Source organism: Hyperoodon ampullatus (genome assembly GCF_949752795.1).
Source record: "Hyperoodon ampullatus genome assembly, chromosome: 10".
Taxonomy (NCBI): Eukaryota; Metazoa; Chordata; class Mammalia; order Artiodactyla; family Ziphiidae; genus Hyperoodon; species Hyperoodon ampullatus.
Window position 1 is genome coordinate 68,827,296 of NC_136923.1, and position 58,718 is coordinate 68,886,013.

Below are 58,718 nucleotides of genomic sequence, written 5' to 3' on the forward strand. Positions count from 1 at the left end.
CTTCTTCTTCTTCATCTATGTGCCTGAAGAATTCTTTTTTTCTTGTTCTTTATCAGTTTTTCCTGGAAAAAGGTGTGTTTTTTGTTTTGTTTTTTTTTTTGGCCACACTGTGTGTGGCTTGGAGGATCTTCGTTCCCCGACCAGGGACTGAACCCGGGCCCCTGCAGTGAAAGCGCCGAGTCTTAACCACTGGACTGCCAGGGAATTCCCAAGGTGTGCTCTTTTGAGTTGCAATTCCATTCTTCATTCTGGGGAAGGTGGTTTGTATTTTCTTTAAAATGACTACTTTTTCTTTTCCAGTTGTTAGGTTCTCTGTTTCAGAGTCTATATTTATTCCTTTGCTTCATTGTCTTGATCTTTTATGACTAGTGTCTTCTCTTTTTTAATACTTACCTTTTTTCTCAAAAGGAAGAAAAAAAAAGCCATCTTATGAAGTTCTCTCAGTGGTCTGTGGTTCCAAAGAATAGAGCCATTTTCTCTCTGTGTTCATCGTGGGCGGAGGGAAGTGTAGGGGCTCAGCTCTGCCCGAGAAGCGCATGATTTACCCACAGCCTGTGGGCTGGCTGGAGGCTGGCCTGACCTTGGGGCCCCACTCTTGGCAAAGATAGTGAAGAGCTGCATTCCCTGACTGACTTTCACGCCTTCTAGGTTAAATCTCTTTAGAAAAATCTCAGAGTTACCCAAACAGAATAAAAATGTCCTTTCTTATTTTGGGGAAAGATTTGCACTGACATCTAAAATAACCCCATTTAAGCTTTTGAAATGGTGTATAGTAGAACTTCGGTGTCTCTCCAGAGATCAGTACCTGCGCTGTCATCACAGGGTAAAAAAAATATTCAGTATGTAAATAAAACGGGGAAAAAAAAAAAAAGATGAACTGCTTTCTCAGTTGCCTGCAAAGCAGAGGCAGAGTTCTTTAGCAGGCCTGCTTGCACAAATGCAAATGTTGAGATGACTTTCCGTAATGTATAAAAGCAAACTTGGGGCTTCCCTGGTGGCGCAGTGGTTGAGAGTCCGCCTGCCGGTGCAGGGGAAACGGGTTCGTGCCCCGGTCTGGGAGGATCCCACATGCCGCGGAGCGGCTGGGCCCGTGAGCCATGGCCGCTGGGCCTGTGCGTCCGGAGCCTGTGCTCCGCAACGGGAGAGGCCACAACAGTGAGAGGCCCACATACCGCAAAAAAAAAAAAAAAAAAAAAAAAAGCAAACTTGGCCAGGCATTGATCATGAAATGAACTCACAAATGACTGTACACAGCTGGTATAAATCAGTGCCACCCGGCAAAACAGAGGAGCCCAATCAGGGCTTGGTTGTTGCTTTTCTTGAATTCTTTCTTAATATATGTTTTTTTTTTTTTAATGATTCTGACTGTCAACTGGGATTATTACACTGCATAATGATATTTTTTATGTCCAAACATATGAATAAAATTACTTTCTCACCATGTATATTATGGTTATACATGCTTTCTGAAAGTGAATTAACATAGAAATAAATCTGTGATGTCAAGAATGTACATTAATCTGTTCGGGCCTTATAAATATGTAAAAATAGCATCTAGCTTTTTGCCTCTCTGTGGAGGTATACTATCTTATGCTGAATCTAGAACTGGACATTTTGTGTATTAGCATATACAATTATATTTACTTGATACAGTTTAACAATAATTTTTTTTTTTTTTTTTGCGGTACGCGGGCCTCTCACTGTTGTGGCTTCTCCCGTTGTGGACCACAGGCTCCGGACACGCAGGCTCAGCGGCCATGGCTCATGGGCCTAGCCGCTCCACGGCATGTGGGATCTTCCCGGACCGGGGCACGAACCCGCTTCCCCTGCATCGGCAGGCAGACTCTCAACCACTGCGCCACCAGGGAAGCCCTTTGCTTACTTCTTGAATTCATGTTGTTGTTAAATTTTTTTTAATTTTATTTTATTATTTTTGATTGCGTTGGGTCTTCATTGCTGTGCACGGGCTTTCTCTAGTTGTGGTGAGCAGTGGCTACTCTTCATTGTGGTGCGAGGGCTTCTCGTTGCGGTGGCTTCTCTTGTGGAGCACAGGCTGTAGGCGCATGGGCTTCAGTAGTTGCAGCACGTGGGCCCTAGAGTGCGAGGGCTTCAGTAGTTGCGGCTTGTGGGCTCAGTAGTTGTGGCTCGCGGGCTCTAGAGTGCAGGCTCAGTAGTTGTGGCGCACGGGCTTAGTTGCTCCTTGGCATGTGGGATCTTCCCAGCCCAGGGATTGAACCCGTGTCTCCTGCATTGGCAGGCGGATTCTCAACCACTGCGCCACCAGGGAAGTCCCGTTAAATTTTTCTGTAGTTCAAAATGCTGTAGGAAAATTTTTTTCTGTTCCTTGGGTTACATTTTTTTCTAGACTTGGTTTTCATCGATCACATACATACCCCTTTCTTTCATATATTTCTGTAGCTACCCTGCCATTTCTTTTCAATGTCTCATGCTTAACATGGCAGCTCTGGCCAAACCTTTTGTTTGTTTCTGTATAATTTGGGTACATTCTCAACTCTAACAGCGTCTGTACCCACCACTAAGATTTTACAAATGCTAACGTTTTACCATATTAACGAAGTATTGACTTATGCAACCCATTTAGCACTTGCCACAAAAGCCCCATCTTTGCACTTTCTTACCTGAGGATCCTCCTCACCAGGTAGACAGCTGAGACTCTCTCTCTCTGTCTTCCTGACCTCGAGTCGACTTTCTCTGTCTTCACTCTGTCCTGATCAGGAACTCGTATTTTCTCAGCTTCCTACCATATTCCATCTTCTCGTTTTAAAAAAAAAAAATCCTTATTTTCCATCCCCACCAAGTGAAAGTACTGAAAACTAAGTTAATGAAAACCTTGTAAATGTAAGAAACTACAGCATTAGTCTAAAAGCCAACTCAGTAGTCCCTTCCTTTTCAGCCACCCAGGCACATACCCACACACAGGGCCTCCTTGCCCCTCAGGAGCCTCCCCTTGAGGTGGAAGGGCCAGGGACTCAGGAGCCAAAGGCCTCAGTAGGAATCCCACTTGTGGCTTGCTGGGACGCTGACCTTGAGGAGTTCCACTGACCTCTCTGGTTTTGGTTTCCTAATCCCTAAATCAATGCAGCTAATCCTGTCTTCCGAGCATCAGTATAAAGCTACCTGAGACCAGGTATGTGAAGGGCCCAGCTCTGTCCCTGCACAGATCAGGGACTCGGTGTGTTCTCCCACTTTCCTCTCATCCTCAGCCTGTGTCCTCTCTCACAGTTAGCTTCTGCCCTCCACTGTGGACAGTCCTCCAGCCTCAAGAGCCATCCTTGAAATCACAGGCAGAGCTAGACCAGACCCCAAAGGTTCTCTAATCACCCCCTCCCTTTTTATGAATAGGTAAAGCTGAGGCCTGTAGTTGGTGGCTGAATCAAGAGTGGAAGAACCCACCCAGTGCTCCCGACCACCAATCCTCTTAGGTTGATGGAAATACTGTCTTTCTGTTCCCCGCTACCCTGCATAGTCCTCTCCTTGGCTCCCCTTAGCCCAGTTCCATCCTGAACCCTCGGTAAAAATCATCTGAAGATATCACCTCACAGCCTCCCACCAAGCTCAGCCTTCATCCTCTTTGCTGGCTCCCACCCTGTCTGGCCCGGGTTTGTGGAACAAGGACAAAGCTCGTTCTTTTCAGCTGAATTCATCACCAGCTCCTTCTAGAGGCTGGGTCCTTCAGTGTTCTGTCAGAGGCCCCGTGCTTCTCTCCTGCCCTCTGGTTCCCTAAGGTGGTTCATGTGGACAGAGGCAGCCACATTCTCCTTCCACCCACACAGATCCCTTCCTGGCTGAGGACAAAACTCTACACAGATGTGCAGCCAACAGCATACTCCGGAGGCTTCGGAGAGAACTGTCTTGGCCCAGAAGATACTTCTTGGCCCTCAGGCTCCCCAACTCCTGCCCAACCCCCAGTGCCTGGCAGGTCTGTCCTCTGCCAGTCTCCAGGCATCTTGAGTCAAGCTGTGCAGAGCACCAAGGGCCGGCTGACCGTGTTACGTTTTAGTCTAGATATCCCTGGGGTTACAGAAGAGAACATGGTCCCAGCCCCTTGATACAATCTTGTTGTGGAGACGTGGGGATCAAGTGTAAAGTGCACTTTAAGAACTAAATACTGGGAAGTAAGATGCTCTCTGAGAATTAAACCGTATCAATACAAGATGAATTAGATGCAAAGCCACCTGAAGGAATGGTTTCCAGACTTGACTGAAATCAGAATGGAGATATAACACAGAGAAACATTAATGGAAAGACTGTGCCCATCAGAAGATGGAGAGAGTGGCCACCGGTGGAAACCCAGAAAAGGGAGAGCCTTGGAGGCAGAGGCTGGTGGTGCCCATCTGACTGGGGAGACAGTGCCCCCCAGGTGGTTGGCATAACTGGCCTCACCCACACCTCCCTGGATTCCAAAGCTTCATCCATGCTAAGCTGCCAGGGGAGTGAAGAAAGCTGGGAGCAGGGTGGGGGGGGAGGGGTGGACTGGAGTCGCTGGTGAAAGCCAGGCTGTGAGCTCCATGAGGACACTGCTCTTCACGAGCAATTCCTGAATGAATGCTGCATGATGAAAACTACCCCAGAGAACGTGAGGCCTGAGCTGGACCCTCAAAGGTGTTAAAGGACTTAGGTATGTGGACAAGGGGCAGGAAAATAGATATTCCAGAATGGGTGCTTTGCATGGAAAATGAAGGCACAGAGGTAGGAAGAGCACGATGTATGCAGAGGACCAGAAGGAGGCTGGCAAACAGCGAGTCCTAGGGTAGGGCCAGGTTGTGAGATCAGATGCAATGCAGTGGGAGCCACTGAGTTCCTCAGAAGGAATGACACAGGATGAAAGTGGTGTTTGAGAATCATCAGCCTGGCTGGGCGGCTGACAGGTGCCAGGAGAGGAATGGGAATGTGGGGGGCAGAGACCGGGGGCCAGGCAGTTAGCTAGGAGGCTGTGGAATAACCCAGATCAGGGTCATGGGACTGTTTGCCACAGCAGGCACTAGAAATAAAGTTGGGAAAGACCGGCAGGGATATGTACAAAAAGCATTGCTACAGCATCATCTGTATTATTGAAAACAAAACAAAACAAAAAGGAAACAACCCAAATGTCCATCAGTAGGAAAACAGATAGGTAGATGGCTGTGTATTCATACAATAGAACACTGTACAGCAGGGAAAATGATCAGGTAGCTCTACATGCCTTGATGTCAAGAAATCTTAGGAAGGAAGGAGGGAGGAGGGAAAGAAGGGAAAAACAGGTTTTAGAAGGATCTAACCCATGCTGTCCAATGCAGTAGCCACAAGCTACACGTGGCTGTTTAAGCTTAAATTAATTAAAAATGCAATTCCTTAGCCCCACTAGCCAAATTTCAAGTGCTTGATAACCACATGCAATTAGTGGCTACCATACTGGATGGTGCAGATAAAGAACATTTCCACCATCACAGAGAGTTCCTTTGGACAGCGCTGACCTTTTAAAACATACAAAACAATATTACATATTGTGCCTGGATAAGGAATGTATAGTAAAAGTACAATGGAGATCATGCAAATGTCAAATTCAGACAGCGGTATGCCTGGGAAGGCGAGTGTTCAGGATCAGAGAAGGGACACTAGGGGCTTCCACGTTTTATCTCTGAAGCCAGGTGGTGGTTAGATGACTGCTCATTATATTATCCTCTATACTTTTCTATGCCTTAAGCATTTCATAATAAAAACATTTTTAAAGAAGATGGACTGGGACTTCCCTGGTGGTGCAGTGGTTAAGAATCCGCCTGCCAACGCAGGGAACACGGGTTTGATCCCTGGTCCGGGAAGATCCCACATGCCATGGAGCAACTAAGCCCGTGTGCCACAACTACTGAGCCTGTGCTCTAGAGCCCGCGTGCTGCAACTACTGAAGCTCGTGTGCCTAAGAGCCCATGCTCCGAAATAAGAGAAGCCACCGCAATGAGAAGCCCACACACAACGAAGAGTAGCCCCTGCTCGCCACAGCTAGAGAAAGCCCGAGTGCAGCAACGAAGACCCAATGCAGCCAAAAAGAAAGAAAAAAGAGAAGATTGGACTGGACCTGAAGGACAATGTGATGGAGACTGCGTACAGGCCAGGCAGGAGACCAAAATGGCTTGAATTTTTTGCCTGGGAAATGGCAGGAGGAAGGGGGTGGTGCTGCCTGCAGGAATATCTGACCTTCCTCATCCTGGTATCCACACTGTCCCACGTGTACCATTCAGCCACTCCCTTGTTGCCATCACCATCCTCCATCCTCATAGACACTCTTCTCCGGTCCTCGTTGCCCTGGTTACCTGGCCTCCAGACAGCTGTGACGGGGGCAGGCACAAACACCTGTAGAGGCTGGCCCCCTGCTGGTCACACACACACCTCCAGGTGGCCCTCCTGCTGGCCCAGACTTAGCCCCCACAATTCTGACCACAGGCTCCTTCACCCCAGCTCCAAAACCAAGCCGGCCCACACCTACAGAGGGCCATTCATGTCCCATTAGTGTCCCAGCAAGGCCTGGGACAGCTGTGCTCTGTCAGGAATTTGCACCAGGAAGCCAGTGGCCCAGGGGAGGTCTGGGCCAGGCGCCCAGCCCTGCTGAGGCCAAGAGTCTCCTGGATGCAGGCTTTGGGCCTTAGCTGAGCTTGGTATTTCAGGGGAGAGAGGGAGACTCCGACCCCAGTGGGCTGGGCGCCGGGACCTGGTCATGATTCGGGGCTGGCTGGGTCAGCTAGGCTCTCCTCTTTGGAGCCATTTGTTGTGGCCCCCACTGTGGTGGGGATGCCCTCTCCTCAGAGCCCCTAGTCCCTATTCCCAAAGCCAAGAAACCCTAGACCAGGAAATTAGTTAGCAGATCCCATTCTGCCCCTGTTGAGGCACCTGGGGACCTCCTGCCTCTTTCCACTGATTCAAAACAGCTACCATTTATCAAGTGCTACGTATTTGACATTAATTTTATTGAATCTTCCCCGCAAGTCTCTGAGGAAGGTGGTATTATCCCATTTTACATATGAACAAAGTGAGGTTTGGGGGGTAAATGATTTGCCCAGCTAATGTATGACAGTCATGCTTAGAGTGTGGATGTGTCTGACCTGCTTTCACCTCTGAACTCTCTTGACCCCCTTTTCCTCTCCCTTCCTCTGGCACTCACCTTGCCTCCCTGCCCTTCAGTCTGTCTCTTCCTCCCCAGCCTTTCTCTGAACCTCTGTGTGACTCCCTCCTCTGCTCCTTTCTCTTTGCCCCATTTCCCATCTCCCCTACTTGCTCTCCTTCCCTGACCCAGAAACACAAAGATAATTCACTATACAGTGAATTGTGTACCATCAAGTGGCTGGGACTGCAAAACCAGGCTTCCAGGGTTTGGATTCAGTGCCGGTAACCTTTTGTTTTCATGAGAACACGGAATGTGGCATCCAGCAATCTGACCTGAGCCTGACGTGTAAATTCTAATAAAAGAGCAAGCTGAGCTACAATGGTGAGAATAGGAACTAAGAAAATAATATCCACAATATAAGAAAAAGCCTTGCGCCCAAAGGCAAATGATTCACCTGAAGTCTAACTTTGAGAACGGGATAAGTTACACCATAGCTACTCTGTGGAATATTTTGCAAACATTGCAAAGTGGTAGTTAGATATGAGCAAGTTGGAGAAATTATTTATAACTACCTAGAAAAAAAAAGTCACAACCCAACATTGTACATATGCTATTCCTTCATTAAGGAAAGAAAAAGGAAACATACTAGTCTGTGCTTCTCAAATTGTCAGTGGTAAAGGATGAGTTTGTGTTTGTAAAATTTCCAGTCCATTACAACCAACAGTTTTGTAAAATACCATAAAAATAAACGACAAACATGTATGCATCAAAGGACGAGCATCTAGGGCTTCCCTGGTGGCGCAGTGGTTGGGAGTCCGCCTGCCGATGCAGGGGACACGGGTTCGTTCCCTGGGCCGGGAAGATCCCACATGCCACGGAGCGGCTGGGCCCGTGAGCCATGGCCGCTGAGCCTGTGCGTCCGGAGCCTGTGCTCCGCAACGGGAGAGGCCACAACAGTGAGAGGCCCGCGTACCGCAAAAAAAAAAAAAAAAAAAAAAAAAAAAGGACGAGCATCTAAAATTATACTTTTTTTTGTTTTGTTTTGTTTTTGCAGTACACGGCCCTCTCACTGTTGTGGCCTCTCCCGTTGCGGACTACAGGCTCCGGACGTGCAGGCTCAGCGGCCGTGGCTCACAGGCCCAGCCGCTCTGCGGCATGTGGGATCCTCCCGGACCGGGGCACGAACCCGTGTCCCCTGCATCAGCAGGCGGACTCTCAACCACTGCGCCACCAAGGAAGCCCTAAAATGATACTTTTTTAAAAACTTGCAAAACTAAACAGTAAAAAAACACACAAAACAATCCAATTCGAAGTGAACAAAAGACATGAACAGACACTTCACCAAAGAGGATGGCAAATAAGCACATGAAAAGATGTTCACTATCATTATCCACTAGGATATGCAGAGTAAAACCACAATGAGATCTCACTGCACACCGATTAGAATGACCACATCAGTTTCCTAGGGCTGCATAACAAATTACCACAAACTGGGCAGCTTAAAACAACAACATAAAACATTAAAAAAAATTATTATTATTAGAAAAACAAAATGAAAACTAGATATACAAGATGCAAGCCTCAATTTTTGAATAAGATGTTCAACAGACATGAAACAACTGTGTCAAATTGCCGTAAGAGTTCCTCAATGCCCACTCTTGTTTTCTGCACCTGTTGTGCTGAGAAGCAGTAGCAAACATCTGGCAGAATGGCACCGGGCCGTTGACCACACTTTGAGTAGCACCTGCTCAAAGACGAGAAGCAAATACTAGAGGTGGAATTTTTTTTCCCCTCTTTGGCTTAATTTTTTGTTGTGGAATTATATTGCCAATCAAAATGAAACAATTTAAGGATTTCCCTGGCAGTCCAGTGTTTAGTATTCTGCACTTTCGCTGTGGGGGCCCAGGTTCAATCCCTGGTTGCGGAACTAAGATCCTGCAAGCCCCACGGTGCAGCCAAAAAAAAAAACAATTTAAGACATGTATAGATAGTAACACAGAAAATAAATTTCCCCCAAGTTCTGGTTAAAGAGAAAAACACAGTTGATGTAAACCACAGCCAACCCTGCATGTGCTTAAATCTGTCACCACCCCTCCCTCTCCTCCTCCCCTAACTTCACCTCCTGTCCTCCATTCCTCTCTCTCCCCAGTCTGCTTGCCCTCAACCTCCCTCTCTCCCCAGTGGCAGGTCCCAGGCTCTGGTGCACCCCTCCCCAGCCCCCAACATTGAGGAAATCACTTCACCTCTCTGAGCATCAGTTTCCTCGTGTGTGGTGATTATGAGACCCACCTCAGAGCTGTCATATGAGGAGTAAATGAGGTCACCCACACAGCAAGGACTCTGAGCACTGTGTGGGAATGTGCATGTAGGGTCCTCTGGCTGCGTGCAGCTGTCCGCAAACACCCGGGCCAGCTCTGGTCGGCCTCCCAGTCTTGTTCCATCTCACCCTCCCCTCTCAGGCAAACCAGGCTCCTTCTCCACCTCCTCGGTCTGCATCCTCTGCCCTCCAAGGGTGCTTGTCCTCCCCGTCCAGCTGTGAGATCCCCCAGGCCAAGGGGGTTCTTCCCCAGAGGAAAAGCCAGGCCAGGCTGCTGTATTTTTTTCTCTACTACAACTTGAGGCCCTGTAATTTCTCCCACCTGTAATAATAATAATAATAATGAATACATTCATACTGGCTAACTCAATGAGCACTTAGTATGTGCCAGGCACTATCCCAAGCCCTATCAGTGTACTAACTCATTTAATGCTCATGACCATTCTATGAGGTAGGTTCTGTTCTAAGCCCAATTTACAGAAACTGAGGCCAGCAAGTAGGGAAATAGCTTGCCCAAGGCCACCCAGATGATAAGCCCCATGCACTTATCCACATGTTTCTATATGGATGCTATACATGTTTCCTAGCAGTTTTCGTGCTTCATGATGGTGGGGACCAGATCTGTCTTATTCACCCAGCTCAGTGCCTGGCACAATGGAGAAGCTCTTGTAAATCTTTGTTGAATGAACAAATGAATGAATGGGTGAATAAATGCTGCTCATTGTGCTATCTTAACCAGTTTTATGTGTATAGTTCACTGAAAGTGCAGGCTTCAAGGATCCCAGCTAACCTCCAGAGTACTGGTTCCCACTTCCTACCTCATGCAAGGGCAGGGACCAAGGCCAAGACCTTGGTCCCTGCCCTTGCATGGTCATTACAATGCAAGTGCTTGGCCACTGGGCCGATTTCCCTTCCAATACACCCACCTCAGAGCTCCTGCTGTATCAACTCACTCACCACTCTGCTTTTCTGCTCTCTCTTGATGTCAAAAACAGACACATTCTATTTTCTACATATTCAGAGCAGGAAGGGTCCCAGCATCCCACTTCCAAATGAGCACCTCAAGCACATGCATTCACAGAGGGCACATGGAAGCCACAATTGTATCCATAGTGAAAAGCCTATTCCAAGGCTGGGTGGTTGTTGTCTACTGTTACTGAGAGCCTATTATGTGCCAGTTACTGTACTGGATGCTTTTTATATATTTGATCTCATTTAATCCTCCTTCCAGTTCCATTAGGTAGCTACTATTACTATCACTGGTTCAGTTGAGAAAACTGCCAAAAACACAGCTAGAAAAGGAACAGAACCAGGATTCAGACTTAGGTTGGCCCAACCTTTGCCAAATACATCTTGTCTTCCTCCATCCTGCCACACGCCGCCTGTTGCTTCCTCACCTTGCCCAGTCCTCTGGGGGTAGGATCCATGTGACTCCCTTCTTGTTACCTGTCCTCAGCACCCAGTGGGTGAGACCTGGGGTGCAAGCAGTCGTTGCAGAGGTTACTGTGATTTTGCCCCTGGATGACCTGTCCACAACTCAGGAGGGACTGCAGAACTCACACAGCTCTTGGCCTGAGCCCCTGTTACCAAGCGAAAGGAGGCTTTAGTCAAGGACTCTGAGGGGAGATAAATGCTGGGAGTGGACTCAACTCTGGTCGGGACCCAAGCACCCAGCCCTCCCCGAGACATTGTTTGAACTGGGCCAGGCCACCAGACACAGCCCCTCCCGCCCGCCCCAGCCAGGGTGGTGCTTGTGTGGGAAGGACTTTAACTCCAGCTGCCAGACCCCTGAACGGGAGAGGCAGAGAGGACTGGCCAACATGCACAACTTCCGCAGCCTCCTGGCCCTTCTGCTGCTGCCGCTGCTACTGCTGGGGGCTGCCATGGGCCCTGCCGGAGCCCTCAGTGACGATGAAAAACACGTGATGGTGGAGCTGCACAATCTCTACCGAGCCCAGGTGTCCCCGCCGGCCGCCAACATGCTGCAAATGGTAAGTGTGGCCAGGGCCCCCACCAAACCCTTTCACGGCGTGAGTGGAAGCTATCTCAGGGATTCATCTCTCTGGCAGGAACAGAGTCCCTGACATTGTAGAATTCACAGGCCCCCATAAGCAGCCTCATTATACAGATGAGGAAACTGAGGCTCCCCCAGGGGGCTTGCATGTCCCATAGCTGGTAGAGCCAGGCCTGGAAGCCCTGCTCCCTGATCCAGTGACCCCTTCCCAGCACTTCCTAAAATGCATGTGCCCCTGAGAGGGGGAACACAGGAAGTTCCTAACACCTTGGTGAAATGATCTTTCAGATACCTCCCAAGAAGATGAGAAGAAAAAATAGAGCAGCAGGATGAGTCCCAGCACCCAGGGTAGGAGGGATGTACTAAGGAGGTGGGGTGAGAACAGGAACCAGAAGTAGACAGGGCTCTGAATCACACAGATCAAAATCTGTCTCGACCACTCACAAGGCCTGTGATTTGGGGTGAGTCCCTTAACCTAGTAAGGACCCTCAGTTTCCCATCTGTAAAATGATGTCATAATTAGAGCTACATAAATATCAACATGGACAGAATCTCACAGATATAATATTGAGTGGGGGAAAATGAAATCTAAAAAAAATATGCATACATGTATTTTTGGTCTAGTAGGGTATATTTACATGAAAGAGATAAAGTGAGAAATTCACCCCCTTCCTGCCCTCCCTGAGGGCTACACTGGCCCTTCTTCTCCAGTCACCCTTAGGTGAGGGGCAGTGTCCAGGGACCCCCTAGCTGGTGCCTGAGAGCAAGGTTGCACCAGGGGTCCAAGACCAGAGTTCTAACAGCTCTGTCCAATCGGCTGAAGTGACTCTGGGTGGACCCTTTACCTTCAAAGGCGTCTGTTTCCTGATCACATGGTGCGGGCAGTCCCTGCCTTGAGGGTCAGACAGGATGACCTATGAAAAAGATCTAGGAAGGGCTCCAGAGATGCACACAGCACCGCCCTTCACAGCCCTGTCGGGCCTTGGCAACCAGAAATTGCAGACAACAAACTAGGAGCTCCCGATTCTGTTACCAGCTCTGCCAACAGTTCCCTAGTTGAGGCCTGGAACACATTGTTGGGCCTCAGTTTCCCCATCTGTAGGTCCCTGATGCCCTAGAGTCTTGCTGGCTGAGGCTGGGGGCTACACAGGCTGCAAGCTGCTTTGTAGACAGAGGTGGACCTCAGGAGTGGGGCAACATTCTAGGAAGCAGTTTAGATATTGATGGGATATGCTGCTGCCTGGTAAGAAGTGATCTGAGGAGGGGGAGATAAGGCTGGACTGGGACACTAGGATAAATTTGGGACAAGGCTTAGGCTCAGCTTCAGCAGTGGTAAATACAGAGACTCTGAAGTCAGATGGCCTGGGTTCAAATCTTGACTTTGCCATTCATTAGCTATGTGACCTCAGCCAAGTTACTTAACCTCTCTGTGCCCCAACTGTAAATCGGGGATGATAACACTATAATAACTCTCTTGTAGAGTGGTTGAAAGGATGAAATGAGTGACTATGTGTAAAGCATTTAGAACACGGCCTGGCACACAGTAAGTGCGCAATAAGTGTTTGATAACAAAAGAGGGAATGGATCCAGGGTGAGGCAGGTGGGGGTTATCACAGATTCTTCTCTCTCCCTCAGCCTCCAAGTCTAAGCATCACCACTTTTACCTCCCAGAAGGTTCAATTTTTCTTGAATCCCATCTCCCCCCACCCCTCCACCATCTCTTTGACACAACCCTGGTTCAGTCTTTCATTTCTTTTCCCACAGAATTCTAGAACAGCCTCTACCTGCTTTCTCAGCCTCTGGCTTCTACTACCAGAATGAATGATCCAACACTCTGGCCTGACTCTTTTCAAAACCCGTCCATGGCTCCCATTGGCTCCCTGCTGCCTCCAGATAAAGGTCCAGCTCCTCAGAAGCCCCACTCTGTGTGTCTGGCCTTGTCTACCTCTCCAGCCTCCTCTCCTTCACACTTTCTCCTTGAGTAACCCGAGCAGCTCATCTTTCCACCACCAAAACGTTTCCCATCTCCATGCCTTTATTGATGTTTGCCCTCTTCTCAGGATGCCTTTCCCCTCTCCACCTGGCCAATGCCTCATCTTTTAACACTTAGCTTAATGTCTCCTTCTCCATCCTCAGGTTGCACTAAATGGCCCTCTTTTGGTGCCCCTATACTACCCATCGCATATCTGTCAGTTACCACATGGTGGCCCAGTTAATGGTTTATGACACTGGGAACTTGGGCTTCTTAGTCCTTGCTGTTACCCCAGGGCTGGCATAGTGCTCAGGACTGTTGAATGAATGAGTGAGTGGATGAATGAATGGACTTGCTTTCATATGGTGACCAAGTGGCCAGTGAGGGTGGGTACCTTGACTCTTGAACCTCCACAGGGGTCTCTGGACAACTGATAAGCCTTAAGACTCACAGGAATGACTCTCTAATGGTGGGACTCCAGGCATCCAGTCAGGATGGAAATTACAGCCGAGCTCTGTAGGAGAGACTGCTTTAAGCAGGGTTGTGTCTCAGTTATCAACAGCTGAGAAATGTCTGTTGAGCACTTGCTCTGGGCCAGCACTGTGTCAGACACGCTGAAGGAGCTTACAGTCTAGTCTGGAGCCCTGAAGGTCATCCCAGACACCCTGAGCCTGGTCCCCAGCACCCTGCCCCTTTCCCGCTCCCTATCCTCCACTACTACCAGTTTGAGAGAGCCTCAGGGACCAGTGACTTGGGACAAAAATGCCCACAGAGGGAAAGGGATTCACCTGAATTTACAGCATTTTACTATCCCAGCCCAGTGCTCCCATCCGCACCCCAGGCAGCTGCTCCTGAGAACCCTGTGGCCACACAGCCCCCTCCCCTCAGGGTCACCCAAGCTCTTGGCACTTTATGGGCTGTCTGGCTCCCACAGCTGGCAGGCCCCCAGAGGGTGGAGCAAGAGTTGCTGCCAGGCCATCCATTTCTAGGAGAGGCCAAGGACAGTTTAATGGGATCCAGGCCTCCCTCCTCAATCCCTTGGTCAGATGCCTTGTTAATCTGTCTTCCCACCCACACTGGGCCCGTCCTTCCAGCCTGGGACACAGAACCTCAGAGGCCCTCTAATCTGAAATGCCCCCCCATCTCACCTGAGGTCCTCCGTGGAGAACACTGCCTTTGGGACCTGACAGCTCTTTGGGCCACCAAGGCTCTGAAAATAGGCCTCTCAGCGAGGGTCTCACACACACACTTAATTTTCTTGGGGAAAGGGGTGGTCCAGTTGACAAGAGAGCAATTGGGAGGGAAGCCCAGAGCTGGTAAAGCCGTAGAGGCTGGGCTATCCCAAGGGGAGAGTGAGAGGTTAAAGGGGGTGCTGGCCCCTCAAGTCAGATTTCTGGTGGGTGGGTAGAGGGAGTGGAATGGCTGAATAAACAACCCAGCCCCGGAACATCTCACTGGACATCGTGTGGGCTTCAGAACAGTTCAGGCAGCCCTGGCAGGGGCATCACCACTCACCTTGCAAATAGAATGATATTAGTATTAATTAATAATCCCATTATCAAAAACATCATCTCATTTTTTCTTCCCAAAGTCCTATGAGAGTTCAGAAAGTTAGGCAATCTGTCTAAAACCACACAGCTGGTGAATGGTCCCAAGTTTGCCTAACTCCATGGCCTGGGATGACACCCTCCCACCTCCCCACAGAAGCTCCCCATCAGCACAGCTGTGTTCCAGATCATGGCCACGAGTCACCCCGCAAGGAGGGGAGGGTCTTTGGCCTCCAGAGGGCCCCCCAGAATACCCTCCACCTTCTTTTCTGATCCTCACCCAATTTGGACATCCTTACCTCCCTCTCCCACCCTCCTTTCCCGCCTCCACTGAGCCCGAGGGGTCCTCACCTCCCCCTCACAACCTGACCCGCAGAGGTGGGACGAGGAGCTGGCCGCCTTCGCCAAGGCCTATGCGCAGCAGTGCGTGTGGGGCCACAACAAGGAGCGCGGGCGTCGCGGCGAGAACCTGTTCGCCATCACGGACGAGGGCCTGGACGTGCCGCTGGCCATGGAGGAGTGGCACCACGAGCGCGAGCACTACAACCTCAGCGCCGCCACCTGCGCCACAGGCCAGATGTGCGGCCACTACACGCAGGTGAGAAGCTGGACGGGCGGGCGGGGCCACAGGAAATAGGCGAGGCCGGGCGGGGCGGGGCCGGGCGGGGCCACCTCTCCCTTCAGAGCCCGTAAGTCCCGATTGCATCCTTCATAAAAGTCATCTCTCCACAGCAATTCATGTGTTGTCCAGGCCCCCAACGAAGTCTGCTTCTCAGACTGTCTAAACCATTTTCAGTTGTCTCTTTAAAAGCCACAATCTTCTGAAAACCTAGGCGGCCCCTCTCGGCCTCCTGGTCCTGAACAGACCTGAATTAGGTGTCCCAGAGCCTTTTTCCTGGAGGGTAGTTACTGTGCCAGGCGATCCTGATGGAGCTCTAAGCAGTCTCGTCCTCTGGCCGAGGTTACACAACGGCTGTTTGCCCCAGCAGTGAAGCGCTTCCCCCCGCCTTCGGTCTTGTCTCTCTCACTGTCCCTCTTGTCATTTCTCAGCGTGTCTAAGTTGCTGCTTCTAATCTGCCAGGGACTGATAAAGCAAATACACAATCTTTCTTCTGCCTTGGAACACTACATGCAAAATAAGAGAGCAAGCTGTCACCAAGTGAACGTTTCGGAGAGCCTTCTGAGAGCATTTCCTGCCTCGTGCAGTCACTCTTTGCTATGTCAGGGTTTTACTGCATTTTGAAAGTTTGAGTTTGCAGACAAGGGGCATAGGGGTGTGTGTAGGAGAATTAACATTAGTGTTATTGAATTCTTTTTTTTGTCCTCCCAATGCTTATTTGTTGTTCAAACAATAACATGACAAATTTTTTAAAAAGAAAAAGGAAATGAACCAACCATCTTCCCACCCATATCCACCAATTCCATTTTCCAGTGTTTCTTTTGGGTGGTATTTTTAGTGCTGATCTTTAGAGAAGGAAATCCCAACATCACCCACCCAGATCAGGAAGTTGTGAGGCCCCAGCCCTCCCTGCCCCCTTCTCTCTGTTCCCTGCCACTTCTCACACTCCCCATACAAACATCCTGTAGGAATTGCTGTCAGTGTCCAGCAGGAGTCGGGCTGCCCCATCTCCACCCCTGTGTTCTCTAAGGCTGAGTGCATGTGCATTCTGGGGTCATTCCTGCCTGGGAGATGCTCGACAGTGGTCCCTCGGGAACTCTCAGCTGATTCAAGCAGCAAGACCCCAATCCTGGGGAGTTGTGCAGAATTAACAGCGAGAGCCAGATCTCACAACAAAAAACGGGCCTCAGTTTGAGTGACTCCTGGGCAGACTAAGCCTAGAAATAGCAAAGGGAGGCTATATTGGCTTGTCTCAGCCGATGGCAGGGCACAAAGGTTGTTTTGACTTTTTAAAATTTATACTTAAGACAGAATGCCTTCTTCCAGTTAGGAGACCCACACTTAGAAATGGCAGGGCAGGTCCCTGCTTACTTGTGATTTGGGGGGAAGTTTTACTTCCAAAATGGCTCCTCCTGTTCCCTTCCTTGGCCTTTGCTTGTTGTTGATGTTTAAGATTCTCCCATTTGAGATTCATTCCTTTGTTATATCCCTCTTTTAAAATGCAAGGGCCTCTAGGAGGAGCCCACAGGAAGAATTCATGAGGGTCTATCAAAGGGGAAGGTTTTCAGAGGGAGAGAGTCCTAGTGAAATAGTGTGTGTGGTTGGTAGAGGAGAGTAGGCTGCTTGGGACAAATTTCCCCCCAAGCCCCCTGTTCAGAGTTTTGTCCTGAAGCTGTGTGTCCTCAGGGACTTGGATCTTACATATAGGGTTCCTCCTCTCCTCACTCATAGAAGGCTGATGTAGAGAGACACCAGCTAGGAGCCATCTTGCCCAGGCTAAACTGTTGGGTTTGCCCTCCTTCAGGTGGTCTGGGCCAAGACAGAGAGGATTGGCTGTGGTGCCCACTTCTGTGAGAAGCTCCAGGGTGTTGAGGAGACCAATATCCACTTGCTGGTTTGCAACTATGAGCCCCCGTGAGTGGGGAGGGAGCCCTGGGGGAAGGGGGTGGGCAGAGCCAAGGGGAGGGCTGAGCTGGACACAGTCTGAGGAGGAGGAAGGGGGCCAACCTGGGGTCCATACCCTCTACCCTTGGAGGAGCTGCAAGGGCACCCATGGGAGTCTGCTCTTACTGGCCCAGCAAGTTAGGGTAGGACAAGTAAGACCCAGGGAGCGCTTCCAGACTAGGTGTGTGTATGAGGGGTAGGGACAGGGGTTGGCAGGGACCCCCCTTCCCCCAGCATCCTCCTCGCCTCCTGCAGGGGGAACGTGAAGGGGCAAAGGCCCTACCAGGAGGGAACTCCGTGCTCCCAATGTCCCTTGGGCTACCACTGCGAACACTCCCTGTGTGGTGAGTCCGGGGTGGGGTGGCGTGGGGGGAGGCAGGTGAGGCAGGGGATGCCTACTGGATGGTCTGGTGTCTTCCAAGGCTCCAGAGTGGTGCGTGGGCCAGGGGAGGAACCCTCAGCGGCCCCACCCCATCCAGGTTCCCAAGCCCGCTTTACCTGCTTTGCCCTCCTTGTGCACCACTTTGGCGCCCTGGCATTCCAAGTGAACAGCTTTCTACCCTCCAAGCAGAGGGTAGAGGAGAGTTGGGGGCTCCTGAGCACAGGGGGTGGGGGGGTGGAGGTGGGGGGCGTGGCCAGATGGGTGGTCAGAGGGACTCCAAAGGCCAGGCCTGCAATGCGATGGGTGTTTCAGGAACAGGAATCCAGCGGGAGAAATCCCCTGAAAAAGTGGAAGTGCGTGTGTAGAGAGGGGAAGACTTGGACAAGGAGGTGGATGGAGGGGCAACTGTCAGTCACAAGAAATAACATGTATTATCAATGAGGGACATATTTGCTGGACAGGGTGTGTGCATGTGTGTTTGTGTGTCTTCATAGGACATTTGATCACCTCACCTTGATTGTGGTGGGGTGAGGGATGCGGAGTCCTGCTTGCAGCACTAATGCCAGGCCTTGTCTCTCTTATCAGAACCCATCAGAGGCCCGGAAGAGGCTCAGAATTTGCCTTACCTAGTAACTGAGGCCCCATCTTCCCTGGCAACAGAAGCCTCAGGCTCTAGGAAAGAGGGTATCACTTCTTCCTTAGCAACGGAAACTCCATCCTTGGTAACAGAGGTCTCAGGCTCCCTGGCAACAAACGCTCTACCTGCTGTAGAAACCAAGGCCCCATCTTCCTTAGTAACGGAAGACTCCCCTTCCATGGCAACAGAGGCTCCACCTTCCTTAGCAACTGAGGTCCCTTCCTTATTGGCAACTCACAGGCTACTCTACTTGGATGAGAGACCGGCTACCCTCCCCAAATCAACCCATGATCCTACCCCCAAATCAGCAGACAAAGAGGCCAGCAGTACAAGAATGCCCTCCAGGAGCCCAGAGAGTTCTCTGCAGCCCAAGATGTCCTTGACGGGGACATGGGAGCCGCTACCCCACTCCCAGGAGGAGGGCGAGGCTGAGGCCGAGTCGCCTCATTCCAGTGAGATCTTGGCCTCAGTTTTTCCAGCGCAGGACAAGCCAGGTGAGCCGCAGGCCACACTGGAGCACAAGGGACACACCTCCTCCAAGTCCCTGTCCAACTCCCCCAGTGCCTCTGCCACCGCTAATGCCATGGGTGGGCGTATCCTGGCCCTGCAGTCCTTCTTGCCAGGTAAGGCCTGTAGCGCCCATCCTACCTTCCCTCCTGGCTCCAGAATGTCAGCACCCTGCCTCTAGTATAGATGATATAGGCACGGCGGGGCATGCACCCTCCGAGTAGGAGCTTCCTCCCTGGCTGCTGGGCCCCACGTGCATGCCTTGGTAGGGTGGGTGGGAGGTCAGGCAGAGCTGTCTCCAGGCTAAGGCAAAGCCTCTCCCTTCCTGCAGGTGCAGAGGGCCCTGAAAAGCATGTCATCAAGTCAGGGTTGAACTCGAGCCCTGGGCACGGCTGGGGCCTCCTCCTGGGACTGCTGCTACTGCCTCCCCTGGTGCTGGCTGGAATCTTCTGAAGGGGTCACCACTTAAAGGCAAGGCCTCATGGGGGGGACCCTAGCCTCATGCCCACTCTGGATTGTCTTTCTCCAATAAGAGACCACAGCTTCCTGGAAGGTCCTCTCTGTGGCCCAGCAGCCCCCCTTCACCCTAGCCAGACTCCAGGCCAGAGGCCTTGTGCCCTCAGGAGGCCTCGACAGGGACAACCCTTGGCACTGCCCCAGGATGCCTCTGCCTTTGGGGAGGTCCACCCCTCAGCCAGCTGCAGATTGTTCTGAGCAGTGTTCCTGTGGCCTATGCCCACTCTCCAGCTGTCCTGTGGCCACAGTCCTGCTCTCCCAGGGACAGAAGATCTCAGGGCTTCCCAGGAACCCCTCAGCCCCTTCCAGTCCCCTGGCCTCTTCCTTGAGCCACTGGAGTCTAGGGCTGTTCCCAGGAGTGCTTCCTGCCTTCCCAGGGTGAAGAAGTCAGCTGTCCTCCTGCCAACTCCCCCACCCTGTCCCCAGCCCGCCAAACAAGACGTTTCTTGGCTGAAGTCCCTCTGGAAGGGAAAGGCTGCAGGGCATGTGCCTCATCCACAGACATCTTTGGGGGCATGGGGCCTGACTACTGCGAGCTCAGGTTGCTGCCCACTGACTGCATGTGTCTGGACCCCTTCTGTTCCTCCCATCTCAGTCTAGGGGGTGGAGGTGGTGGTGAGTGAGGACTCTGGGGAGGCCCCTGCCTGCCTGGCCTTGGGTTGTCTGCCTAGGCAAGGTAAGGGTTCTCCCTGAGTATCTGGTCCCCTAACTTTCCTGTTTAGCAGGCAGCGGGTGTCATGAGGGGCAGATGAAGGACAAGCCCCATCTGAGAGGGGCTCTATGGGTCGGGCAGGCAGGGACCAGGGAAGGGAGGCAGCCCCTGACTCCTGAATAAAAGCCCGTGTAAGAGGACCAGTTGCCGTGCTTGCAAGCAACAGAGGGGGTAAGGGAGGGCTCTTGGGCAGGAGGCCCTGAGAGGCTCACCTCTTCCCCTACTGACTCATGGCAACTGTTCCTTTTCCTTCACACGCCCTCTCCCCCAAACACTCCATTTAGTTCTTTGAGGCACTTTTCCTTTCCTTCCTAACCCCCGCCCCCAAATCTTCAGGTAGCCGGCGGAAAGGGGCTAGGACCAAGGGTTGGCGAAGGGTGCTGGGCTGACTCTCCCAGCCCTGGGAGTCACTAGTGGAGCCTAGCTGGGTTCGTGACCCAGGATCAAGGAGTGGCATACGACCTCTTCACAGGGGTCCTGCTGCCCACGCCCACCCAGGACACAAGGTCTGAAATGTACCTCAGCATGGTTTTGCCAACCCTTGGTGCTTAGAGGAGTCCTGAGAAAGGGCTCTGGAGTCCCAGACACCCTCCAGGGAAGCACAGAATTGTCCCGAAGTGCTGTGGGGCAGGAAAGCACAAGTGTGTGAGTAGGGCTAGCAATGGTAGGTGATGAGGGCAGCCTGGGACCCAGCTTGGGTTGGTGGGGAGGGGCAGCTAAACAGGAAGCATCCAAATAGTCCAGGGCTGAATGCTGTGTGTGTGTGTATGAGATGATAGACTGTATCTCCATTAAGGTATAACTCATATAACATAAAATTCACTCATTTAAAGTGTACCACTCAATGGTTTTTAGTGTATTCACAGGGTTGTGCAACCATCACCACAATTTGGGAACATTTTTATCACCCCAAACAGAAACCCCGCACCCCTCAGCAGTCACTTCCCATTTTCCCTCCACGGCCCCCAGCCCCTGCCCTAAGCAATCACTAATCTATTGTCTCTATGGGTTTGTCTATTCTGACATTTTATATAAATAGAATCATACAATATGTGGCCTTTTGTGTCCGGCTTCTTTCACTTAGCATATTTTCAGGTTCATCCATGTTGTAACATGAGATAGTACTTTATTCCTTTTTATTACCAAGTAATATTCCTTTGTATGGAATATATTTATCCATTCATCAATTGTTGGGCACTTGGCTTGTTTCCACATTTTGGCTATTATAAATAATACTGCTACAAACATTCATGTAAAAGTTTTTGTGTGGCAATGTCTTCATTTCTCTTGGGTACATACTAGGAGTGGTATCATATGGCTACTCTGATCATATAGTAACTCTATGTTTAACTTTTTCAGGAACTGCCAGACTACTTTCCAAAGTGGCTGCACTGTTTTACATTCCCACCAGCAATGTACAAGGGTTTCAATTTCTCCACACTACGAACACTTGTTACTGTCTTTTTTGATTATAGTCATTCTAGCGAGTGTGAAGTAGTATCTTGCTGTGGTTTTGACTTTCATTTCCCTGATGGCTAATGATGTTGAACATCTCTCCATGTGCTTAGTGGCCATCCGTATATCTTCTTTGGAGAAATATCTACTCAAGTCTTTTGCCCATTTTTTAATTGGGGTATTTGTCTTTTTATTATTGAGTTGTAGGAATTCTTTACATATTCTAGATACAAGTCCCTTATCAGATATATGATTTGCAAACATTTTCTCTCATTCTGTGGGCTGTCTTTTCAATTTTTCTTGATATCCTTCAAACACAAAAGCTGTTAATTTTGAGGACTTCTGACTTTTTTCTTTTGTTGCTTGTGCTTTTGGTGTTACATCTAAGAAACCACTGCCTAATCCAAGGTCATGAAGATTTGTGCCTGTGTTTTAAAATTTTTACGTTAATTGTGTGAATTAAAATGTGAATGTTTCTTTCTGGACTCCCAATCATATTCCATTGATTTATGTATCTATCTTTACGCTAATGCCACACCATCTTGATTACTGTAGCATTGTAGTTAAGTTTTGAAATTGGGAAGTGCAAGTCCTCCAACTTTGTTTTTTTTCAAGACTGTGTAGGCTATCATCCCTTGAATTTCCATATAAATTTTAGGATCAGCTTGTCAAATTTCTGCAAAGAAGTCAACTGAGATTTTGATAGGGATTATGTAATCCACTATTTTAGCAATGTTAAGGCTTCCGATCCACGAACATGGGATGTCTTTCCACTTATTTAGGTCTTCTTTACTTTCTTTCAACAATGTGTTATAATTTTCAAAATATAAGTTTTGTAATTCTTTTGTTAAATTTGTATTTTATTAATTTTTATGCTATTGTACATGAAATTGTTTCACTAATTTCATTTTCACTTTGCAAGTGTATAGAAATACAATTGATTTTTGTACATCAATTTTATATCCTGCAACCTTGTTGAATTCATTTATTAGTTATAACAGTATTTTTAGTGGATTCTTTAGGATTTTCAATACAATATCATGTCATCTGCAGAGACAGTTTTGCTTCTGCCTTTCTAACACAGATAATATTTCATTTTCTTTCCCAGTTGCCCGGGCTAGACCCTCCAGTACAATGTTGACTAATGGCAAGAGCAGAGCCTTGTCTTGTTCCTGATCTCAGGGGAAAAACATTAGGTGTTTCACCATTTGGTATAATATTAATTACGGGTTTTTCATAGATGCCATTTACTAGGTTGAGGAAGCTCCCTTCTCTTTTTAGGTTTTTGAATGCGTTCATTATGAAGGGATGTTGAATTTTGTTAAACACTTCTCCTGTGTCTATTGAGATGACTGTATGGTTTTGTTCCTCCTATGGACAGAATGTATTACATTAATTGATTTTCAGATGCTGACCCTGCTTGCCTTCCTGAGGGGGGAAGGGCGTCCCTCCCTTTGTGGGCCTGTCTTCGCAAGCTAGTCCCAAGTTCTATGAGGTGGTCAGGTGAGGTAGCCTCTGGGCAGAGCCAGACTGTGGAGGCCCAAACCCATCTTTCTCAGTTTTGGGGTGGGATGTACCAGCCTCCTGCAAAGCAAGAACACCTGTTTCCAGCACTCAGGTTCCAGCCCAACCTGTCATATGAGAAAACCTACTAAGACCAGCAGCAGGAATCTCTTTGGAAATTTTTTGGGGTAAATAACAGAAGCCAAGACATGGTATCCCATAGTAGTCAGGGAGGGGAGGAGAATGGGAGGACAGGTTCAAAAGGAGGGCAGGGGGCTGGCACTCTGAGGCCTCGAGGACCAGAGTAGGGCAGGTCTGCTCCTGCACTCTGCTGCGTGACTCCCAGGCATCTGGGCACTGGCGCAGCAACAAGGGCTACAGTAGGGCCCTGCAAAGACCACCACTGCCACCTCGGGCTTCGTCACAGGGGGTCCCAAAAGGTCTGTCAGAGGACATTCCAGCTTTGTCCATTGGAATTAGGTTTTCCAGGAGGGGAGGGAGGTAACTGGGTCCCCACAGGGACATTCCCACTCCTGTCACCCCTCCTTTTGCTGACAGCTCAGCTCCCCCCATCTACCCCCCAAATCCTCCACACCCCTCCCCCGCCAATTCAACCCGATCTCCTTTCTCAGATAAGGACTCTGTCACTCTAGTTTCCAGGACTGAGAGGAAACATGCCAGGTGCTGGGGGGGTTGGGGGAGGGGAGCAGGTGAGGCTTCAGCCCTCAAAGAATGAAAGGTTCAGGAGACAAAGGGAGCATTTACCATACACAACACACACACCTTAATACTGAACTGAATATGGTTAGGAATAAAAACCTGTACTTTGCTCAACTAAAAACCGAGACAGAGCATCAAAGGTGATTTTCTTGCTGTTTCTGGGTGGAAGATAACCTGGGAAATGTAGTCAAGACCCTGAAATTCAGAAATCCCAGGGTATTACCTGGGAATGGCACTGCTTCTCCTCAAAGTGACTTGACAGGCCCACCCAGGCTGGCTCTTTACCTTGGTGGCTTCTCCAGACACCTAGGAGGAGATGGCTGTCAGAGGGAGGGGCTCTTCAGGACCAGCTCAGCTCAGACTCCTGAATCTGGGGGACCACAGGAAGGAATTTCTGCAAAAACAGGACTTGAGGGTGGAGCAATGGGAAGAAAAGTTACCCCAGGGCAGTGGTCAGTGCCATGGGAAACCACACTGGGCTAGAGAAAGGTCATGTGCTGTGTGGCAGACACACCTCTAAAGGGCCTTCCTCCTCTACAGAATTGGTGCCAGCGAGGCCTGGCCTGCTCACCTTGCCATGTGCTTTCCCTCCCTGCCACTTCAGCTGTCTGAAGTGAGTGTGAGATCTTAGTAACCCCCACCAATGTACATTTACAGGATACCTGCACAGGCATGCTCCTGTGTTCCTGGGGAACAAGGATACATAAGGTAAACTGGGGCAACTGTTACTAGGCCAATGGGGAAAACCAGTTCTGCAAAAGCATCCCAGGGCCTTCCCTGGGCATGACCCAGCCCATACCTGTGAGGAAGTATGACCAAAGTCCCAAATCCCAGCTCCCCGAAGCCATCTCCCCTAGAGCAAGGGCAGAGAAACATTTGGGGAACCAAGCTGGCCCTCAACTGGTATTAAAACCCCATCAGCTGGAAGCCCACGGTCTCTAGGGGCCAGCATATTCCATTTGTCAGTTCTGCCTGTTTATAGGCAAAAGCAAATGTTGGGCAGAAGCAAATGAAGGGAGCTTTGCCTTTTCCAGAGAAGGCCAAGCTCAGTGCTTCAGCTGGGCCTGTGTCCACTCCTGCTGTAACCATGGGACTGCTACACCAACCGACTTGGTAAAACCCAACAATATCATCTGCAAACAGTCTGAGAGGACAGCTGGGGGTTTGGGTGGAACATTTTCTGAAGCTGGGAGGACCTTTAGAGCTCCTGTCTCCCTGGGAAGAGGTCTAGGCACTAGCTGTTGCTCTGTGAACTGGAGTCTCGGCTTGTCTAATTCAGAAAACCACCCAATGACCCGAGCCTTCGCCCTGCCCCGCCAACACCCCCCCAGCCTGCTGCCCGGCTGATCTACACCAAGCCCGGGCACTTCTCATGCCCAGGCCAGGCTGCCCCCAGTCCTGTCACTTTACACACAACCCTTCTCACACAACCACAAAGGACTGAGAAAGACCCTGCAGACAGTTAAGCTCATAAAAATAAGAGACTCCCCACAAAGCTCCAAATCACCACCAATGAATTTATTTGAGGGAGAAAGGGTCAAATCTTATTAGAAACTTTAAACTGAATAGGACTAGACACTGATCTGCCTAACATCTGGGTGTTCACAAGTGCACGGGTAACCATATCCTGCACGTAAGGCATCACCATTAAACCAATGAACATTTGACGAGAAGGACACGTTCTGAGCAGTCACATGATTTCCCTTTCAGAAGGTGCTGCCTCATCAGAAAAGTAGTGTTGAGAAAACCGAAGACAGTCTCCTAGCAAAGGCCTGGACATGACGGCGGCCTCGTGAAAGGGGATCACACCTTATTTACAAAGCAAGAGAGTGAAACTCCCAGCTGAGCTGCAGGATGAGAGCTGGGGCTGACTCGAGGGGTGTGAATGGGGGTTGGGACCTGACTTCATGAGCCTTTGCCCATCCAACGTGGGCCTCCACAAGCCATTCTTTGGCCCCCTGCACAAGGCAGACTCAGGAAATCTGCAAAGTAAGGGGATTCTGCCCCAATTCCCCAGCCCCACCCCACCTTCCCCAGTTCTAACAGTGACCAATCCACTGGACGCAGCCTCACCCCCACCCAACCCCTACTTCTGGACAGACACAAGGCATATATGGAAACCGAAGCCCAGCTGTGCTGGAGCACATCTAGGTGCTGCTGGGTTGGTTGTCTTACAGGTGCCCCGAGATGATCAGGCCTCACCCACGGTGGCCAGGCTGAGACAGCGTGGTTTTTTTTAGGTGATTCAGGTTACTCCAGGGCAAAGCACGATCCTGATGACACCCGGCGGAAAAGCAGGCTAGAGCCTCGAAAGAGCTGGCCCTGGATTGGAAGGAGCAGTAGGGTCAGTGAAAGGGAGGCCATGCTTCTCATCCCACCCCAGAGCCAGGCCAGCGAAAGACAAAGAGTCCAGTAGCTCAGAGACCCCCGAGTCAGAAATAGAGGGCCTAGGTTTGCATTCCTGAGGGCAAGGTCAGAATCTACTCTGTGCTGAAGCACAAGGGAGCAGTTTACTTCATGCCACAGGGTGTCCAGTATTTTATTTATTTATTTATTTATTTATTTTTGGCTATGTTGTGTCTTCGTTGCTGAGCACGGCCTTTTCTCTGGTTGTGGCGAGTGGGGGCTACTCTTCGTTGCGGTGCGCGGGCTTGTCACTGCGGTGGCTCCTCTTGTTGCGAACCACAGGCTCTAGGCGCACGGGCTCAGTAGTTGTGGCACACAGGCTTAGTTGCTCCGCAGCATGTGGGATCTTCCTGGACCAGGGCTCGAACCCGTGTCCCCTGCATTGGCAGGCGGATTCTCAACGACTGCGCCACCAGGGAAGTCCCGGGTGTCCAGTATTCACCGGGCTACTGAGTAGGAAACCCCCAGAGGAGACTCACTGCCCTCTGGCTTCAGAGCCCAAGTGGACTGGGGCTCCTCCAATACTAGAGGACGTGATGCATGTAGGATCAACTGTATTCGCTGGAAGGCCTGCGTCTGTCTCTGGCCTCCCTGCTTTCCTCCTATCCGTCCTTTTCTCAACCTTGAGGCCAGTCAGTGTGCTAGCTCCTCCTGCCCAGGCCACTGCCCCATTTTACTCTGAAGCCAACCATGGTCAGGAAAAGTCAGGGATCTGTCCTGGGCCAGCCACCTGGATCCTTGACCCAGAGCTCCAGCCAGCAGGACCGTGCTTGGGCACAGAACACAAAGACTTCAAGACTGGCACCCTTGCCAAGCTCACCACATGGCCCAGCTCCACCCTCAGGCTCTCCTGGGCACCTGGGGCATCCTGCACGGGTGGAGGGAGGGGCCGGCCTCCAACATGCCAGATGTGTTTTCATCCCAGGTTACTTGAGGTATAAGAAGTTCTTGGGCTTCACCACCTACCCTGTGGGCTCCCTCATACTTGTTCTAAGAGTCTTTGGGAGTTGAAGAAAAGAAGACCTTGTCTGATGTGTAATTCTTAAGTAAATTCAGATCTGACCACCTCAAACCCCTTCTACAGGTTATGGAAAAAAACCGAATGAACTTTTTGGCCAGTCCAATAAAATAAATTGAAAATTTAATTTAAATGCCTCAAACCAAAAGTCTACATCCTCTTTATCCTCCTTACAACATCAGATTCCACGACAACCCCTTAACTTTCCATGTAATGAAGAGTCCACAAAACCTTTCCATCTGACTGATGTGGTGGAAAAGTGAGAAAAACCTCCCTGGAGAGCAGGCTTACCTGCACACTCAGGTACTTCCAGCAGTGGATCCAGGATTTGAACACTGGGGAATAAGGGGGTAGCCCGGCCTGCAGCCTGCAGGGAAGGAGAACATGTTAGATCCAGAGAACAGCGGGAGATGGATCAGCTAAGGAAAAGGAGCCCTCATGAAGGAATGGCTTGGGGCTGCCACCACCCCCATACCGAACCACAGATTCCTCCCAAAGGGGTGCGATGAATCCCAGAGGAAGCCAGGGGCCTGGTGGGCCGAGCCCACACATAGAGCAGGTGGGAGGGGGCAGGGCACTGGACGGGCTCAGCCAGGTCCCCCCAGCAGCCTTGGCAGGGTGCGTGAGGAGGGGCACACACCTACCCGCAGTTATTCACGGCCATGAGATCACCGACCAGCAGGAAGGGGTAGGTCAGCATGCTCACTGCGATCTGCAGGGAGACCTGAGGGTCAGTGAGCCCACCTACCACCAGCCCCCGACCCGGGCTCCAGGAGCAGGCACACCCTAGACTGAGGCCTGCCTCCAGCCATCTCCAGAGCTGGCCTCCGAAGCCCCGCCCAGGCCCCCAGCTCAGTGGGAAGAGCAGCTGGCCAGACTTACCCCCATCACAAATTTAGTGTAGCTCCGGATGGCCAGAGCCTGGCTGAACTGAAAAGACAAAAAGGGAGACTGGTTTGCCCCAGGTACCTCGGGATGCAGACTTCAAACATGCAGGCCCCGGCCCCGTCTGCGCTGCCTGGTCTGCAGCCCCTTCACCTCACCCTCCGCACTGGCCTCACACCCCCTCTGCACTCAGCTCCTCACACGCCCGTGGCACATGCTGCGCTCCCTTTCAGGGCCTGCCAGCAGCTTCTGTGGCCTGGCAGTCAGAGCCAAGAGAAGATCTGGGAGGCAGAAGTGGGATATCCAGACTGGAGGGCCTTCTGTGACCCAGCCAGGGATGGTGAGTGGAAGAGACGAGGTAGGTGGGATCACGGGCTGTGGCCTACGTAACCTCCTCCGAGCTGTAAGCTGCCAGGGCTGGGCCTTTGTTTGCCTTGATCAGTGCCTGCCCGGGGCTCAGCGCAAAGTGCTTACTGAATGGAAAGTCAGGCACCCATCTGAACTGCACACAGAATCCTGGGTCCTGTAGCAAAGGGTGAAGGGCAGCCCTGGGCTTACCGCCACCCTACCTCACCAAACTCTCATCCCCTTCAGGACCCAACTCCTGAAGTCAACTTTGCCCATGAAACAGCCCCAAACTACAAAGGGTGACTACCTATCCCTCAGCTTCCTGTGACATGGCCATCCCACCCGATGGATGCCCTGCAACCCTGGGCGGAGATTTGCTCAGCCCTCTGCCTGAGCAGCCTCATCTTAGCCTTTAAGCCAGAAAAGCACGTGAAAAATACTTTCAGTGAAGTGTCGACTGCTGTTCTCAGTGAGGTAAGTGCAGCAGCCCCTGGTCAAACACCTGCCCACCTGGACTGGAGGAACCAATCAGCTGTGGGACACCCCTCCCCCTCAAGGCACCCCAGCTGTCCCAGGCTTGTTCTGTATGTGAAGGCAGCAGCTGACCCACCCATAACGCCCCTGAGAAAGGGGCATTGTTGTGCTACTGTAATTGCAGGTGGGAGCTGCTCTCTATGGAGCAACTGGAATCTGCTCACATTAAAAGGCCAGTAAGACTCACCTACCCAATTCATATGGCCAGTTTCCCTCTGCCCCAGCTGTGAGCTCTCAGAGGCACCCCTCACCACAGACTCTTTCCCAGACCACCCCCACCCCGGAACTGCCATTCTGGGGCCCAGACACAGACACACGGAGACTATGAACCCCGCCCACCCCAACAAGGTGATTCTGGCAGACAGGTCCCCAATCCCTCACCCAGCCTCCAAGGGTGGGTGATTCCCGCTGTTAGAATGTCTGGCTCCCAGGAACCCCTGCCTATCACTGCTCCCCAACTCTTATCTTGGGTCAGGCCGAACCAGCTGACCTATCAGATCCCTAGAATCCTTTCTTCAACAAGTGCCTTTTAGAAGGACCAAGGCCTCCCCATGCCTGACCCAATCTGCCGAGAGGTCTGTGCATACCAGGCTGTGTAGACCACTGCTAACAAGAGTGGGGTGCACCTGCATGGTACACTTCCTAGCTGACTGAAGCACCCTCAGCCTGGCCCAGGGAAAGACCTAGTCCCAGCCCTGTCAATTCGCAGGCAAGGGCCCCAGGAGAGCCCTTCAATCTCTGGGTCTCATCTGTCTGTAAAACAGGATGTTATACCTGCTCTGTTCCTTTCACAACTGAGGTGCTGTCAGGATCAAATGTCACAATGTTCACTAAAGGGCTTGAAAAAGCCTAAAACAGTGAGCATAAGTTCAAGGGTTATTATTAGCTGGTCTACGTCCTGATTTACCAGGGATCCCTAGTTTGGTATGGGTCACTGCCTCAAACTAGCCGTGGATAAGCTAGGGTCTGTTTGACCTAAAGCTGCCCAGGGACGGGCATTCCATAAACCCCTCTACGTCTTGTTAGCAATCTCCTCCCTCGAGGCCGTTCTCCTCGGAGACAAAGCTGACCCAGGGACAACCAGTCTTCTCCTCAGACCCCTCCCCAGAGGCCCTCTCCAGCCCTAGGGGCCCAGTACTCAGAATCCCAGAGTCCTCAAGTCTGCCCCAGACCCTGGGCATCAGCAGTACATGGAAAGATGGACAAGTCCTTGTTCCAACCAACCTGGGAACCTGGATTCTGGTCGTTCCCCAGCCCCCCTGGGGTGTCACTCACGCTGTCATCCACCAGGTAGGCATTGATGAAGTGGGCCAGCAGGTTACAGCCCCACAAGAAAACCACATCTCCCAGGAGGTGAGGGATTAAGCCGCTAAAAAACAAGGTGAGCAAAGATGAGCAGGGGAGGGAAGAGAACAATTCCTGGGGGCTCCACACCCAGGAAGCAGACAAGGATGTTCCAAGCTCAAAACTTCAGCATATCCACCAGCACCACCTCGGGAAGGAAGCCCGCAGGGGCCACATGGGCCAGCAGCTATCCACAGCAGGAAAGCAGTGTTCCTTTCTCCACGGGGAGTGGGGGGTGGTATGTGTGTTATATGCTACATCTGACAGCACAAGTTAAGCTTATGGTCTCACAAGCGGTGTTCAAACCACAGAAGCTGGGCCTTAAGATGTAAATGGTGCAAAATCCGGGATTTTCCAATGTAGGTTATGAAAGAGTACCTACACGTTAGCAGTCTTCTCCTGGCCTTTTTACCCAATCCACTCTCACAAAACACTTTGCTCAGTGCACCTGTATTCACCCCTGGAATGTTCCACTAAAAACATTCCATACAAGCTTTTACAAGGAGGGCTGACTTTTAAAGTGAGGGAAGGGATGTGGGAACAGATGTATATGTATGACTGATTCACTTTGTTATAAAGCAGAAACTAATAAAAAAAATAAATAAAAATAAAGTGATGGCCTTTAGAATGCACATCTCTACACACTAATGTGAAGTTTCCCTAAGATACAGTGCTGAGGGCAAAAAGCCAGATCGAGACCAGTGGGTCCTGTGTGATACTTGTGGGTTTTGGGTTTTTTTTCTTTTTATTTATTTTTGGCTGCATTGGGTCTTCATTGCTTTGTGCGAGTTTTTCTCTAGTTGCGGCGAGCGGGGGCTACTCTTCGTTGCAGTGCATGGGCTTCTCGTTGCAGTGGCTTCTCTTGTTGCAGAGCACGGACTCTAGGCGCGCAGGCTTCAGTAGTTGTGGTGCACGGGCTTAGTTGCTCTGCGGCATGTGGGATCTTCCCGGAGCAGGGCTCGAACCTGTGTCCCCTGCATTGGCAGGTGGATTCTTAACCACTGCGCCACCAGGGAAGCCCTTGTGGGTTTTTTTTTTTTGAATGTGTTTATTCGCTTGTTTAGATATAGAAGGACATGGAAAGATCTCCAGGAGAACAGCTATCTCTTGGAGAGAGGACACAGAATTATGATTTTTGAATTTTCAAAAATCTTATTTCAAAATATTTGAAAGTTCAAAATACCTGTAACACATCTATGATATGAGAGATATAAAGTGAACCTTCATGAATGCAATTTCCAATCCTGTTGCTTCCACCTGTGCTCAGACTGACTTTTCACAGGTACACTCAGTGCTTTCTGAGTACATACATCACCTGTTCTACAAACACGTGAAGAAAAAAAAAAGAACCCAATGGGTAAGGTATCTGTTGTGTAGGAATCCTACTCACACACCAGAAAAGAATGTATACAATGAGTGTGAAAAACACCAGAGGTGGTGATATGTAGTGTTTTAGGGTCTGAAGCACCAGTCACACAAGCAACTATTTATTTACACACATATATATGCACACCCATACATATGTGTACATATACATAGATATGAATATACATATGAATATGTGCATATATAAATCAAGGTTTATCAACCTTGACACTATTGACCTTTAGGTCTGGATGATTCTGTCATGGGGGCTGACCTCTGCACTGCAGGATGTTTAGCAGCATCCCTGGTCTCCACCCACTAGATCCCAGCTGTGACCATCAAAAGATGTCTCCAGACATTACGGATGTCCCCTGGGGCAAAATCACCTCCTAGTGAGAACCACATACACATACATACACACACACCCCTACACACAGAACACCTGGCCGATGATGAAACCACAAGATGAGTTAAAAGAGAGCCCCACATCTAGTGTACTGTGTATTTAACAGTATGTATGTCTCTGCCTAGACCTTAAAAAAGCAAAACAAAAAATATTTGTCAGGCCTGGATTTGGGGTTCTGTTTGTAGTTTACAGTCTTTTCGGTGTGAGCTTTCTTTACAGGTGGAGTAAGACGGGTGTGAGACACCAAGGAGGGCAGGGGGTCCGGGGCCCTCAGGAGATTGTATGCCCTGAAGACCTCTGCTCTGCAGAAACACAGGCCCAGCACGGCCAGGTCTTGACTTTTTAAGAGAAGGCAGAAATAGGGATTGTTTTGTGAAACATCCTAAATGTTGAATATGAAGAACTAATTTCTCAGAAGTGCTATGTCAAACAGGATCCATCAGCTGGAGTCAGCCTGTGAGCTGCCAGAGCTTGACCTTCAGCCCAAGTCACAGATTTTCAGTGACTTTTCAGCAGTGAAACCAAGGACGATGGAAGCCCTGAAGACCAGCCTCGTGCCCACCTCCAGCCCTGCAGCACATGGACGGGGACAGTGGGGTCGGGGGTGCGGTTTTGGCCATCCCCACCCCAAGCGTGCTGGACAAACAGTACCATTTCTGTGTAAGCCGCGATGTGGACAGGGCTGGGTAGTTTTGTTCCCGATGATCCGTAGCTCGCATAGGCCATGGAGCTCTACGGGCCAAGGTGCAGCTGCTCAGGCAGGGACAGAGCCCTGTGGTTAGTCTGAGGCCAACAGCTGTGGCCTGAGGGCTGAGAATGCGCTTGTTAGTAGAGCCATGCTCCGTGGCCAGTTATGGGGTGTATAAACTCACGTACACAAAGAATCCCAGCAGCCCCTCTTCTTTGAAAATCTTCCCAATGGAGCTCAGCACGCCGCTGTGGAGAACATAGGGATACAACGTCACCCGGGCACCTTGGAGAAGCCCATGCCCTGGCCGGGATGGGGAGGGGGCATTCTCTGTCACCAGGCAGAACCCAAGTGTAGATGATTACAGCTCTTGATGGGGAGTGACAGGGCGTCTACGCAGTTTATGGAGACTGGGGAAACCCAACCACCCACAGGGGCAGAACCCTAGTTCTCTACTGCTTTTTTCTATGGATCTGGAATGTAGGAATGAATCTTCTAGCCTGGGCTGCTGCAGAGGCGACGGGACCTTCTCCTGCCTGGCTCTAGTGCTTACTTCTGGCTGAACAACCTTTTGGCAAAGAAGCCTGCATGTATCACAGAGAGAGGAGGAGAGGTGGCGAGTGGAGAGAAGCACCTTCCCAGAGGGCAGAGAAGGAATACAGGGCCCTGAAGCAGGAGGCCCTGCAATCAGACTGCACAGATGCAGCTTGGGAAAAGGCATCTGGCCCTCCCCAGTAGGGAACTTGGGGATGCACACCCTGCCCGCTGCAACCTGTTAGAGATCACAGGACAGGCTGGGATGTCTTAGGTGTGAAATGCAAAGGAGGCTCAAGTGCAACCTCTGTGACCTGTGACAATGCCAGGTGACCTGTTCTGCACAGAGGTTCTGCGAAGCCGAGAGGGCCAGGGTAGCCTAGGAGAAAGACGGTGGGAGCCAGAGCCCTGCCAGGCCCCACTACCCTTCCTCTCAGGACAGTGGCTCAGCCCACTGGGTTCTAAGCCCACGGGGGGAATGGGCCAATTTCCCATTAGTGAACTCAAAATGAGGCACCATGGCAGCCAAGCTTCCTGGGGCAGTGGCCCCAAGGACAGCAGCAGAAAACAACTGAACCCAGGAAATAAGAATCTGAGCGAGGAAGGATAACAGATGCATGTACTCCTGCCACGAGCCTCCAGGACCCACTTCCTGTCCTGCACTGAGCCTCAGAGGGGCAGGGAGGGCACAAGTGCCACAGGGAAAGACTGTGTCAACACACCTATGCCCCTACAGATCCAGCTCAGTGCCAGGCATGGCAGGTGCTGGTAAATATTTGGTAAACAATGGAAGGCCAAGCCCCAGGGCCATGGGGTGGACAGCTGCTTAGGAGAGGATGAAACGAACTCTAAGCTGGCTTCTGTGACAGCTGGAAAAAGGGCTAGGGCATAACCTAGGGGGTCTAGGAGGGAACCCCGCCAGGACTCCTAATCCAACCAGACTCCAATCCCACTCACCGCTCTGCAGGGCATCTAGGCTCATCCAGGGCTGCCCCAGACAAGACAGGGAGAAAATACCCCTGGACCCAGACTACGGAAGCCACTACCCCATTCCTCTGAAGCTGGCACATAAGAAATAGGGCAGAAAAGGGGCAGGAGCTGACCACAGTATGGCCTGTCCTGGCACACTCTGAATAGTGACAGGGCCACTCCTGCCAACCCTAAGGATTACCCACCTGTACTTGGCCTCCCGTCCCACAAACTGGACCATGCAGCGCATTGAGATGACTGAGGAAAGAGAAAACACACACAGGTGACATGGTGGCCAAAGTCCAAGACTCCCCAGCTGTGGGTGGGGTGCCCGGCACAGTGGCCACTGCACAACACGGCCTGTGTCAGAGCGCGGGAGGGGAGGAGGGCCCCTGGGATTCCCCATCACACCCCATGACCATGGCATCCCCTTTCTTCTGACTGGGAAAAGCCCCAGCTCCCTTTGGACTGAACTCCCGGCCAATTCCAGTGATACTACTTCCCAGTAATTCTACGGCTGCCCGTCTACAGCCCATGAGGGGTCACCCCACGGCTGACATGCAGTCTCCAATGGGGCGGCTCACCATGCAGGGGGTGGGCCAGCATGCGGGACACGCACTGCATCATCATCTCATAGGAGGTCTGCAAGAGAGCAGAGGGCAGGGACTTGGTCTGGCCTGTCTTTGGAACGGGTGCTCACTGGGAGCTATAAGCACTTATGGGGGAAAAACTGGGATCCTGCAGCACCCATGTGGGGTCGGTCTACCTCAGATGGCCCCCCTGGTCACCCACACAAAATTCCCTCTAACCAGGACTGCTGCCAGGTCCCAGGCCAGGTCCCGTGGCGGCTGAGAGGCTTTCTGTGATTCCCTGCAGTGGCCCTGCTGGGGCTCCTTCCACATCCCACCCCACTGTGCACACAGCAGGCCCCAACTGTGACTCTTCAGTGACCTGCCCAACTGGGCAGTGAGAGATAATCAGGCTCTCCTCTCCAATTCCAGGTACCTACCTCCTTCACCACTTTCTTCAGAGAAGTCTTCATGTCATCTTTGTTGGCAACCTGCTCAATCTCATCTGGAGGGAAAACCTGAGATGCAAAGAACAAAGGTGGATCAAAAGCAAAATACAGGTGCGCCTCTTCGATGTAACTTTGAAGGGATAGAGAGGGCAGGAAACAGCTCCTACTATTTTCTTGGCCATGTCCATTAGCTGGGCCCACCTTGGGTAACACCCTGGGGCTGGAGCTAGAGGGGGAGAAAGTCCCTGCCTAGTGTCACATTTGTAAGAAAGCAGGCAGATGGTGAGGCAGGGGCCTTTCCAACTGAGGAGACTCGGCGTTGGACCACCAGGGCTTGGAGTCTGGCTTTGGTGCTGGGGTGGAGCCCTGACCAGTGTGGGAACCGAGAAGCAGGACTGGTGCGCATGGCTGCCTCCAGGGGTGGCAGGGGGCTCAGGGGAACCTCGGGCAACCGGTCCTGGTTTCACCCCGGGCTCACCTTCTTCATGCTGCCCCGGGTCATGGTGGAGAGGGCGTTGGACATCAGCCGGGGGCTCAGGCCTCGGAACAGCCCTATCTTCCCATCCACTTGCACAATGTACTTGGCTACAAGAAAGCAGAGGTGGCAGCGTCACGTTCAGCCCAGACGCACCCACTCCTGGGTCACATTCACACCCAGACCAGACGCAGCTTGTCCTTCTTCAGTACCTGCTGACTTCAGTCACGGAAGGGAGCACTGTCCAGGGCCACGGAAGCAATCGGGACCCGCCCCCAAACATCTTCTCTAGCCCATTTCTTTTTGTAAAACCTTCAAAACATATTTTTCTGACAAACAAGTTCATACGTTTTTCTTTTTGTAGTTTGGAAAATCTACTTGGCAAACTTAACTACAGTTTCTCAACTCAGCAACTTAAGTGCTGCAACCTAGGAACCAATTCTGTTGCTTATAAAAAATGTTTTTCTCTGGGAAAAGAAAAAATGGAAAAAGGCAACCACAAGCAGTGATGAAGTTTGCAACCTAAGGTAGGGAAAAAGGAAAAGGAAGGGCTCCCAGGGGAAAGGCTCAAGAGTGTCCTTTGAGCATGCCACAGAGAGGGCCATTCCCACCTCGTCACTGTGCTGCATCCAGGATCCCACCTGGCACCTACTGGCATTTATTAATTACAGGGGGGAAAGCCAGTGGAGAAGTAACTAAAACAGAGGCACCAATGAACTATTCTATAGAAAAACACTTAAGTGGTCAGGGAAGCTGGACCCTGACCCTGTTTGAGTCAGTGTTTTTTTGTTTGGGTCTCTAAAAGGATCTTTCTTAATGTTTTGCTGTTTTATTCAATATCAGCTTTTAAATGATGTTCAAAAAGGAGACGTATTTTTATAAACCTGCATACCTGGAAGCTGGCAGAACATTCCCTCAGACAATGTGCTCCCCTTGAGCCAAGACTTTAGCTCTCCAGCACCGCACAGTGGCGGGAACCAGCAAGGGAGGGTGCCGTTCTCTCCTCTGCCACATGTCTGCCAACAGCAATTCCATGTGGCAGCTGTATGGGCTTCCCCTGGTCCTGAGAGCACCTGGTACCTGCATGTTTGGCTTCCTGAGATTGGGGTGGTGCTGGAAAGAGAGGAGTAGGAGGAGAGAGGACACTGGGCGACGTGGCCAGGACGTCCTGCTTCACGGAGTGAACAGGCAGAAGGAAGGTTTATTTTGAGGGAGGGGAGTGCCAGTCAGCAGAAGGGAGAGCTGGCGGGATAAAGCCTGAGTGTGGTCTCCAGCAGGACACTTAGCCTCTTTCCATCCAATTTCCTAGCCAGAAAAAAAGGGAGTAAGGACCCCTATTTCTCCCCATCTCAGAGCTGAATCACGAACAAGTGAGAACAGACAAAGGTATGCAGAAACAGAGGTCTTTGTGGGCCCAAAGGGTCCCCTGGCTCGCAAGGGGCTCCATCATTCCATGGTTTCTCTGTAGTCCCTGAAAACTCTCCAGGAAGTTCTTTCCGGGAGAACACCAAAGAATGTCATGGCAGCTGTGGCACTTTTCATAGCTGAGGGGGAGTAGTAGACCCCATCCAGACAGTCGCTAGACAGCCAGACAGCTGAGCCCCTCCCCAACACAAGGAGTCTGCTTACACCATCTGCACTGAAACAACGTTTATATAAATGGTGGGGGACAGGGGGAGCACCTCAGAACTCTGCTCATCTTTGCAAGAGGCAGTAAGGTGATTGTCAAGACCCCTCTGCCCTGAGTCCTTTCGGGAATGACTGTGTGACATGAACAGAGATGATCTGGGTTCCAACCTCTCTATGGCTAGAGCCTGCATAGTGGTGTATGGAGGAATCACACGTAGGGGCTGGCAGCCCGCCACCCCGGCCTCCCGCAAATCCAGCGTCGCTCTGCATACCGGCTTCGTTGCACTACGGTGGGGGGTGCCTCCCTGATTCTGTGACGTCCTCCTTCCCCACGTTGACAACTTTTAAGTGAAACAAATACGAACAGATTTCCCCGCAAAATGACATGTTCCACCTGGCTCTATACTGTACTCAACAATGAGATGGCAAAACTAGAAGAGAAACATGACATCAGATTCTGCCAGCAGGGTGTGAAGTGAAAAAAGGGTGACAGGAGGCGAGGCCCCAAGTTATTTGGCAGAAAGAAAGATTTTCAGAGAAGATGCTAGACTGACTAAACAGATAAGATGAGCAGAGGTGGAGGGAGCACGAGAGGGTCAGCCTGGCTGTGAACACAGAGAGCAAAGGCACATTTTAAAAAGTCTGGGGAGTTCCCTGGTGGCTAGCAGTTAGGATTCCAGGCTTTCACTGACGTGACCGGGGTTCAATCCCTGGTCGGGGAACTGAGATCCTGCAAGCCGTGTGGTGTGACCAAAAAAATAAAAAAAATAAAGAAGTCTGGGAAGGGTGGGGACTGGGAGAGGGACAGGGATGGTGGATTTGAAACGGCCTTGGCCAGCTGGGGGTCAGGGGATGAGCTGCACAGGCAGCCAGTGGGCTTTGCTGGCATCAGGGAAGCTCCACCGTGGTGGGCTTCCTGATGGAGAGACCCTCTGGCAGGCAAGGCTGCAGGGGGCAGAGGGGGCGGGTGCTTGGATGGAGGGCCTGGGCATGAAGAAGCTGATACGGAGTATGGGGCCAGAGCAGTTAGCAGCCTTCCTGAGCTCGAGCAGCTCACGAGGGCACACCAGGGGTGAAGCCGAGACCCACCATGTACTGTTCTACACCCAGGGGATGGAGATGCCTGAGTGAGTAGGCACCACTGCCTGAGGAATGCAGGGGAACAGGACAAAGGAAAAGAACCCAGGAGGCCCCAATGGGCCTCCTGCTGGAGGAGCAGGAAAGCAAAAGAACTGCTAAAAGGGCAGCCAGACTGCTCAGAAGGCAAAAAAAACACAAAAAACAAAAAATGGAAACCCACCCCCTACCCCCGCTTCCAGGCACAGCCTCGGGTGGCCAGGATGACAGGGACCATTGTCCTGGACTGCCCTCTCTCAGGCACCTGTCTCCCTATCCTGCTGCCTGGGCTGACAGCTGGCAGCTCACACAGAGGAGATGGACCAAAGCTGTGTTGGTCACCTGCTCCCATCCTGACACCCTGCTGCCTGACCCCCCTTCCATGCCGGCTCTGACTCTGGGTGCCCGATGCTGCCCGGTGTGCTCCCCAGGGCCACCTGGGCCTGTTCCCTATTTGATGCTTCTTTTTTGTCTCTCTCGGTGTGGGCTTTCCTGCCTGGGAAGCACACTCACCGTAGGTGAAGAAGCTCGGCAGGTAGAGGACCTTCCTCCCCAGCACATTGGTCCCAATGGTGGGGGGCATCGGCTCATGACCTACCTTCAGAATCAACAAATACAAAGGGAAAGTCAGATTCTACTGTTGATTCAGTCTCACTACTTCTCACCTTTCCCAGGCCTCTAACTCTTCTCCCACAAAGTCAAATGCTATTTCTGTTGATGTTTTCCCCATCAAAACATACCCAAAATTTCATCAATGTCTATTATTATCAACATCGTGTAATCTCCCAATGCACAGAAATGTCCAGTCCCAGATACCACCCTTACCATAATCCAAGTCACCCCATCCCTCAACATTCTTACCTTCCAATTCCAGATATTTCCAGTGCAGAAACCCCCGCCATGTTTATGTACACTAAACCCCACGCTCACCTCAGAAAAAAATCTCAGTTAATTCTCATCGCCAGGTTAAAACATCAGTCTAGTCTCAATCTCAAATGTGGCAACACCAAAACACATCACACCCAAATCTCAGCCCCAAACTTCAGATAGCTCATTCACCCCACACTCAAATTTCTTACTGTACCCACTGCAGATGTCGACAAATCTGTCCCTCTCACTCCCAGCCACCTCGAATCCCAGCTGCTCCTCAAACAATTCCTCAACTGTGATCTAATCTTGATCACCCCGTATCCCTGTGACAGAATGACACCCTCATTTCTGCAGGGTTATCATAATTCTTGCTGTATAGATGCTGGTTATAATTAAGGTATGTGTTAAACTCATGGGTGGGTGAAGGACCAAGCCACCCAAACCTCTGTGAGGAGGAGAGGTTTCTCCTGAGGGGTGAGGCCATTTGTTATGCTGCCAATTAATGAGAAGATTCTCTGCTGCCAGGCAAGGGGCAAGGTGTCTAGGAGACCAGCGCCTTAGTGGGGTGTGAGAAGGCCTTTCCCTGGCAGGGGACCAGGGCCGTAGCCCTGTCCCTCAGAGCAGGCCAGACAAATCCATGGACCAGAGGAGCGCCTCTTGGATGTGGAAGGGCGTAGAAACAGCAGGGTTGGGAAGCTCTGCCTTAAATAGAACTAGGTATGCTTCCAGCGTTTTCTGGGCTCAATTTCCTTTCTTCCTCACCTTAGTCAAGTGTTTTGAAGTTCAGGCTGTCCCTTATGGATGGGATTCTGAGCTACATGACAGATTACTGATCATAAATTAAGAAACCCCCTCCAAGATGGAGAACTTCTTAAAAGAAAAACATCTAGCCCAGGAGAGTTGAAGGAAAGGGATGGCCAGGTGAACCAAGCAGTTAGCCCTCCCCTTCCAGACCTTTCCCCTTCTGGGTTAAAAGCTCGAAGGTTCTGAGGTTAGTTTTGCTTTGATTTTGTTCTCTCATACAGGCAGCATTCCATTTACACCCTCAACTCCAAGTCTGAGCCAACGTTCTTTTGCTGCCTTATCCACTCCAGTCACAACAACTGGGGAGGCCCATCGATTCCAATTTCACCCTTAAACCTGCTTGTTCCCTTCATCCTGTATCCCCATGGCTCCCAAATCTGTTGAGTCTATTTTCTTAACTTCTACCTGTGTTATCAAAGGCACGCTGACCCTATCTCACTCCTATTCCCTTCACTCTCAAGTTCTAATTATCTGTTCCCAAGTCTACTCACCCAATTTCATCCCCAAATCTGTTAACCCAGTCCTAACCACAGCCAAAGCTGTGGTTCTATACCATATACCGACAGAGCCAGTCCCTCAAATCTCTAACACCCATGAGCCCTGATCTCAGGCACTGCATTCTTACTCACTTAATCGGGACAGCCCTCAGATCTGCCAATCCAATCCTGCCATCCACCCCCAAACTGGGATCTTCCTTTTTGCAAGATGTTATCTCTGATTCCCAAGCTATACCCATTAAGATTTCACCCTCAAGGACTTCCCTGGTGGCACAGTGGTTAAGAATCTGCGTGCCAATGCAGGGGACACGGGTTCAATCCCTGGTCCAGGAAGATCTCACATGCTGTGGAGCAACCAAGCCCGTGCGCCACAACTACTGAGCCCGCGCTCCGCAGCAAGAGAAGCCACTGCAGTGAGAAGCCCGCGCACCGCAACGACGAGTAGCCCCCGCTCACCACAACTAGAGAAAGCCCGCGTGCAGCGATGAAGACCCAACACAGCCAAAAATAAATAAATTAATTTTAAAAAAGACTTCATCCTCAAATATGTTACACTCAGCACCAGCTGCGTTCACATTGGGTAGACCACCTGCCACCCCAACTGGGCTCACCCATCCGTATCCACCCCCCATACAGTTCTTCCACCCTCTGGACTTCCTCATTCCCCAATTCCCTATCCTCCTTCATTCTCCATTCTCTCTCATTCCTTAACTGCCTTTCCAAGTGACCCTTATTTCAATTTTCTTCTCCTGTAAACCAAACCTACCAAGGTCCAAATGATGGAGCCACTTCCAGGTTCCTTCACATGGAGCACCCCCCCCATTCCTTTTACTTCAACATCCTCCATTCCACAGACACTCCTATCAGCCACCCTGAAGTCCCAGCCCTCACCCAATCTCACTCCATCATCCTTGCTTCTCATCTAAAGTACCACCAGCTAGTTCCAAAGCCTCAGTTTCTCTCCCAAAGCTGGAATCTCTATTGCTGCAAATACAACCTGAATTTTTATAAGGAGCCCTCACTCCCAAATCACAACCAAACGCCAGTCTCGACCTTCCATCAGCCATTTCCAAATCTCAGTCACGATTAGATTCTAGTCAGGCATCGTAATGTCCCTGAAGGAATCTCCTCGTTGTCACATTCCTTGTCACACGCCAAAATCCACTGCCCCCATTCCTCAGACCCCAGATTTCAATTACTCCTATTCTCAAGTCCCTCTCATTCCAACTGTATCTCCCATTCTCAGTCCATTATCAGGACAGTAAATCTGATACCCATTTGCCTCAACTCAAATCAAATCTCAAGTCTTGGTTAGGTCTCCATCTCAAACCCCGCCCCCCAATTTAACTGAAAATTCTAGGCTAAATCTTCAGATATTAGTCCAAGCCCAAACCATCCACATCTACATTGTGCTCATCTCAGTCATGCCCACCTAATTCTGCTAAATGCACTCCCTCCACCTCAGCTCGGGCGCCCCCTTCCAGCTCCATCTCTCCCTTTCTCAAGCAGCCCAATTCATCTGTAAGGCACTGCTGGTCCCACCAAATATGCCAAGTGCCCCTGCATGCCTCGATTCCAGAGACATCCTACCTTGGCCTCATTTTCTGCCAGCCCCTACACATCCTGCTACCCTGTGTTCCAACTGGCCCTTCTGCCCAATTCCACTACGCCCATACTCCTCAGCCCATCCCCCCATACAGCTCCCACCCCCAATCGTGAATTCAGTGTTCTCCTCCAAATGCGTCATCCCTTTCCCCCTAAAAGCCTCCTGGCTCCCCATTCCAGATAAATCGCCACTACCCCTCCCCCACTGCGTCGCCCTATCTGTTCCCCTCCCCCAAAGCACGTCATCCTGTCCCCTCCTCCCATCAAATCTGTCGTCGCCATCAAATCCAGAGCCCCCATCTCCGGTAAACCGATTCGCCTCCGCCTCTCCCACCAAATTCCGTCACCGTTAAATCCAGTGCCCCGGTCCCCTCCTCCCCGGAGTCTGATGCCCCTTTTTCTTTCCTAAATTTTTGGCCATGACCCCCAGTCCTTTTTCCCCCCACCCCAAACCGCTTTAAATCCATCTCTATCAAATCCAGAGCTCTTGCTCCCCTTCACCCTAAATATGTGCCCATCTTCTGAATATTCTGCCTTGACCCCCAATCCTCCTCCCCACCCAATCGCCAAAACTTCCCACCCCTCCCCCAATTCTGTTGTTTCTTCTTTCACCCCAAAATGCTGCCACCTCCCTCCTAGTCCAAGTCCATCGCCTCCATTCTTTCGTCTCCCAAACCTATCTCTCCGTTCCATCGCCCCCTCCCCTGCACCCCCAAATCCCTTGTTCCTTCCACCCTCCCCCAAATCTGTCGCTGACCCCTTTGCCCCCTTCTCCTGCATCCCCAAACCCATGCCCCCTGCATCCCCAAATCCCTCACCGTTTTTCTCCTCTCCCGCTCCTTCTGCGCACCAACCCGCCGTCCCCGCCCCTCTCCTCATATCCGTCGCCATCGACTCCCCGCCCCCATCCTCCTCCAGATCCTGGCCTGTCACCTTCTTATCAGCCCCCACCTCCCTGTGGCGCCCCTGGTCCCACACCTGGATGAGCAGCTTCACGTAGAGCAGCGGGTGACTGAGCGCCGTCACTCCGGCGCCCAGCGCCACGAAAAGAGCCTCGGTGGTCGGGGCGTTGTCCCCGGAGCCCAGGCCACCGGATGCGCCGTCCATCCTGCGGGCCGAGGGTTGCGCCGCAGGCCGAGGGTGCCGCGGATGTGCGCGGTGTGCAGGCGGCGGATCGCGAGCCCGGGCCTCGACCCCCGCCGCCGCTCCGCCGCGAGCTCCAGCTCCTGCTCCGGCTCCCGCCATCCCCGCGGCACCGCCGCGAGCCCAGGGCGCCACTTCCGGGTCGGAAGCCCCCATGGCAAGGGGCGGCGAGGTCACTCCCCCGTCACGTGATGGGACGGGCGCCCTGCCCCTCGCTGGCGTCAGGGGGCGGGGCCGGGCCGCACCACTCGCGGCCGCGGGGGAGTGCAGGAGTGTAGGCGAGGAGGGCGGTAAGCGACGGATGCGGTCCCCGGGCGGGGTCGGGTCCTGGCTCAGCGCTGGGCTGTGAGCCGGGGGTCAGTGGTCGCGGGCGACCGGGCCGTGGGTTCGGAGACTGTGAAGGCGGCCGCTGGCCCGGGCGCTCCCCCGGGAGCCCCGGAGAGCGGCAGGGGCGGGGCTCGGAGGTTCTGGAAGCCAGATGCCCCCAATATGGTCTGAGGCGCTTCCAATCCCCCTCCCAGGCTTCGGGAGTTTTCTCCGCAGTTCTGGGCCCGCCTTTTTGCGGCCCCGCTGCCTGCGAGGCCTCCCGCTGCAGGCCGAGTCCCTTCGCGCTCGCCAGCCTTGTCTCACCCGTTTGCCCTCCCCACCAGACCAAATCCAGTTGCACCTCGGCGGTTGTGGTCCTCCTCCTTTGCAGTTGACCCTTCTTCACCAACCTGCCTTAGAGCTCATGGTTAGAAAATGTGTTTTGCCCTGTTTACTTCACTGGGTCTGAAGGTTTTATTTAGTCCTTTAGTGTGAGCACACGCAAGCGTTCTGCTAGGCGCCGATAGTCTAGTCGTTAGGTAATAAAAATGAGTAATAACTGGCTCTTAAATTGCACTTATTTGTGCCACCTTTTGAAGTGCTTTGCAGCAAGATAACTCAAGTATGATCCTCTCAGCAGCCCTGTGAGCAAGGTGTTTATTCCAGCACGTGCCCATCCCCTGCAAGAACACCTAAAGCCTGCTAGTTGTGGAGGTGCTCACTAAAAGTTTCTGTTTCAACGGAAAGAAAGCGAGTATCCAAGAGTCGGCAGGGACACAGCAATGGGTGACCCGATCCCTTTGTCTGTATTTATCCTGTGTTCATTGTGAGAAAGTTCTTTAGAATAGACATCTGCCTTCTGACCCCTTAATCCGGGTTTGAAGTCTGCGCTTCCTGCCTCCCTTCCTGCCTCGCCCACTGAAAAGCCACCTCCCGGCTGGCTACTCCTGACAACAAAGACTGCGTACACTTTCCACATCTCAATCCTGTCAGTCCGCCTCCCTCACTTGCTCTCTCCCCCACGCTGGCCTCTCTAACCCAGATTTGTTCTGGTGTGAGTCACTGGAAAGACTTCTAGCCCTTTCAGGTTACAGTGTTTGCCTCTTCAAACACAGCTTTCATCAAACCTACCTCCCACCCCCAGGAGCACTTTAATTGACTTCCTTTTGCCTGGATTCTGATTTAGCTTTCTTAACAGGGACCTTAAAGTCAGCTTCATCCACAGCCTCATCTAACGTTACAGCGCCTTACTAACTCCACCCGGAAGAGTGGGGTTACCTTCCTTCTGAAACTTCCTCACACAAACCTTCTCCTCCTCTGGGCTTTTCCTCCCCATGTTTCTGCAGCTCTCTGTTTTTCCTTCTGAACCCCATAGTGTGTCCACCATTAGCCCTTTTACTCTGCCTTACGTAGTCACCTTACTTTTTGTGTGTGTTTGGTCCTTTCAAAATGGTTCCCTGTAAAGCAGCTACATTGTGTTGCATTGTTTTGTATCTTTGCACCAACTGTGGTGATATACATATGGTAAATGTTCGGTGAATTGTTTTTAAGTAATTGAACAGTTTAGCCCAAGAAATTAAAGTAAAAATAGGTCAGGTAAAGCTGTTAGATCCCTAGGGAACGAAGTGGAAGCAAATGCAAAACTGCCCTGTAGCTATGTTTCCACAACTCAGGGCTCACAGGGACAAAAAGAGGAAGGAAAAAAAAAATCCTCACGATAAAAATACTACAAACCACTCAAAAACACATTCCATTACAAGAGTAAATGCGCAAAACAGGAGGATTAATACTCGTGGGAACTTGACGTAATAAGCAATCTGAAAGAAACTTTAAGGGGAAAACGGTAGTTTTCAAATGAAGGCAAAGATAAAGAATAGAAAGTGCTAAAAAAAGAAGAAAAGGACATTGTGAAAAAAGAAGAGGTATATTTGAAAAGGAATCAAATAGCTCATCTAGAAATGAAAAGTGTACTCACTGAAATGATTGAGTGAAAGAAAATCTTGCTCAGTATTCCCTCTACTGAGCAACCTGGCAAATATGTACTCAGAGCTATGAAGCAGTTAGCTCTGGGCTGGTTAGTGCCTCCCTGTGTGTGCCTCCCATTACCCTCTGTGACTGCCTCCTCACAGGGCTTACCGTGCAGCACTGTGGCTGCCTGCTTTCCTGTCAGTCTCCTCATTAGACTGTAAGTTCTTGGAGTCCAGGACTATCCTATTCATGGTTGGCACAGTGCCTGGCACGTGGTAGGAGCCCACTAAATATTTGCTAGAAAATGAATGAGCAAATATACTTTTAACAGTTGTACAAAGTTATTTATGGTAGCACCACTTAAAGAATGAAAACTTGGACTTCCATGGTGGCGCAGTGGTTAAGAATCTGCCTGCCAATGCAGGTGACATGTGTTTGATCCCTGGTCCGGGAAGAACCCACATGCTGTGGAGCAACTGGGCCCGTGCGCCACAACTACTGAGCCTGTGCTCTAGAGCCTGCGAGCCACAACTACTGAGCCCACTTGCTGCAACTACTGAAGCCCATGCGCCTAGAGCCCGTGCTCCGTAACAGAAGAAGCCACTGCAAGGAGAAGACCGCACACCGCAACGAAGAGTAGCCCCTGGTCACCGCAACTAGAGAAAGCCTGCACGCAGCAACGAAGATCCAATGCAGCCAAAAATAAATTAAAAAAAAAAAAGAATGAAAACTTTAGGGGGCTTCCCTGGTGGCGCAGCAGTTAAGAATCCTCCTGCCAATGCAGGGGACATAGGTTTGAGCCCTGGTCTGGGAAGATTCCACATGCCGCGGAGCAACTAAGCCCATGCGCCACAGCTACTGAGCCTGTGCTCTAGAGCCCGCGAGCCACAACTACTGAGCCCATGTGCCACAGTCACTGAAGCCCGTGCGCCTAGAGTCCGTGCTCTGCAACAAGAGAAGCCACCACAATGAGAAGCCCGTGCACCGCAACGAAGATTAGCCCCCACTCGCCACAACTAGAGAAACCCTGCGCACAGCAACAAAGACCCAACACAGCCAAAAAAATAAATAAAGAAAATAAAGAAAAAAAGGGAAAAAAAGAATGGAAACTTTAGGAAGACCCATATGCCCCAAAGTAGGACCAAACAAACAACAGAGAATTAACAAGAAATATTACTCTTGGGAATTCCCTGGTGTTCCAGTGGTTAGGACTTGGTGCTCTCACTGTCGTGGCCCAGGTTCGGTCCCTGGTTGTGGAACTAAGATCCTGCAAGCCTCGCGGTGCAGCCAGGAAAAAAGAAAAAAAAAAAGAAAAAAAGAATACTGTTGAGAATTGCCAGGTATATAGATCACCAGTCCCCGGGATCCTGTGGGGAACTACTGTTACAATGAAAAGAGAGAATACAAAATAGTAAGTACCCATTATTGCAACTAAGTTGACATCACACAAACCAGGTCAGGAAGGAACTTGAGGTGATGCCAAAGCCAGCATGAGAGTTCAGGCCTCACCTGGGGAAGCCCAGGTGTCAGAATTTATCCTGGTATAAAGAAGATGGGTTTGTCTGGATGCAGGCTCCCTGTTTACTAGTTCTGAGCAAGAATGTTCTGGCTGCTGCCTCTGTTCACCTGCTTGCCTGGGGTAGGGGTGGGGAGCGCTGGCCTTCCGTCTGTACTGAATTCCTGGGGTCCTATACTCACCTTAACTCAGGAATCACCTCTTGTCCTAATTAGGCTAAAAGAAGGTACATTATAACTGTCATCATCTCAGGAATTCTGGCATATCGTGCAGGTCACCAGATGTATTGGCATGCGAGATCCCTAAGCCTTCTGGGAGAAACATGGAAGACAGCTAAGGGACTAATAGGTCCCAAAGCCTTGGGATGAAGCCTACAAGAGTGAAGACGGGGAAATGGGGCCTCTACACTCTGGGGAGACATGGTGTGTCACAGTGAGCACAGTACTCACCCCAGGGTCAGAAAGGGTCAAATGCCTGGTTGGTATTCTGCTCTATCATCCTCCTCTTGGTGGAGAAAGGTGAGTCCATTTAAATCTCTTGTGCCCAATGTTTGTTTATCCTGAGAGGTGGGAAGAAGTTTTCTTCTCCTGAAGTAAAAATCAAATGTTAATGGGCCATTGCCCCGAGTCTGGGTGAGTTTGGGGATTAAGACAATATCAGGACTTTTCATTCAGTGGAAGAGTATTTAGCACTGAAAAGACATGGACTATTGATATGGGCAATGACATGGGTGAGTCTCAAAGACATTATTCTAAGTGAAATAATCCAGACACAAAAGAGCACATGTTGTATGATTCCATTTATATGAAGTTGTAAAACAGGCAAAATTAATCTGTGGGGATAAAAATCAGAACAGTGGTTACCTGTGGAAGAATGACTGGAAAGAGGCATGTGGAACTTTCTGGGGGGAATAAAAGCATTCTTCATCTTGACTAGGGTGGTAGTTATGTGAGTAGGTACACTAGTAAAAGCTCACCAAACTGTACTCTTAAAATCTGGGCATTTTCTTCTAAGACCATTATACCTTAATTAAGGAAGAAATATTTCAGGACTAAGATTCTTGTTGTTTCCTTTTAGTGAGTATCTAAGGGTTTTAAAGGGTCAAAATGTTGCACACATTCGTGTGAATTCTTACATAACTAGAAAAACAAAACTATTCCCTTCTCCACTGCTTCCCTATCACCCTGTGGCAGAGTCTGAATCCTTATGTGCAGTGGTGTGCTGCTAAGTGTTTAATAACTGGCTCTCTAGGAAAAGAAGAGCCCTGATTTGTAGCACTTGCTGATTCACGTGGTGTAAATATTCTCACCATGGCTGATTTCATGGTGCTAGTGAGATGTCACTGAGCACAGATTTGGGAAGAAATGGGTACAGTTGACTTTCGCAAGCCAGTAGGAGCCAGCTCCAGCACACCCCTGCGGCAAGCCTTTATTGCAAAGCTTCCGGGGAGTCTTGGCGGAGCTGAGGGAGCAGCCGTTAAGCGGTGTGAGGCTCTGGGGTGAGCAGCCATTTCCTATTAGCTTGAACGTGAAGGATGGCAGGAAGGAAGGGACACTGCCCTCAAGTGGTCGTGTAAATACAACCCCGTTGTAAGAGGGGTCAGCCTTGCAAGATACGGCAGTTCGGCAGCTGTATAACTGGGGTTAGCAGTCTGCTGGCAGCATTTGGATTTTCAAGTGAAAATATGGGTTATTTCATTTAAAATTCCTGAATTTTCTTGGGGAGAACAAAGAGCAAAATCCAGTACCAGAGGGCCTGTACTCCCTCCTGACAAGAATAGGTCATAACAGGATAAAAGCTGCCCCCGTGAGAAGGGCATGGATTCTCCACCCATCTCTGCATCTCAACAACACACCTGCTGCAACCAGGGGTTTGCCTACATGGCTCTAGTTGGAATTTGAGTTTCTAAATCCTGGTTTACATTGTGCAGTCTCTAAGAATTAGTTTGGTTCTGGTAGAACGGTGTGTGTGTGTGTGTGTGTGTGTGTGTGTAGACTGTTACTTGCTGGGTGAGCTGAAGAATATCCATGCACAGCTACAGTCCTCCCAGTTGGAGGAACCAGACTTGGCATCTTAGGGTACTCACGTTCACTCTGGGTGCTCTTGAGACACCGACGGACAACAGAACCTGGCCAGGGCATGGCCTGGACCCCTGATTCCCAATTCTCGCTGAACATTAGAATCGCTAAAGGAGTTTAAAAAAAAAAAATCTCAGCCTAGGCAGTTGACCAAGAATCTCTGGGGATAGAGTCTGGAAATTAAAATGTTTTAGGGAAGCTCTAAAGATGATCCCAATATGTTTTTTGGTTTTTTTTTGTTTTTGTTTGTTTTTCTTTTAATGAAGGCACCAGTTAAAGGTGCTTTTTCCTTGGACCAAAGGAAGAGTCACAGGTAGCATCCAACTTAAGTTCTCTTTCCTCCTCAGGTTGTAGTTCTCAGTCCTTCGTCTAAGAAAGAGGCAGGACAGTGAGAGAGGTGTGGCTTGCTCACCCCCACCGCTGCTCGGGACCAGGTAGAAGTTGCATCTCGTTCAGAAGACTAGGGCCGGGGTTCCAGCAGGGACTAGAGGCAGAATGAACTTTGGCTCTCAGTGAAGCTGGGTGCCCTGTGAGAGTTCAGAAGGGACAGAAAATAAAAATGCCCCTTGAGTCCTTCAACCAATATTTATTGAGCACCTACTATGTGCCAAGCACTGTTGCAGTTACTGGGGATATAGCAGTAAGCAAAATAGACAAAAATGCCTGCTTCATGGAGCTGGCATTCTAATGGGGGAGACAATAAACATAATAAAGAAATCAGTATATGAGAAAGAGATAAGTGAGAAAAATAAAGCAGAGGAGGGGGACTGGGAATATGTAGTGGTATTACAATTTGGGGAATATATGGGGATGAGGAAAGCCCTTGGTGAGAAGGTAACACTTAAGCAAATATTTAAAGGAGGCAAGAGGGTGAGCCAGGTGGGTATATGGCAGAAGAGAGTTCTAGATTGAAGGAATGGCACATGCAAAAACCCTGAGGTGGGAGTTTGTCTGGCAGGTTGGAGGGCAGAGAGGAGGTCAAGTCCCTAGAGCAGAGTGAGGGGGGGATAGTGGTGGAAATGAGGTCAGGGAGTTGGGCCTTGTAGGCCATTGTCTGTGGACTTGGCTATGACACCCAATGACACATAAATTGGAGAGATCCCTAAGGTAGACCAGACAAAGGTGGCCCTTGAAAAGTGTGGGGAAACTGAGGCTAGAGTCACGGACATTCAGTCAGCTTTCTTTCTGATTTGCCTTATAGGGGACTGGGACTGTGATGGGGGGGTCACTGAACCCTGAGATGGGTGGGAAACTGCAGGGTGTATGTATGTGTCACCCTGAGGGGCCGGGGCCTGGGGGAGGAGGCGGGACAGGGCTGGGGCTTGATGGAACCTGGTCAAGGTGGAGGGCAGACGATGGAGGAAAGAGAACCCTACACTCTTCCACGACCCCTTCCTACATGCTCAGAGTGTCCTACTCCCTATTCAGGAAAGATTTGTGGAGGGCCTGCTATGTGGCAGGCACTGTGCTAACTTCTGGGGACACAGAGACACATAAGCCAAGGTCCTGTCCCCTCAGGGTCTTGTAAAGACTACAGCCTCTGGCGAGATTTTAAGAGTGTCATTTGTCACATTTCCCCACGTTCCTAGCACTGGGGCTATTTGCTGAAAGGAAAGAAGGAAGAGAGAATCCTGGTGGGAAGAAAGAAGGAATCATGCAGCTCTTTGATGGGAGAAATGGATTTTAGTGGTTCGTTATGTAACAGTTCTCCCAGAAGTATGCAAAAGTGGAGCTTTGTGACAGAGAAGATGCGCTGATGGTGGGTCTCCAGCAGGTGGAGAATAACTCCTGCTGGCGTGTGGGGAGATGGGCAGCAGTAGCTCAGGCGGGGAAGTGCTCATGGGACAAAGGTCACCAGTGGGCAGGGCAGCTGGCTGTGCGGAAACAATCTGTTCTTTCTCCACTCAAAACCTGTCGATTCTCTCCAAGCTGCTCATGTTTCTCCAGCAGGTCTCAAGAAAGGCCCACAGCTGTTTGAAGATAAAAAGAGCCTGACCTAGGGTGTGAGGCCCCACCTACTGGCCGTGTGCTCTGAGAAGCCGCCGACTAGCACCATTCCTGGGCTTGGGCCTTGCCTTGCTGGCTCCCATCTGGCGCCTCCCTGCCCGGTCCCCATTCCAGTTGTGTGGGCGTAGCTCGGCCTCCTGCATGTTCCCTGTTTGGCCAGCCCTGCTGCTGCTTCACCCACCCGGCTGGCTCCTCATTCCGGCTTTCCCAGGACACCACCCTAGGTCCCACCTGAGGCCAGCCTCTGGTGACCTTGAGGCCTTCTTGAATAGCAGGACAGGGCCAGGGCCTGGCACAAGGCTGGCCCAATCCCTGAGAGTACCAAGTCTGAAACTAGATCATTCACACGCCGAAGAAGAAGAAAGAGTTGTTTATGTTCTTCACTGATGTCCTCCCGGCCACCCACGTCAGGACTGACACGTTTGCTGTCTTGTCTTTCAGGCCTCCGCACCCCTAGAATGGACCTTCCCCTGGCTCATGTGGAGGGAGGTTGATTTTAACGCCCTGTGTTGCTCAAGGCGCTAATGGGCTCTGAATAATCACACCCCACGGACTGACAGTACAAATTAGGAACACCCAGAGCACAAAGGGGCAGGGGGCACACAGAAGGGGAAATATGGAAAGCTTCCTGGGATGGGAGCAGGAACAGCAGGAGGCAGGGCTGCCTGAGCCTGGCACCCAGGCCTGCTGATGGGCAGCCGGCAGCACCAAGCTCTCCCAGAAGATAGGAAGATAAATGCCGGAGGGACTGAACGGGAAAATTCTGGCTGTTTGGAGGAGGGGACAGAGGAGACTCTATAAGGGGGGCGAGCTTTTTTCATCCCTCCTCCTCCAAGCCAGGGACTGCTGAGGAAAGCCCACCCCTCCACTGGCACTGGTGGTGTGGCCTCTGCTCATCACATGACTACCCAGACAGCCCACACCCCCAACCCTGTCAGGGCCTCCCCGAGCCTCGAGCCTCCTCGTAGGGGCTAGAAGACTGAGGGGGAGGGGGAGGCTGCGAGGGGAGGAACGGCAAGGGCTGCACCAGACACTGGAGCAGGTTTCGGCCAGCTGCCGGCATCTCTCCTGGATCTGCGTCATCCCTCACTCACAGGCCTGTCTGCCACAGGCCATTAAGTTCTTGGCAGGTGCTATGTTTGGCTGAGGCTGCAGGCCAGGTTGGGGGCAAGGAGGTCCCAGGGAACACGCCAGCCTGTCCTCTCCGGGCCTTGGCTCACTGGGGATACATGCTCCTCCAGGGAGTCCTCACTCTCCCCTGAAAAAGCCACACCCTCACACACCCCTGGAGATCACACGTATCTCTCTCTCTCTCTCTCTCTCTCTCTCTCTCTCTCTCTCTCTCTCTCTCTCTCTCTCACACACACACACACACACACACACACACACACACACACACACACACACACACACACACACACACACACACACACACACACACACACACACACACACACACACCATCCAGGTCCCAGATGTTGACATTTCCTCCCTGGCAGCCCCCAAATGCCCTCTGTTGCCCCAGGGCTGCCAGTGAAAGGCCCTTTGGGTGCCCCTAGTCTGCACACAAAGCCCCATTTGCATCCCAGGGCAGAGCTTTCTTGCCAGCCTGCCAGCTTGTCTGCCATGTGACTGCCCAGCCCTACAGTTCCTGCTTGGGCATCCCTCCCTCTTTCCCTCTGTCTGGGCTGCAGGAACTGAGCTCTTCCATCCTCCTTAAGGCTTGAAAGCAGAACTAAGAGAAGAGAAAGCATGAGGCTTATCTATGCCAAGGACCCCAAGAGCCCTGAAATGGATGCCCCCACTCAGAGAGAGATGTATTCACAACCATTGAATCAGGGCCTACTCTGCATAAATAAAATTCAGTTCATGTGAAAGCACCTCAGCTCAGCAGACAAAGCCTGCCAGGGACAGGCTCCTGGGGCCCCCTCAGCCCGTGTCCTGCCATTCCCCAGTCCCTAGACACTCCAATGTGCTGGACTCCCTGCCCTTATTCCTAGTCTCTCCCTGGTCTCTCAAGCCCACACCACTTCCTTCTGCTTTGAATGCCTTTGCCCACCTTCTCAACCTGGAGAGTTTACTCATCCTTCATCCTTCAGGCTGCCTCTGCTAGGAAGCCTTCCTTGATAGCACCCTCTGCTCTCTGCAGACTTCAGTGCCCCTTCTTTGGGTGTCCACAGCTTCCCTGTTCAAAGCATTTCCCACATTGTATTTCAGTTGTTAACAGGCCCATCTTCCTCCTTAGACTATGAGCTAAGGGGCAGGGGACAGTGTTTAATCCATAACCTCTACCATAGGGCTGACACATAGTAGATGCTCAAGAAATACTTGCCAACCGAATGCATGACTTAATGAATGGGGCAGAAGAGATCCAAGTAAACAGAGAAGAACACCAGGTCGCTGAGGAGGGAAAGGAATGCCAGCAGTAGATATCAAGGAAGGCTTCCTGGAGGAAGTAAATAAGCTGTTGACAGGGTGGAGACATTCCAGGCAAAAGGAACTGATTGGTCGGGGGTGGGGTGCAGGGGAGCCATAGAAAAGGTCTTCTGTCAGGAATAACATTCACTGAGCACCTTCTCTGTACCAGGCCCTACTCTAAACCCTTACACATGGTGTTATTTAATCTTCACAACAACCGTAGGAGATTGTCACTGTAATTATCCCCATTTCACAGATGAACAAAGTAAAGTTCAGTTACTGGCCCAAGGAGTTTAGGTCAGATTTGATGAGAGAAGCAGAACAACCAGAAGTGATACAGAATATGGGATTTGACCTTATGCAATGGGGCAGCTACTTAAAGAATTGATGCTTCTGAGTCTAAAATCCTCATGGCAGGCAGTGAGGAAGGGAAGATGGATGTGAAATTGGGGAGAACAAGAAGGAACTGAACCAGTGAGGAAGGGCTGGGACTCTGGAGGATGAACAGGCAGCCACGCCGAGACAACTTCGGTGACACAAGTGACCTGCAGAAGAAGTTGGCACCCTTTGTCCTGGAGCTAAACACACACCCAGCCTAGGACTAGACAAGCTGAAGGAGGTCGGTAGAGAACCCACAGATCTGCATCAACACGCGTGAACTGCAGCACCACAGGAGCCCTGCACCAACCACAGGAGCAAGCACGGCTGCTGCGTCCCCCCCTGCCACCATGGTCAGCTTGCAGGAAAGGGAATTCTGGAACTGTGGTTCAGCTTAGCTCAGCTGACACAGCCCAGAGCTACCACTCAAGGTCCCAACCCAGACCTGCATGTGTATAAGGAAGAAATGGCTGGGAAGTTCATCAGAGCCAAACCAGGGGCTCTTGGCAGCACTCCAAGGAATTTGGGATTCCTTCTGTGGGATAACAGTGCTGATTTTCGAGACTGTGTGTTGAGTTGGAAGCGAAGGTGGGACATGCCCCTGGTGATGTCCTGAAGGTGTTGAGCATATTGAGGTTGGGGTGGGAGACAGGAAGAGATGCCTGTGGAACCCTGGGATAGATTCTGAATTGGGTAGAAGAGACTGTGTGTAAATAAGGGAACCAGAAGCTGAGCCTTGGGTGGTGCCTACGAGCGAGAAGCAAGTCAGGCAGAAAGGCTGGCAGAACTGTGTGGGCCGAGGTCAGGGAGGTGGGAGGACCAGGGAAGCAGAGCCCTGGAAGACTTTTTTTGGGTGTGGGCATCTTGGCCCTCCTTCTTGGGCAGATGCAGCTCTGATGGTGCCTGTGCCAGGTTTGGAGTTGGGCATTTAGTGTGGCCTCCTGCTGGTGCCCCTACCCACTCTCCCCCACCTTCATGAGGGGCAGGTCCAGATGCTGCTCTGGAAGCCCAAGGTGCTGGCAGCTGAGGGGTGAGATAAGCCTCTGGGCTCAGGCTGTGATGTTTGTCCATCCTGCATGCCTTCTGAGGCCCCACTGGGTGCAGGACACTGGGCTTGGCTGGGGAGCGCCCAGGAAGCATGGGCACCTGGGCCCTGCAAGCCGGGAGCTAGCGTACAGTCTGGTGGGAGGCAGAGGAGGAAACTGGGCCCTGCAGTGGAGAAGAGAGGAGCACGAAGGAGGGAGGCCTCCTGAGACTTGGGAGGAATCCAGGAAGAAGTGGCATTTAAAGACGAATCCGATCAAGCCCCTAGATCTAATCACACTGACAGGAAATCCAGGGGCCAGCTCTGCAGTCAGCAGACTGTGGGACCTGTAGGGCCAGGAACCCAGTGTCCTCATAGCCATATTGTGGGGGAAAACAGAAAGAACAAGGTGAACCTGTGGATGAAAAGAGAGTTAATAGAAGAACAGCCCATTGTAACATGTGGACCTTATTTGGATCCTGATTTTTTTTAAAAATGGTGATCGGTTAGTCTGCTCAGGCTGCCATAACAAAATGCCATAGACTGGGAAGCTTAAAAACAACAGAAATTTATTTCTCACAGTTCTGGAGGCTTGAAGTCCCTGATCAAGGTCTGGCAGGGTTCTGTTTCTGGTGAGGACTCTCCTCCTAGCTTGTAGACGGCCACTTAGTCTCAGGTGCCCTTTCCTCGGAGTATGCAGGAGTGTGTGTGGGGGTGTGTGGAGAGAGAGATCTCTTCCCCGTCTTATAAGACCACCAACCCTATCAGATTAGGGCCTCACTCTCATGACCTCATTTAGCCTTAATTACCTCCTAAAGGCCCTTTTTCCAAATTCAGCCACAATGGAGATTAGGGCTTCAATATGTGAATTTGGAGGGACACAATTCAGTTCATAGCAGATGACATTTATGAAGCATTGGCACTTTGCTGACTGGGTATTTTATTATATTGAGGAATTACTGCTAAATATCTCTTGGGGTATAATGGTAACAGTGCTTCATATATATACACATACATGTATATAACATGTATAAAATATATATGTGTATGCATGTATAGAATAATATTGGCATTATATGTACTGTGATATGTACACAGTACATTATACGTACATTATGTGTACATTTTTGCACACAGGAGTATATATATTTCCTTATTATTTATTTACTTATTTTTAATATTTATTTATTTATTTATTTATTTATTTATTTTTGGCTGCATTGGGTCTCCTTTCCATCCCAGCCTCCAGTTTACACTCAGGAGGGCAATCCTTTTTCCTAGCTCCTATCATATCCTTTTGGAGATATTCTACACATGACACACGAATGTATGTGCAAAACTACCTTCCTTTTTTTTTTCTGTAAAATATAAATGGTAGTGTATAATGTTGTTGTGCATCTTATTTCTCTTTTTTCTACTTTATCTTTAAAATCATGTCAGATTAGTACATAAAATTTCATACTGTGGGGCTTCCCTGGTGGTGCAGTGGTTGAGAGTCTGCCTGCCGATGCAGGGGACACGAGTTCGTGCCCCGGTCCGGAAGATCCCACATGCTGCCGAGCGGCTGGACCCGTAAGCCATGGCCACTGGGCCTGCGCATCCGGAGCCTGTGCTCCGCAACGGGAGAGGCCACAACAGTGAGAGGCCTGCGTACCGCAAAAAAAAAAAAAAAATTTCATACTGTGTAATGGCTCTACTGTATAAACGTACCGTAAATTCATGTAACATTTAAGTTGCTGCCAATTTATGTGATATCATAACCAAGGCTACACTGAATACTTTGTAGACCTAACATTTTTGCACACAGGAAGAAATATATTTGTATAGGCAACAGGAAGAAATGAGAACGCTGGATCAAAGTGCATGTGCATTTAAAATTTTTTTAATTAATTAATTAATTAATTTTATTTTTGGCTGTATTGGGTCTTTGTTGCTGTGCGCGGGCTTTCTTTAGTTGCGGTAAGCGGGAGCTACTCTTCGTTGCGGTGTGCAGGCTTCTCATTGCGGTGGCTTCTCTTGTTGCAGAGCACGGGCTCTAGGCGTGCAGGCTTCAGTAGTTGTGGCGCACGGACTTAGTTGCTCCGCAGCATGTGGGATCTTCCTGGACCAGGGCTTGAACCCGTGTCCCCTGCATTGGCAGGCGGATTCTTAACCACTGTGCCACGAGGGAAGCCTCCTTATTTTTTAGATATGCACCAAAATATTTGTGGGTGAAATCATCTGATTTGCTTCAGAATGGTCTGGGAAGGGGAAGTGAATGTGGCTATAGATGGAGCCGGGCTGACCATGAGTTGATGGTTGTTTGTTGGGTTATGAGTTCATGGGGGTGCATCATATTATTCTGTCTACTTTTGCATATGTTCTAAATTCTCCATAACAAAAAGTAAAAACAAAAAGTGAGGAGGATTATTGAGATTTAGGGTTGGGGGGAGAAGCCAGGCATCTGCTAGAAGAAATTACTCAGGCAAAGCTCTGACTGAGGGAGTGAGGCTTTTGGGTGTGTGAGGCCCCAGTGTTTCACAGGCGCTGGATCGTGAAGCTGTGCCAGGTGCTTCAGGTACCAAGATGACTGAGGCTCAGTCCCTACCCTCCAGGACAAACACCAGTCTCAATGGAGGGCCCTGGCTCAGGGCAAGTGAGACCAGAACCCAGTGGGAGAGCCCTGAAGGGCCTGTGAAACTTGAATAAGGGGAACAGAAACAGTTGTCATTGTTCTGGAAGTGCTGGGAGACCAAGTGGTAAAAGGAGGCATCAGGCAGAGACCACCCAGTGTGCTAGAAATAGGGAAGCCTGGGGATGGAGCAGCAAGAATGTGATCCTCCAGGCTCCCAACCAAGTCTTTGCTGGAATTTGTAGGAAAGTGACCTTCGCTTTAGAAATCTGACTTCTTTTTGTGTTCTTACTAGGTGACTTTGGGCAAGTTACTTAAACCCTCTGATCCTCAGTTTCTTCTTCTGTAAAATGGGGATCGTAATAGGGCCCACCCCATAAGGTTGCTGTGGTATTAAATGAGAAAATATTTCTAAACCACTGAAAAGAGTTTGTGTTAGTTATTATTATCATCAGAGTTTCAGGGAGGAAGTTGCCTTCCCTTGGGTCAAGATGGTGGAGACATCAGTTACTAAAATGAGAGAACCCCAGTGGGGAGGTGGGAACACCGTATTACTCTTCTCTGCCAGCCCCTAATAGGTTTGTGATTTATTTTTAATTAAAAAAGCTGTTTTCTTACAGTGGTGGTCAGGGTCAGATGCAGAAAAGAAGTTGTAGAGAAAAGACCAAATAAAATCCACTGGACCTTGTGAGAAAGTGTGGTTGGCCAGAGTGGTGAGTGTCTCAGGCCAAGAGCCCAGTTCCAGAAACTCCCTCTACACCCCGGTTGCCCTCTTGGGGTGGCTTCTGGAACAGGGGGTCTACAGGAGTGAAAGGTC

General features: G+C 50.7%; 2 protein-coding genes across 6 annotated transcripts; one reads left to right on the forward strand and one right to left on the reverse strand.

The window, feature by feature from the left end:
• Window positions 1–11,233: 11,233 nt before the first annotated feature.
• PI16 (peptidase inhibitor 16) lies at window positions 11,234–19,488 on the forward strand (the record flags this gene model as incomplete). The annotated part of the gene is made up of 6 exons (XM_079713400.1): window positions 11,234–11,404; window positions 15,323–15,544; window positions 17,370–17,479; window positions 17,765–17,853; window positions 18,477–19,151; window positions 19,367–19,488. The coding sequence occupies 6 exons, from the start codon at window positions 11,234–11,236 to the stop codon at window positions 19,486–19,488; spliced, it is 1,389 nt and encodes a 462-aa protein (XP_079569526.1).
• Window positions 19,489–25,438: 5,950 nt separating this feature from the next.
• MTCH1 (mitochondrial carrier 1) lies at window positions 25,439–43,751 on the reverse strand (the record flags this gene model as incomplete). Of its 5 annotated transcripts, none has more annotated exons than XM_079713169.1 (12): window positions 25,439–26,263; window positions 27,657–27,732; window positions 28,010–28,077; window positions 28,248–28,295; window positions 30,408–30,501; window positions 33,124–33,183; window positions 34,645–34,696; window positions 35,023–35,080; window positions 35,448–35,525; window positions 35,935–36,041; window positions 39,190–39,274; window positions 43,431–43,751. In XM_079713169.1, the coding sequence occupies 12 exons, from the start codon at window positions 43,749–43,751 to the stop codon at window positions 26,192–26,194; spliced, it is 1,119 nt and encodes a 372-aa protein (XP_079569295.1). In that variant the 3' UTR covers window positions 25,439–26,191. The 5 variants fall into 5 exon arrangements, with proteins under 5 accessions (XP_079569295.1, XP_079569293.1, XP_079569292.1 ...); XM_079713167.1 differs by having other exon boundaries at window positions 30,357–30,501; XM_079713166.1 differs by lacking the exon at window positions 25,439–26,263 and adding an exon at window positions 26,473–26,724 and having other exon boundaries at window positions 30,357–30,501.
• Between the last annotated feature and the right edge of the window lie 14,967 nt (window positions 43,752–58,718).